The sequence below is a fragment of the Prunus dulcis genome, chromosome 1 (assembly GCF_902201215.1).
Source record: "Prunus dulcis chromosome 1, ALMONDv2, whole genome shotgun sequence".
NCBI classification, from domain to species: domain Eukaryota; kingdom Viridiplantae; phylum Streptophyta; class Magnoliopsida; order Rosales; family Rosaceae; genus Prunus; species Prunus dulcis.
In genome coordinates, this window is record NC_047650.1 from 4915816 (window position 1) to 4984042 (window position 68227).

Here is a 68227-nt window from a genome sequence, read left to right on the forward strand (position 1 = left end):
TGAGATAAAGAACACGATGACAGAATAAAACACAAAATACACAAATGTGTAGGGATCCTAATTGTCCCACTCTTCTTTTCCCCGCTGTTGTAGAACCTGCTGAACAATTAGCTGGAAAGGATGTGCCATTAAACATTAAAACCTAAGTTGTAGCGTACATCCCTAATGGGTTTTGGATGTCCAATCCAACCTTCTGATTCTGACAAGTGACAACTTTGCTTGTTTATCGATTTCACAACAATGTTTCACATAACTTTGCTTCAGATTTAGCAATTAAATTAGAAATAACTTATAAGAGATTTCTTCCTATATCTGCTTGAAATTTCTGGAGAGCTTCATGCGTCAGAATCTCTTACAGTTCTTTCTCATGTTGTTGGCACCTCTTCATGTATAGTACTGAGTTGACTTTTCTGTATCCTATACCTAAGAATTCATCGATCTGGAATTGATTCATCAGATTGACTCTTAAACAATCTTCCAATGCAGAGATTTTGATCGTCATAACCATCTCTAGTTATTCTTATTTTTGGCATTAGCATCTCACACTTTCTGCTGGTTGATCTATCTCATCAAAATCTTTTACCGGCAAGGAAATGCATTGATATTCGAAAGGGGTTTGGCTTTACTCTAAAACCTCCTTTGTTGTCAGATGTCTTTATTCTCTAGAATCGTTGAGGCCTGAAACCTAACAGGTGTTCATGGTGTACTTTATAGATGAGTCATACAGCCATTTATGCGTGCATATTGTTTTATTGTGATTTTTAGTTAAATTTAATTTCTAAATTCCTGTAACTTTCAGTATCGTGACACAGTGCGGCAGTTTATCAAGGGCACAGATGGCTTTTCTGGCGCTTTGGCTGAATGTCTTTGTGGAAGCCCTAATTTATACCAGGTAATTTAAGTTTTGCCTGTCTCTATCAGTTGACGACGACTATTAGACCTTCTTATGTGGTGTACTATTCATGTGGTCTGTTATGTCAATTCATCTATCCTCATTTCTTCCCTTGAGAAACATTTCATTTTTATCTTCCTTCATATTGTTTAAATCCTGACTCCACAAGCCAGCTTTTGAGCAGTGTTGATAGATGACATGTTGGGTAAGATTCCTACAACTGCTTTTGTGGTGGGTTGGGGCTCGGTGAACAATTTGGGTTTTGGGGTTGTGATGGTAGAGAAATAGATGTAAGCCTTCCGTATTAAATTATGGCGTGAAAGGAAAGTTCCCGAGCTACTCAATGTGAAAATATTTGAAAAGTAAGCAAGGCCCTTTGTTCCTCATTTGTCTGAATCTCAGAGTTATGCCTTCTGAATTTAATATTTAAGAATTCTATCCCTGGAATTTAGAACACTATGTATATGCTTCTTCTTCTTCATTCTCTCAGTAACACTCCTCATTATATCTTTGGACCAGGAAGGGGGAAGGAGGCCATGGAATAGTATCAATTTTGTCTGCGCACACGATGGTTTTACTTTAGCTGATTTAGTTACCTATAACAAGAAACATAACCTGGCAAATGGAGAAGACAACAATGATGGAGAGAGTCATAATAATAGCTGGAACTGTGGACAGGTAAATATCGATAAACATGTATTTTCTGATAGTTGGATTCAGCTTTTGTTTGATGTCCGTGTTAATCTTTGTGATAATGTCACCACAGCTGTGAAAGCCTTATGATCATGCATCCTGAAATCTTAAGGCCTAGAGTATATCATCTGGCTTTATTCTGACATATATTGTGCCCTTTTTGTCTTTCGCTTTTCTTTTCAGCCATATTCCATCCCTTTTTTCCCATACTTTTCGGTCGTTTCATAATCTGTTTGATGGGAAATGTATTTCATTTTTTCTTCTTCCTGCTTTTAATAGTTTGATTACCATGAAGAAGGAAAAGATGCTTATCAGGAGCTTATGGGAGACAAAAATCCCACATCTGTGGTGCTTTTGTCTTTATGTCTGGACCCATTGGCAAATGAAAAGGATTATCTTAAAAACCAGATCCTAGAACAATCTTACTGGAAAGCTATTTAAGAAGAAATTAATTTGTTCAATCTGTTGATAGAATGCACTATGGGCTTCATAGTCAAGAGCTAGACTTTGTGCTTGTATCTTAGATGTGGTACTACTTTATGACGCTAATTATCATCCAGTTTAACTCAATTAGGAGGGAGAGTTCGCGAGCATTTCAGTGAAGAAATTGAGGAAACGACAAATGCGGAATTTTTTTGTGTGCCTCATGGTTTCCCAAGTAAGATGCTATCGTTATAGTGCGTTTTATATTGGGACTCCTCATTTGGACTACAATGACCTCTATTTACTCATTATAACATGTCTATGTTGGCTTTGATTTCTTGTAATGTAAATCTGAGTTTTTTTGTTTTTTAGGATGTCTGTACCCACATTCTCAATTAACTGGGAAGGGGCATGGGCATCTACAAAGTTCATGGACACCTAAATAGTATAGCATTAGAGTTAGTGTGCTTTCATTCAGTGCAACAAAATAAGGGCAATTCGTACTACCCCTACAGTGTCGAATGGATCCTTTTGAATTGTCATTCTAAAGATAACGAGAGAGCCTAAATTGTTCATTAAACTTGATTTTGCATCATGTAGTTTCTGGAGCACAATTCTATATTTCCCTGCATATATTGTTTAAACGCAGCACTTTCTAGATAGATTATGCTGAGGATTGCATTTACTTTTTGTCTGCTTACTGACTTATGTATTTCATTTTATCTGTTATTTACAAGGGTGTTCCAATGATATATATGGGTGATGAATATGGTCATACAAAAGGAGGAAACAACAACACATATTGCCATGATAATTATGTATTTTTCTACACCTTTGTCCATACTCTTTCTGTCAAACCCTTTTCTTTATTTATTATGGTTGTTGCTGTGCTGCAGATTAATTACTTTCGGTGGGATAAGAAGGAAGAGTCCTCATTGGACTTTTTCAGATTTTGCTGCCTTATGACCAAATTCCGCCAGTAAGCATCTGTTTCATGATTGCAATCATTTATACTTTGCTTTCTGACAGACGTTTTGTATCTCCTTACTTAATTTGAGTTATGCAGGGAATGCGAGTCACTGGGCTTAAATGACTTCCCAACAGCAGAGAGGCTGCAGTGGCATGGTCATGCTCCTGGGGTACCAGACTGGTCTGAAACAAGCCGCTTTGTTGCCTTTACTCTGGTATTAACCAATCTCACTAATGCAATTTAGAATCAAATCTTAATTAATATATCTCGTGTATTGGTGAAATGGATATAAATGGCAGATTTCGCATTTCCACGGCCCCCCTATGCCTTCATAAATAGGCCCTCAACTTAAGTCTTCATTAGATCACCATTCTATATGGGTACAGTCATAAATATATGTATACTACGAATCTAGACCATTGATAAGTTGAATTCTTGTTTAAATGTATGGTTGAGACAATCTACGAATTAGGCTGGATAATGAATAGTATTTATACTCACATGCAAACCTTGTCTAAAAAATTGCCACGTTTAGCAGCATGGGCATCATAGGAGTAACAGGTTTTTGTTATTATTGAGATTAATAGTTTCCCTTTTGGATCTCATTGGTTTGTTTTGAGTTTTGGGGGTGTAATTTTGAAGTTTACTATTTTACTGGTATGTGACGACACTACGTGTTGATCCAGATGGACTCAGTGAAGAGAGAGCTGTATATTGCTTTCAATGCCAGCCATTTACCCGCAACCATTACACTGCCAGAGAGGCCTGGATACAGATGGGATCCCTTGGTAGACACCAGCAAGCCTGCTCCATTTGACTTTCTTTCTAGTGACCTCCCAGGAAGAGATATTGCAGTTAAACAGTACGCTCACTTTCTTGATGCCAATTTATATCCTATGCTAAGTTATTCTTCAATCATCCTATTTCTCTCTCCCGTCGATCCTTAGCATAAAAGCACAGGTGCGGAACCCATATGCCTTGAAGATATAACCACAAAATAAATTAGTGCATATTTATAGCCTTGTATTATGAACCGAGTCAAACAAATGACAAAAGGCAGTAAATAGTTGCAAGTAGAAAAGATTTTGTGGAAAGTAGTACACAAAATACTGTTGGAAGAGGAAAGTTTTGTGAAGTTGTAATTTGGAGGGAAATCATGCTCAGATTTCTGACACGTCAGAAAAAAATAAAGATAAACAATCATTGTTCACATCTTGTAAATTTCAGTATGATGTGGCAGCTCAAATATTAAGAAATTGTGTATAATTTTCACATTACAATCATATTTTCTTCAAATTGTTTGTTTGTTTCAATGATTTTCTCCTTGTGAGTAGAGTTATTATTTGGTGTTCACTATGAGTGAATGATTTGGCCAATGTGAATTTATACTAGGAGGGCATAGTCTGGTTCTCACCCCAAATCAGAATCGGAACTATTCATCCAGTCTGGTTTGCCCATAAGTTGGGTTAGTTTCTGGTGTTAGACCGGATATATATAAATTTGTTTGAATTAAATTGTTATTTTTTCACAAAACCCAACTTTTTTTTTTTGGGGCTTAAAAATTCATAAATGGCCAAATTTCAAATAAAAGGAGGTGATTGTGCCAAGAAAAGAGAGGTGATTTTGAGTTGGCTTGAGGAAAGATTAGTTATAAGCTTAGAAATGTAGCATTTGGTTTAAATATTTTTATTAAAAACTTTAAAAAAATACACAGCCGCTCTAAATTGGCCCCATTTAGTTTTTTCACTACGAGAATCAGAACTGAAACCAAACCAAATTGGTCCGGTTTAATTTGTGGTCAACTCAGTCTGATTTTTTATCAGCCCGGTTTTTTCTGGTTTGAATGCCATGTTACACTCAGCTGCTGTAAGGAAGTTATCTAAGTCCTAAGTGTAGGTGGATCACTGGCATAATGGCATTTCTTCATTTGTTATTTGCAAAGTAATAAATAGAATATTTTCTATTTTATTTGATTTGGTAAAGAGTAAATCAATCCCACTCATCAAAAGCATGAAAAGTAAATTGGTCACTGTGTGTAAGAACCCAAAACAAAATATCAAAAAAAAGAAAGAAATATCTAGAAAGGTAAGGAAAATATCTTTTAGCAAAATGACCAAATTGCCCTCGCATATTTTAATGGGGAAAATTTGACTTTTTGATCGAGAAAGAATTTGGGAATTTCGCTTACGCCATTGCGTAGAGCGCGCCGAAAGGAGTTCGTAGACACGGAGTAGGCCCGAATCGGAGCCGTAACGAAGAAGTTATGGTCTAAAAACCGCGAAGGGCAAAATGGTAATTTGGCCAAAAAGTCAGATTTTATACCCCTCTCTCTCTTCTCCCCGTCACTTTCTCTCTCCTCCCTCTCTCTCCTTCGCGCGATTTGGGGTCGTGCGACCCTTCGCCTTCCAAGGGACGGCCCGGCCACCACAGGCCGAGCCGATCTCCGCCGCAGGTACCTACGGGTCCGCCTTCGTGTCGCCGTCACAACCTGACCGATCTCAACCCCGGGGCCGCCCTGAGCTGGCCGGAAAATCATGTTTTCCGGCGGCGGTTCCTCCGAAGCTACCCAAACTTCCAGCTCGAAATTCTCCTTCGTTTCTCCACCAAATCGATCGAGTAAGGTATGGTTTTTGAGCTATTTTTCGTGCTCTAGCTGATGGGTATATGGGCTTCGATCGATTTTAGCGTTAAAGGGTTAGATTTACGACTTGAAGTTTGGCCGAAACTTCGGCCCTTCGAAACTACGGTTTCTGGTCACTTTTTGGGGGTGGTCCAAGAACAAAAGTGACTCCAAATGGAGTGTTTTACCTAGGGTAGGAGTTTGGAGTCTTGGTTCCGAGATTTTTCGGCCACCCGGTATCGCTTTGGACACCCAAAGCTGCCCGCGCGTGCTGTAGCGCGTAGGCGAGAGTACTGATATAATTCTGTGCAGATTTGCGACCCTCGTGTCGTCACGAGCGTGTGGGATTTCGCGGATCTCGATTCGGAGTCCGTTTGAGCCCCGAACGGATTTTCCATATCGCGCGATCCGTGAGTGCTGTGTCGTTAAATAGTCGGATCGAGCTGAATTTTGGATATGTCGGTCTACGTGATTTCAGGATCACGTAGGATTCGACGGATTGCGAATCGGAGTCCCGGATACTCCGGAATCGCGAACCCTGGGGCTAGGGTTAGGGTTTTAAGCGATAACGCGATTTTGGTCAATCCGACCGTCCGATTCGGACCAAATTCGCAGAACATGGTTCCCGTTGTGTGAGAAACCTTCAGGGAAATCCAGATTTGGCTATCGGAGATTGTGGACCCAACGGGTCCCGGGTCGGCCGATCTGACAGTTATCGCTTAGCTGAGTATCGGACCTCCCAAAACTGGTCCAACTGTCCGAAAAGGCTAATGTGGGCATAGGAGTATTTTTGTAAATTGAAAAGCACGTATTTCTAGGAGCCGGGGGCAGGGTGTTTAGTTGAAATTCGTTTTATTTCAGCAGTTTATTAATTTAATCTTTATGGATAATCAGGCATCAGAGGTCCAGCCGATCAGCATGAGGAAGCTTCAAATGGTCAAATTAGCTTGGACCATCTGTGAGTGGACCTTCTTTCATAAATCAGATTTCATGAATGAGTTAATGTGCTTTTATATGAATTGATGTGCATTTATATAAATAAATTTTATAAATGATTTTATATAAATGAGTTTATTTGAGTAAGTTTCTTCAGTCAGTCTTTGAGTAAGTTTTATTACGATTTTGAACATGATCAGTACAATATTAGTTCTATAAGTCGGTGCTGCTTATTTACCAGTTACAGAAACAGAGTTTGAGTTTTGAATCAGTTAAGACCGCAGCACAACTTGAGTTTTACAGTTATTATTCAGATATTTCTTTTTAAAAAGATATTATTTTAAAACCACCTCGTACCCGTTTTTCTTTATGGTGATTACCCAGAGTCGGACCGATGTCTACGGACATCCAGTCTGATTATAGTTCAGTCAGTGCACTTGACTTGCCTCACGAGTTTCGGGGACGCTCGGACCGTGAGTGCCAGGATTTGCGGCTCGGCAGACTTGGTGTCCCGAGACCTGCCAGGATTGCGGCTCGGCTGACTTTATGTCCCCGAGACCTGCCAGGATTGCGGATCAGGCTGACTACGGTCCCCTGCATCCTGCCAGAGCGACTCGAGTTGACTTGGTGTCATCGAGGAATCTGCCGGCGGACAGGCTGATCATAGTCCCCTGATTTCGCCAGTTTGCGGCTCGGGTAAGTCTGTGTGACGCCCGAGACCTGCCAGGGAATTGACGGAAATGACAGGGGTACATACTGGTGGTATTTTCAAAGGATTCTGAGTTTCTTTATTAAATGTTGATTTTCAGCTATTATAAATCAGTTTTTCTGATTTTTCGGACATAGATCCCTTTTTATTTGTTCAGTTATGAAAGGTCTGAATACTGAGTTTTTATACGCGTTTGATTTCAGTACTTTTATGAAAGCTTTGAATTCAGTGGTTTGTATGAAACTTTCAAGCTTGAATATGACTGATATAAAATGCCTTGAATTGACTATGCATGATGTAGAAAGTAAGTATTCAGTTTTATTTAGTTAAATTTCTTTTTTTACAATGGGGGATATTATGTTTATGAGAATTGCTTTGAAGAACATTATCTTTGGTCCACTCACATTTTTCAAACTGTTTTTCGCCCCCAGGCCTTAGAAGTACGCGGGATCCACCACCGGGCCAATCATAGTTTCCGCGCCAAGGTAAAGTTTTGCAGAATCCTTGCAACCTTGAAAACCCTAGAAAATGCTCTGATATCATGTTGAACATAAGGAACTGAGGTTGGAATCTGTTTGTTGACTTAGTCTGGCTGTTGGTAGGGTTTCTGAGATTGTTTGACAGGTGAAAAGTTTTGGGGTTGGTCAAAATACAGGGGAGACTGCCGAATTTTCGGCAGAAGTCTACGAAAATTTTAAAAAGAATTTGAAGTAAGAAGGGTAAAAAGGTCATTTGTGCCCGACATTCGCCAGGTGTCGGACACGCACAGGACTTGACTCGAATTCCAAAGTGGAAATTGGGTTGGGTCCTGTCACTGTGGAGATGTCAAATTGCCACATGGACATGAAATTTGCCACGTCGATATGAAATAACAAGAATAAAAAGTTAAAGTTACTCCAACTGAGTAGTTAAATCCTACATGAATTTGAAGGTGAGAAGAGAGATGTCAAAAGTAAATTTTTTCATAAATATCAAATTACCATAGAAACCATCAAATTCAATTTAACAGTCATGAATATTTAGTGGCTATTGCCCTCATTTTTGTGATGACGCATGAATGAAACGACGGACTGGATTTATGAACAAATTGTTGATCAATTTCGTATCCAAGAATTAAGGTGAGCTAAAACTTAAAATCCAATTAAACACAAGCAGGAATGATCCCTTTCTGTTTTAATTTTATAGGACCAATGATCGAATTTGATACTTATAACATGTCGTTGTACCGTGGTATATGAAATTCAATATATTATAGGTAGTTCAACTAAGGCAAAATTGTCAAACTTCAATAACCCTCATATATTAGATGCAGTGGCGAAGTCAGAATTTCATGTGTGTGGGGGCCTCTCACAAAATATAAACAATAAAAAATTTGAACTCACAAGACATACCAAAACATCAAAAATCATATTGTGTATTCATTACAATCATCATTGTTCTTGACGAGTTTTCATATTTTTAAATCGTTGCATAACAACCTCGTCATCTATACTATTGGAAATGTCTCTCTCAATATATGCAACGAAGCAATCATTTATACATAAATTGAAAGATCAATTAAAATCAATAAAAAGAAAAAAAAATCAAAATTTTATGAACTAAAAATAAATAAATAAAGAAAAAAATAAAAAAGAGAACTACTAAAAAAACTTTAATTGAATAAATTAACCTGATTAAAACTTGATATTGAATAAGTTAACCTAATTAAAACTTGATAGTTTAATATGGAGTTTGAGAGAAAAACTCACAGGCAGTGCATTGAGAAAGTCTGCTTTGCTGCTTGTGTATCTCCAAGAAAGGAGAAAAATGGTTAGGATTTTATCAATTTTTGTAAAAGGGTAAATATATAATAATAAGAGCCATAAACCTTTGGAAAAAGGAAAGGAAAGTGGAGCTTGGTGGAAAGGAAAACAGGATTTGGCTGCTGGCCCACGTGATAAAATAAACATATTAGTTAATATAGATTATTCAATAACAGCAATTAATACATATTACATTTTAAAAAAAAGAAAAAAAGTTGAGTGGGGGCCAGTGATTGCACTGGTCCTTACTTGCCTCCGCCCCTGATTAGATGAGGACATTTTCTCAATAATAATCAATTATAATATCAAGACATCTAATTTACTTTGTAGCCTTATAGAAGTTAAGAAATTGGATTGATAAGAATTAAAAATAACTTAAAGCATGTTACAAATGTGTCGGCAATATCAATCTCAAGTATAACAAACATGCTGGAAGAAAAACAAGGGGAAATAGTGTTTGGTTTCAGGTGAAGGAAGTTGAGATTCCACCCTAAAATTAATTGACTATGGGAGAGTGAGTAACTCAACTCCTTATAAGCCCTTGTTAAATTTGTCTAACTTTCTAATATGGGACATTTTTCAATTCACATTCTCACACCGCACGGCTGTTGGACATTGTGTGATTTGAGCCACAATATTTCTGTCATTTCCAATGCAGTCAATTAATTTGATGTAAAGTAATTATCTTATATTTGCAAAAGAAAGGCGAACTAAGTTGAGCACTCAAAACCAACCAAAGTATATATATATATATATTTTCAGAAGATTCATTGTTCTGTATTCTTAGGCAGGGTGGGACAAGGTTATTCGGCACAAGTTTGGCCCGATTAAGTAAGGTTCGAGACGGTACAGCTCATATTTTTAGGCAGGCTGAGACAAGGTTATTCAGCACAATGGGTCAGGCTAGCGCGAGGCTCGTCGTGGGTCGTGTTGGCCCGTTTAAAGCCTATTTATTAAATTATATTTATTTTAGAGATATTATTATATTTATATTTTAAATTCAAGTCTGTTTCTTTTATCTAATAATATATTTTAAAATTCAATGTTCTCTTTATAAATAAAATAATAATTTTTTTAACCCGAATAATATTCTAGCCCTTTTTTATTTTGAATGTAATTCAAATAAAGTCATTCACTTATTTTTTTCAACAAATAATAATCTTTTTTAAACAACACATAATAAATCTTTTTAGTTGTTCACCCGATTTGTTTTACTCCTGTGATGGAAGGGTAAAGTTCCCCACTGCCTTGGAAATCATTGACTGGTCAACAAGTTAGTTTTCTTTGGTGTGTAAGCGTGCCAATGTTAGTAATAAAAATCCTAACAAACTTCTTAAAAATGGATAACTTGCTCCCCAAGTTACTGATTTCTAAACAAGTGATTGTGAATTTTGGTGAGGAATATCTCCCAAGTAAGTTCATATCTCCCAAATAAGTTCTTTTCTTACCTCAGACTGGTGAGGACTTCGCAATTTATCACAATACAAGATTGGTAGTTCTGGCCAGAATAAATGATAATAAAGAGGACTGTTTTTTAGGCAGAATTACCCTTTACAAAATTTGGAAGGAAAAAATCAACTCTAGAAAGATAAAAAGAAAGCTGGAACTCTATTTCTGCCTGGATGGAAGCTTCTGATCTGGGTTGGACTGGGTGAGTCTGTGATGGACTGAACTGTCAACGGCTTTAACTGCTAAGCTTCAGCTATAAATCGATAACAAAGTGTGAGTTTGGCAGAACTTTAATCTATTTCGAGCCCTGGAGGGTTTCTTGAGTAGGCAGAATTGCGATCTCTTCTGGTTGAAATAGGTAGAAATGGCTGGATTTGACGTTTACTAAGCTAGAACTGCACTGTTGTACCTGTTCTGCTTGGTCAGGGCTCTCCATAAATTTGTTGAGGTTTTCATATTTGTGAAAAACTCAAACTCTGTTTGTTTTGGCTTTTGCTGAACCAAATTTGTGACGAGAGAAGTCTTGTTTTGAATGACTTTTCTCTAAGTCTGAGCTTGGAAATTCTAGGGGAGAGAGAGAGAGAGAGAGCTTTTGATTGCTCCAGTTTGTTTGAAGGTTCTCAGTGATCATTTTGAGTTTTTGCCTTTAGCTGATTTTTGGTTGTTTGTCTTTTTTTTGTGTCCTCCTTTTGTTTTCACCCTCTCCTATATTTATGAGAAATGTTTTGGAGTAGAGTTTTCTGATTTAAAAATGGGCGGCAGATAAAAAGATCTTTCATTTTTTAACTGCAAGAAGAAGAAAAAAAAGGTTTTATCAATTCTGGTAGATAAGCTCTCAGTAGTCAATTCTCATGGCTATCACTTCCCTGTTTTTCTTGAAAGAAAACCCAATCCCTTTTTCCAATTTTAACTGCCCCTCGTGAGAGCTCAGACTGTGATGTTTAGTTTGATCTTCTAGTTTGAACAACTCCCTGTTTTCCTGCTCATCTCTTGGATACAGTCTGCTTATTTCTTGAAAATAGTGCTTTTCTTAGGAGCAGAAAATATCTCTGAATATATATGTATAAAAATGGATTTTTTTGATCTCCTAGTGGCAGAGTTTCAGAGAAGTCTCTTGCTAGTTGCTTGCTTTATATCAACTCTTTATCAATTTAGTTGAAATTGTTGACTTTTCAAAGTTTGTTTCATATTAGTCACGTGGGCCTCTTTAGAAAAGAGCTGTCGGTTTGTTCCTGGGCCTTTCGAGGGAAATGGTAGATTTTTGTAGACTGGGCCCAATCTGTTTTATAATCGCCATTTGACTTGACCCTTTTTTACTTTTCTGCCATTTTCTGAAAAAGACGTGGGTTGGGCTTGCTCCTGTTCTGATATTTGAAGCCCATTTTTCTGTCCCTTTTGTTTCGTGGGCTTTTGAGAAGTGGGTCGGCGTGTATTTGCTTTTGGTCCAAACATTAGTGTATATATATATAATTGTAAAAATTACCAAAAAAAAAAAATTACCAAAAAAAAAAAAAAACAATACATAAGTCGAGCTTAAGGTGGGCCCATATTGGCCCATTTAATGGCCCAGAACGATTCCGGCCTAGCCCCATATGAGCTGGGACCGGACTTAATGATTTTCATAAATGGACAGATTTAGCCTAACTTGTTTATTAAATAGGCCGTATTAAAATGGGTCGGGCCCGCCCGACACGACCTTTTGACACCTCTTGTAGTCAAACTAAAAAGCTTAGGATTTATTGGGACCCACATATATTATAGAGATGGTCAGCAAAGTAATAAGTAAATATGGTACAAGTGGCAACACTCATACAGTTCCACAGACTTATGTCTCTGGCTTGGTGGTGTTGAAGAGACCATAGAGCACATTAAGGTGCGCTCATCCTATGAAATCGACCGCTCCAATCTAAGCTTTCCTAAAACCGACCACTTCATTCCAAGCTCTCCTAAAATCGACCACAGTATAACAGTCCAAGAGTCACAAGTAGTGGGAGAGTTACGGGTGCTGCCAATGGAGCAATGTGAAAGAGACGAAGGGGTTGGAGAGTAGTGAGAAAGACATAGGAAATTTTGAAGCTATTGAGTTTGTGTCCTAGTTTATCTAACCTTTAAAGATGTAAATTTTATGTTGTTTGACCTTTTTATAATGAGAAGAGCAAACGAAGTTGAGTTTGAAACTTAATTTTTTATCGCAAAAACAAAGATAAAAACTTGATTTTTTTTATTTATTGTATGTACATGTACAAGTTACTCACGATGTGACAATTCTAATTAAATCTTTTAAAATTGGGCATTTCTAACATAACCAATTTCGTGAGGATTTCTCACACATTGGTTCCATTTGTTGACATCTTTAGAACTTAAACACATTTATTACTGAGTAGAAGTGAGGTTTTTTTAACATGTCGGGCCTTTTGAATGAGGTTATATATAATAAGCCTTTAAAAGTGATGATTATTTGATTATTTGATTATTGAGTTGGACATACAACTAGGGGTGGTTGTGGTTCGGTAACCACGAATTTTTCCCCGAATCACAAACTGACCGACTATTTGCGGTAAAGTGATTTTTGAAACCACAAACTGACCGCTTTTTGCGGTTTACCGCATTGCGGTGTAATCGGTCGGTTACCGTGAATTAACGGTTTAAACCGATTTGAATATTTTGGGCATAAATGAGACAATTTTAGATCTTTAAGTGTGGTCTTTTTGTGTCATAAAAATTCAATCTTCCACACTTTTAAGCCTAGGTTTGATGCTTCTTTTGAAGCTTTTTGAGTTCAAGCATACTTTAACTAAAAAATATAAATTCACAACCTCAACTTCTCAAGCATTCACAACCTAAAGAAAAATCCAATTCAAAGTTAATTAAAGTTACAAACCAAAAGGAGAACTCAAGTGTAGGTAGTGGTGAGTGGATTTTATTATAAGAAGAAGCCCTTCTTTATGAGTTGGAGTGGAGGTTGTGTTTTGGGTGTATCGATTTATGTTTGGGGGATTAGAGGCATTAGGTGTGTTAAAGTGGCTAGACTCCATCTATAACACAACACAACACAAAAGCAACAACATAAAAGCATATTAATAATAGATTAAACTCAACCAAATTAAACACACAACATCTAACTACTAAAATGCAATTTTTAAAAAAATATATTTGCGGTTTGCCGTAACCGTGAGTTGCCAAAATCACATACCGCAACCGCAACCACAATTGCGGTTCGGTTTCTAAAACTGCAATTTTCGGTCAGTTTTTAGTTATTGCGGTTCCAATGCAGTATAATATCGGTTGGTTTTTGCGGTTTTTCAGTTTTTCAGTCTAAAATGCCACCCCTATACACAACCACATGCCCAAAAAAAAAAAAAAAAAGGGTCAAAAATGAAAAACTCATAACCTAATTTCCACAAAAATTTAATAAAAGAGAAATATATAAAGGAAGAGAAGATGAAGATAGAAGAAGCATATTGGAGAGAGAGAGAGAGAGAGAGAGAATAACCTTTGAGAATATAACAGAGAAGAACCCTAGGGAGAAGAAAATGAAAATGGCATCATCGGATTTTTCACGTGAACTTGTGTGTTTTTTTTTCCTAACTGTATAATTAAGCGTGTATCACCTAAACTGGAGTATGTGAGTTTTATTAGTTAGTCAAGTAAGAAGAGTATTAAAAGCCCAACTTGAATAAAATAGTCAGGTAATTAAATAATACAAGTTGATACCAAACACCTGACATGGACTATTTACTCATATCCAGAGTCTAATACGGTGTACCAAATGAGTAAATTAGTTGTTTTAATAAGTTCGAGTATTAATTCATAGGTTAAATTCGATTAGGGTCATAATTCATGGTGTAAAACCGTTGAAAATCTTAATTAGAATCTTAGTAAATAGAATATACTTACGGCCCATGGGCCATGCCCACAGGCCAGATGGATCATTTGGCTTCTGGAGAAATCTAGAGACCCACAGAAACCTCTCTCTCTTTCCAAGCATTTGCCTCCTTCCTGCCTTTTACAGAGACATACTCCTAACCCACCTAAAGCTCCAGACTTTCAGGTTGTCTCTTTCCACTCTTCACCAATCCAAACAAGTTAAATCCTAAAACAGTCAAAAATCAGCAGCATCCCAATTTTCATAGTTCTTTAGGATCACAAACCCAGTGCAAAAATCATCCATGGAAGAGCACTTTGTCTCAGAAGGAATGCAGATGAAGACGATGAAGAAGAAGAGGAAGGAGGTGGAGGAGCTTGACCAAGTCAACGATGACTTCTCCGACTTCTCTCTTTCTTCCCCTGCCAGAAAGATTCGCCGCCTGGTATGCAAAAGTTTCAATCTTTTCTGCTTCTCTACTTCTCTTTCAGGCTTCTCTTCCCAATTCTGTTCATTGTTATAATTCAGTATTTTCTGTGTCATAATTGATGATATAGGATGCTCATCTGCCACCCATTATGGAGGAAGAGGAGGCTGAGTTTTCATTTTCAGCTGCTCAGAATCAGCTGAAATCAGAGGCTCCAATTATTGAGGGATTGCCCTCAGAAAACCAAGAAAAGGCCATTGTGCTCTTCAGGCCTGTCAACAATACCCCAGTCTTCTCTCTCCATTCTGACTTAATTTCTGGCTTTAAGGGTATGTTTGGCAATTACCCATTTGGTTTTATTTGTTTTGAATGATTTCAGTAATTGATGATATGGTATATTGGTTTTGCAGACCAATTTCTGCGGTCCAGCCATTTTGGTCTGAGATCATCAGCTGAGGAAGATGATGAGGCAGTGCAAAGCAACAGCAATCAGTGTAAAGCTGTTGTTCCTTGGGTTCCCAGTCATCTATCTCCTGCACCATCAATGGGGGTTTCACAAGCAGACCCTCCAGAGGAGCTAATGGAGGCTGAGGGTATGGAAACAGCAACAATGGAGATTGAAGAAGAGAGCCCAGCAGCAGGGCAAGCCATGGCAGATGGGTATGGTGGTGGGATGTGGACAAGTAATGAAGGCTTTCCTCAGTGGCAGCAACAGCATTGTATGATTCCACAGCCTCCACACAACACAACCACACCCATCACATGGCTGCAATGAGACCCAAAGGCACAGGGTTTCTGGGTTGGAAATTTGGAAGGTGCCTCATTCTTTTTATTGTAGTATTTTCAACTAGGTTATATTTATATATAGAGGTGTTTTTGCTCACAGCAATCTGTTGAAACACCTACAAAATAGTGTTGTAATGTTAATAATTGCAGTGTAGGAACTTGTAAAAGAATGATTTGCTTGTATTATGGCTTTAATGATCCAGTTCTAGAGATTAATAATCTGGTTTGGAGTTGCTTCGGAATAGATAGACTTTAGGGCTTAGTTTTGGCTTTCATAAGAACTATCTTGAACTCAACTCAAATTCAGTCCAAGCCGAACCACCGATGAGGTGTGCTGTGCAAAGAATTATGTGATCTCTAGGCCTTAGTTTTGTTCGTCATGGGCACTAGGGCATGAACTGTACTGTGCTGTGCAACGGATTGTATGATCTCTAAATCGTAAGGAAGAGTCCTAAATTTCATAGAAATCAATTTAGTTTGGAATCTTAAAAACTATACACAAAATACACAGTTCAGTTAATACAATTCGGTATTTGTCCAGTCCTGTTTAACTCGGTCCAATATGGTTTACTCAATAGGTTACTCAGCTAATAACAATGTTTTCGAGTGATCTCTAATTTTTTTTTACTTCGGCAAGGGAGATTCTAAGATCAAATCTCTCTGGTGACCCCTAGTTTTTACTTCGTCGGAGGAGATTCTAAGATAAAGCCTGATTCTAGATCACGTCTTGACCCTGAGTTTTTACTTTATTGGAGGAGATTTTAAGATCAAGTCTCTACTTTGTCTGAGAAGATTTTAAGATCAAATCTCTCTAGTGACCCCGAGTTTTTACTTCATCAGAGGAGGTTTAAGATCAAATCTCTCAAGGCAAGGGGCTTGTAGCTGAACTGATAAAGAGCATTTACCCTTGCACCCAAGGTCTTACGTTCAATTTTACTCCTCCCAATGTTGCTTTTATAAATTTTAAAAATTAAAAAAAAAACAGTTACATGTTTACACAGCATAACTTTATGAATCAAAACTATGAGAACAATGGTATAAAAAATGGGATAAGAGTAAACACCCAAATAAATTGATTATAAATATGCACAGGGAGTTTGACGAGGTTAATACATTATTGAGGAGATTCTCATCTATATTCTAACAGAGATACATGGAAATGGGAAAAATAAAGGCTATGTAGGAGTCTGATGGGGTATCCTTCTATGTCGTTCCCTTCTATTCTCTTCTTGTCCTTCTAGCAAAATGGCAGTTCCTATGGCCTGAACAACACGTAGCTCTTCAATGACTGCCGATCGACTTCACTATTTTAACTCATAAGAGAACTATAGAAGAGCTAGTCTCCTGAGACATATGTCTTCTGTGCATAGTATTTCTTTTCGCTCTCTGCCTTTTTCGCATTGCGTTTCTGCATCAAAGACAACAGGAGGAAGAACTCTATCAGAACTTTAGAAAGCAGACTTTTTGCACATGCAAAAGATATGGTTAAGACGTGTTGAAACACATCACTAAAAGAGAAGCAATATGTTAATGAGCTTTATTAAGAAAGGCTATACTGGTTTAAAGATTAACACCAAATAGGATAATCTCAAGAGAACATGCCAGAACTCCTTATAATCATGATAAAGGATTTAACCCAACACAAACAGAGATGATCACTTTTCTTGTATAAAAGTTATTAAATATGGTTTCGTATCTATCTCTTGACATTTGTAGTGCCTACAAATTACAATCAAAACGACAGATAAAGATTTTTAAGTTACCATGTAAGCATCATGATTTGCAATTATCCTCTGTGATACTGATGTTGTTGTTATATTTTTGGGGCTTTCAAGTAATTTGAAAATCCCCATGCTCTTGGGAACTGAATAAGGATCACTTTCACCCTGCACCATAAAATAATCCCATTCAATAAACCAAGTCTCAGCTGTAAACAACAAAGTTCAAAAGTGATCAATTTTGAAAAAAGATCCATCAACTTACAGTAAACAAGGAGTTGTACTCGGAAACTGTCCCGTGCACAACCAATGAAATGTTGAAAGTTGTTACCTGTCAATGCAAGAATATAAACCTCAGATACTGTGATTAAAACATCTAAATCAGGCATTGCATCAGAAAGATTACACTATTAACAAAATGCAATGAGTCAACAATGTGTACGAGGTAGAGAGGGGTGGGGGGAGTGAAAGATGAGAAGGTGATAAAATTCAATGACTTGGTGCACAATAAAAAGATAATCTGATACATTTACTCACCATGTCCATGGTAACTTCCCAAGGAGCACCAATGATGACCTCATCAACATAACGGCAACCCAATACACTAAGACTACGTTCGTGTAAATGCATAATTGGATGGTGCCCTCTGTGTTCACTGAAAGTAAGAAAATTTTAATTAATTTTTCGTCTTTTTACAAGTTTACCCTTTTTGACCAAGGTAGACAGGAAGATAAAAAATTTATGCTTATCTTTTAAATATAAAGATAGAAAGAGAACAAAATTTTCAAGGTGTAAGCACACCAATGAATGAATTGATGTCAACTCAAGAAAACGGACATACCTCACAGTTTCGTCATTGTGGATGCCAACGAGAAGAAAGTCTCCAAGCTGCCTAGCATTCTTGAGGATCTGAGCAAGCACCCACAAATGAAAAATGGCCTTCATATAATAAATGATGAGAGAGATTTTACAACTCTTCATATAAAAAAGGGAGAATGCTGTAATGAAATCTCCACAGTATGGAATTACCAAACAGGAGTCATTATGAATGTCACCTGGAAATGTTCAGTTGTTCAGATACAGCATACACCTTATGTGTTGCCAGAAGGTCAAACTTAACCCACAAGGCTTCAATGGGTACCCTTACAACTAAGAATTAGCAGACTACTATAATGATCCACAACAGCATTTCATATATTAATTTAATCCAATGGTAAAATCTATTTCTCTCTTAAAGAAATGGCACTAAATCATGAAAGATGGTGAGTGCTAGAGCAATACCAGATTGAAGATAAGGACATGTCACCTTAGAGTGCATTATAACAAAAGACCATCATGAAGGCTATTTATAAACTACTTTGAGTTTATATTGGAGACAGAAAACATCTAGGATAAGGTAAAAAATATTATCACTACTAGGTACACCTACGACTTTGAAACTAGATGCAAAATAGGAAAATGTACTACAAAGATTCAACTTTAAACCATTAAAAAAAAAAAGTAAATGTTTGCAAGAGTAACTCAGATATATAGTTGTACCTCAACATGTCCTGCATGAAAGAGATCAAATGCCCCATCAATGTACACAACACAAGCATTTGGTCCAGGTCCCTGAGAATATGGAAGGTCTCGTTATGGAGAATCCAAAAACACATTATGCCCAAAAAAACAAAAAGTAAAATTTACCCTTCCTATTTTATCTCCACAAAATAAAATATACAGTAAAGAAAATGAAACCTCAATTCCAAGCTACGGTGAAAAGTGATTTACTATGTTATCCAATAAATGGGAATTACAGGGTGACTTCTTGGTCTTTACATGTACCAAATAGAGGTCTGTTTGTTCATTTTCAAAGATACTTATTCTCAAATGTCACTATATGCATTGGAGCACAAGATCCTCAAGAGGAGCTTAGTCAGTAAGATATGAAAAACTAATTACTTTTAAAAAAAAGAAGTTAAAATTAAAGGTGCCAAGATAGCATGTGAGGCACACCTTTCCATTAGAGAATTGCACAATCCGTCGAGATGTTGGTAGAAACTGAGATAAATGGGCACTCTTTGGTTGACTTTCTGGGGTTTTATGCAAGGATGTATTGTTTTGATCTTCACCACCATTTGTATCCCTTAAAGAAGAGAGTATCCTCCCTACATAATTATTGTTAGACCAACTGAAAATAAGAAAATGTTTTCGGTATGCAATTTTTTAGCTGTCTAGGCAGATCGTTGATCAAATGTCTTCACTTCTAGCAAGCTTGACCGTAATAGAAGTTACAAGTGGAATTGCATAATAACAAAAGCAGTCTGAGGGAGACAAAGAGAATCATAGTACCTACAATATCTGTGCTGGAGACACCTTCAGTTCGTTTAATCTGCTTGTAGCGGCCAGCTTTTTTTGCCAAGGCATAAGCATCAGTTCCATCTGGCAGCAGGCAAGGATCATCACCATGTATGATATAGTCAATCTTATGCTCATTGAAGAGTCTGCTCATGAATTGCTCCGTAATTTCATATGGAGCTTTCGGTATAACTTCATCTACCCACTTCAACCCACTAACAAGAGCCAGTCTAGAAATAACTTCAAATTAGATAAGAATAACTAGTTGTATGTATTGCACACAACGATCTTATTAAATTTTATCAAAGGCCAACTAAATTGTGCAACAGGAGATTATACAACAGTCGCAAGAGTTTCTATTGGAACAATACAAAGTATGGATGGACCAAATAGTTCATTCCTATTCCAAGGTTGCTGAATAACACTATTAAGGAAGCTAACTCTGCAAAAGATGTGGATAAACTGCTTCATATCCATGTATAACAACATAATCTGTAACTTAAGTTAGTAAATAAGTACCAAAAGGTCCAACTCGAACTCACATAGGAATGTTTTGGCATTCCAATATAAACATGTGTTCTTGAGAATGAGTGTGTTATCGTATCGTTGATATTTATGTGCATAAACACTAACCTCTCTTCCATGGATAAAACAGGTGGACCTTTATTGGCAATGATCTCCTCATCACTAACAACACCCACCACCAACTCATCTCCCAAAGCCTTGGCTTGCCTCAAGGCATTGGCATGGCCATAATGCATGAGATCGAAACACCCATCCATGTAAACACGAATGCGCTTCTTCTCACATTTCTTCTTATGGAAAATCCCAGAATCAGGCCATAAATAAGGCAACTGAGGAACTGTGATTCCACCGAAATAGCTGGTGGACAAGCCGAGTAAGGCAGCCGTGAGCATTAGACCACCAAATACATGAGGGTGATTGTACATTCCATCCCAAATCCAGTTGTTAGTTTCATATTCCATGTTGCCACACTTTTTCCTCTGCTTTATATTTTCTCTCAGCTCTACTTTCTCAGTAAGAGGAGACACAAAACCTGAAACCACAAGGGCACAAAGAAAATCAGAAATCAACATAGCAGAACAATTGCCATATATTTTTGTCTACTTCATACAAAATTCACATTGGTTTTCTTCCTTTAACGTGAGATTTAAACTTCACAGAAATACAAGATAAATGAAAAACACTAAACAAATCTAGAGCTTGAAAATACCAAAATACACCAAAAATATGACAAAAAGAAAAAAAAACGCAAATAATATAGAGAATTTGGGAAGTATATCATTTGGAAACAGTGAAGAGGCGGTGCAAAGGAAAATGATTGAAAAGTTATTCACTTGGTTCAGCAATAAGACAATTCTGTGAAATTAAGGGATGCAAATTCTAAGCCCATCGATAAATTAATGCTGCATGGCGAACCAAAGATTCAAGAGAATTGTTGAGAAAATTCCAAATACAAAATATAATTCTGAATCTAAACAACAAACCCACCTGAAATTCAGAAATAATTGAAAAGAAAATGGGAAGAGATGTACAATGGAATATAAAAAATCTAATGCTAAAGTAAAAAAGAGAAAATGGGAAGAAAACCTGGGCAAAATGGAATTGAGAAGTCCAAGGAAAAACAAAATCAGAAATGAAAAATATCAATGAATTGAGTATTAATTATGCTGACCCAGATCTAAAATAATGGTTCTTTTACAAGAAAGTTGGAAAATTTGCCTTTTTTGTGTTCGAGCTCTGTGTCTCCTCTTTGCTTCCTCTCTGGTTTTTGGGTGGCCTTGGAATTGAAAATGGGAAATGAAATGAAACAAGCCAAGCAAGCCTATTTCTCCAAGTTTCTGTCTTACAAGCCTCTCTGGCTTCAAATAAATCTCGCCTTTTTAATATTACTGAATTAATGTCACAGGGTGGGCCCTGGGGGCCGGCCCCACTTGCTCCTCATGACCTCTTTCGTCCTTCCATGTGGACCAGAGCTGCAAGCTATGTGCTTGGCTAGCATTTTACGTGCACTATTTGTATTTCCCTTTTCTTTGGGAGTTTGAAGTGTTATTTAAGGATCTGTCGTTGAATTGTCACTGTTAATAATTTATAGTTCACACATGCATGTCTTCAGATATTTTACTTGTAATAACTCTCGAGAAACGCAATGAGTTTGTAGTTTAAGCGGTTAAAAAATATTATCCTTATACTTGAATTTTTATGTTTGATTCTCCTTCACTCATTTTATTTTACTCCCGAACCTCCAAAATCTTAAGCTCACCCTGAATATTAGGCTGAACATGTTAGTAAATTTATGTATTAAATACTCTCGTTTTATATGAGCTTTTTATTTATATGTAAAAATATCATATTAAAACAAATTATATTATTTGTGTAATATACATGTATATACATATTTTCACCTGCTAAAAATTAATAATATTAAAATATTATGTAACGGCTGAATATTTCACATAATGTACGTGTTCAGTAGTTTACTTAATGCAGAAGATTTCATTTAGTATTCTAAATCAAACCAGGTAGGAAAGTCATACATCTCCGCCAGTAAAGGCAAGATGAAACGCGTGGATGCAATTTTGTTTATATAATTAATGAATATAGGTTCTTGACTCTTCAGCACGTTGTCACACTAATTCTGGTGAATCATACCTTTGACTTAGAGCTAGAACGAAGCATACATGCAGTAACAAGACAAGTTCCCTCATCTCCCTCATGGTCTCACAATCTCCTTTCATGTCTCCAACCTCGTCATCTATTGGTTTTTTTTGTTTCTCTTTGAGTTCGTTGAAGAATTAATGATGAGACAACCCCAATAAAAAATGGGTTCAAGCTTAAATTGAATAGAACTCAATGAGCAAAAATAAACCCAAATCATGCCAATTATTTTATTCGGTTCGGTTTTTTATTTTAAGATTAAATTAGACCGTACTGAATTATGTCCACCCATACTATGGAGTCTTTATTGTGTATTTTGTTGAAAGAATTTTGTTGATTTTTTCAACTGTGTATATTCATTAGGCCTCATCATTTGGCCTTCGGGCTCATGGGTCAATAGGGGCCTGCCCGGCCTATGGAAAAAAAGTCCGGCCAGGCCCGCTTTGGGCCGGGCTAGGCTTGAACTTGCGTGTCTGAAGCCCGGCCAGATTAAGCCCAAGGAAGTCTAGCCCAGCCCGCCTACAAAAGCCCATCCCGTTAGGCCCCCATACATATATAATTATGTATAAATAAGAGTTTAGGTTTAGGATTATATTACTTAAATCACATATATAATTTGTTTCATTTCATTTACTTTTCTTTACTCATTCTTAGTTTATAATTGGATGATTAGCACATTAATTTGTGTCAATTATTAATTCAACAATTATATATATATATATATGTATATATAAGATAAACAACATATCACATCACCAAATATAATCATATCATGAAACATAATCGTACCACCAAATATAATCATGTTTTTCTTGAACACATCACCAAATATTTGCATATTTATTCATACCATCATTTAAAAAAATATTTTTTTTATACTTATTATTTTTTAAAATTATTTCTTAAAATGTATTACGATCTAATTATGTAATAACCTAAAAAATAATACTTGGTTTTATTATTTTTGTGGAAAATCTTATAAGTTGTGTGACTTTATTGGGTGTTTTATGAATTTGATTTGACGTGAAAATATTGGAATTAAGTGAGTTTAATCTCAAATTTGGACTAAAATGCCCTTCTGATTAAGTTTATGATTTTTTTTTAATGAAGTAGGGCCTGTTTAGGTCCGGCCCGTTGGGCATAGCTCGGCCCAACCCGATGGGCTTTCTCAAGCTCGGCTCATGAGTCGGGCTTGGGCTTTGAATTTTCTAAAAAAATCCGTCCCGATATTTTCTCTCTCCTCTTTAAAGCCCGGCCTAAGCCCAATAAATTTGGGCCGGGCTAGCCCGCCCTGGCCCATTGACTAGCCCTAATATTCATACGTGAGTTAGGCCAATTGGTCAGGAAAGTGAGCCCATCCTTTTACTTCTAAGTTTGAATCTCCTTTCTATATATTAGATTAATTTAAAGTAGTTTAGATTACCTTTTATGTCAAAGAAAAAATACCAATAATTACTTAAAAATGAAAAAAAATGAAAAAAGAAAGCCTTGAGATTGATCTCATGTTTCGTCCACAAAAAAGATTGATGTCACGTGAACTTCCCGTGACATCTCACAGCCACTCGACTGCTCCGTCACTTTAACAGGCTTACAGCAAAAGACCGGGAGCCCTCCCCAACTATAGAATTCTGATTCTGAATAGTCTTAAGAAAAGCGCTTCAGTGTGCAGCGCCTGAGATCCGAACCTTCAATGGCGTCAAGCAAGACTTTGCTATCAGCAACAGCCGCAGTTATATTAGCAACGTCTCTCTTCTGGACCTTAACTTCGTCTTCATCATCGCCTTCTTCGGCCGACTCTATCGCCTTCATCAAGAAGACCATCGATTCCAACAAGATCGCCATCTTCTCCAAGTCCTATTGCCCGTATTCTCTTCCACTCTATTTCCTTTCATTATTTCTTGTAAATTTGCATGCACATAATCTGTTTGACTTAATTCAGACCCATTTCCTAATTTCATTTAAAAATAATCTGGAATAGAATAAATCTTCGATTGATTTATGTAGAATGAGGCCTTTATTGATTTTGTTGCCATTGAAGGGCTTCTGGGTTTCAAAGAAATGACTATTAAAAATCAAATTTTGGGTTTTACACAATGTTGTCTGTGATTTAGATTGAGCTTGTATACATTAAATTCGCTTTTTTTCCCTCTAATTTTTTCATTTATTTGGGTAATTTGCAGGTACTGTAAAAGGGCAAAATCTGTTTTCAAAGAGTTGAACCAAGTACCCTATGTAGTTGAGCTTGATGAGAGAGGTATAGTCACTTAAACCTTACTGATTCTGTCAAACTGTGCATGAAAAGACATAAAAAAAGTAAGGAGCTTGTTGCTGAAATATGTGATTGGTGCAAATTTGACTTTATGGTAGAAACCAATTTGATGAAATGACACCTAATTAGAGTAGTAAACTTGTTGTTGAGTTGTATGAAGGTGCATTAATTGTTCAATCTTATAACTACTAGACAGTACAAGCTTGCATGAACTTCCAGATTTTGTGCTTAGAATTTGCTTTTCAGGATTGCAGGTTGTGAATGTGAGATATTAGCTTGAATTTGTATTCAGGAGAATAGTTTGCCAACTCAAAAATGCTTCTTGTAGCAGCACCCTTTTGACAGCTTTGTGCAGTTTTCTTTGAAATTTGAAGGCGTATGTGCCTGTGTTATGTGCATATAACATGTACCATTTCCACGATTAGTTATTGATTGGAGATGGCAATGTGTTTCTTTCAGCTGACGGTCGAGATATCCAAGATGCTTTAGGTGAGCTTGTTGGGAGGCGTACTGTACCACAGGTGTGGGTGAAGGGAAAGTACATTGGGGGCTCAGATGGTAACTGGTTTTCCTTTCAAAATATTTTGTGATCATTCTCTTTGTTTCTTGGAAGTTGATTAAACCAGGGAATTGCTAACAACTGATAAATATGCTGTTTTTTAGATACTGTTGAAGCATATGAAAGTGGAGAACTGGCAAAGCTTCTGGGCATTGAGGTCCAGCATAGGGAGGATCTTTAAATTGAATCATCAATGATCAGAAACTGGTAGCTGAATTCGTAGAGAAGTTGAATGTAGTGCTTATGAAATAACTCCTTCCCTTACATGTGGGGGAGTATAGCAATCGCTTTTGCATTTAGCTTGTTTTTTTTTTTTTTTTGGATTACTGTATTTTAGTCTTTTACAGAGAATGATCGCTTGGATAAAATTGTACTTCTAGTTGATGGACTGCTGTCTGCCTCTTCACCTCTACTGCGATTTGAACGTTATATTTGTATTTCAGTATAACGTTTTCCTCTCTTTTTTCTCATGGATAAAATAGTCATATTGGCACTTATTGAGACTAGTGCTCCTGTCTACTAAACATCAAACTTTCACTTAGATGTGGCACCAAGAACTTGGGTTACCTTCTCTTAGCTTGTATTATGCCTAATTGCGGAGCAAAATCTTAAAACAATTTTTTTGGGTCAAGACCAGAATGTCATGTGAAATTGGTACTTAGGTGAAGGGGAGTAAATTTAAATGCTATTCAAGCAGACATTGCAATCTTTACACACTTTGAACCTTAACCAAATATGTTTATGATTGGTCAACTGCTAGTCATGTAAAATCATAACTAAGAACACACACACAAAGCATAACAATCTGTACCTGCAAGCTTAGAAGATTACTAGTGACAACCTAGGCACTCAGAAGGACCTGTCAATCTAGGCATTCCCTGTGATAGCAACAGTTATGGTGAACGTGTGTGTAAACATCATACTCAAGTAAACAACAAATATCATATAATGATGACTAGTCAACCGCAAGAACACAAACCCAAAAAATAACAAAGCTGCAACCCAGAAATTATTCACCCAGAAACCCACCATTGAGAAAAACTGGGTCCATCAACCGATTAGGCAATCCACTAAGCAAAGAAGATTATTACAAAGGAAAACAAGCAAGCTCAAAAAATCCTAAATCTATTTAGGAAGATAAACTATACCCCTTTGTGCAATCTTCTTCTTCAACTTAGCAAAATCAACAGCTTAGTCCTTCATGACAATGACAGCTCATTCTTCAGCTCTTTCATCCCATGGCACCAGCTAGCCAGCTCAAACTCAAACAGAAACCAAATTTTGGATTCAAGGAAAAATGGCCAATTTCTTCAAGAAACCATACTCTTGAAGAAATCAATCTTGAATATGACCTAGATGTATATGAAAGAATGTTTGTTCTATCTAGATGCAAATTTCATATTTCAAAAGCAATTTTCGAAAAATCAATTTAGGAAACTCATAGATGAAAATAGTGGTGTTCTCTTTAGGAAGAAAATAGAGCAAAAGGATGGAAGAAACCTGTTTAAAACCTCACCTCAAAATTGCCGGCTGCCAAATAAGGAATCATTTGGCTTTTACCCAAAATTCTTAGGTCAGAATAGTACACATGGCAACTGAGAAAATTGGCAGAATAGGACAAAAAAGTTTGTTAGGATCCAGCTGGAAATCCTATAGATGCAAAGGATGACTAGTCAAACAAGATGACTAGTCATAATCTTAAGAAATCTAATGAATGCAATATGATGCAATGCACAAATTACCTTTGCCAATATGATTGATCTTTCATAAGATAGTAGCCAGATAAGAACACTTAGAGAAACTATTCTTAATATAAACTTGAGTTTGGGTAATTATAATGTATGTCTTATTACAATATTGTCAAGGGAAGCTAAAGGAAAAAACTCAAAATGCATACACTTAACATGATGTCTTAGAAAGATATGGTTTGACAAGACGAAACCATTCTATTTTTGTTTTCATCTCACGATCCGAACAGTCATTTTTTGGGTTATCATTCAAATGTTCCCCCTACAAAAAGATTAGCCAAATCAATAAATAAACACAATGTTTTTTATAAATAAAAAAATGCATATATTGTCGGGCTAATTTTGTTGAGAATGATAGAAAAATAAAATGAAACATCACCAAATAAGTAACGCATGCCCAAAACAAAACAGGAAAAGAGAAAACTAACTAAACGAGCAAAATAAGCAAAGCAACGAAAGGTCTTTTGTTGCTGTTTGTCAAATCCCTCGTCTTTTGAACAAAAATGAAGAAGCATTGCAGCAAAAGAAAAAGGAAACCGGAATCCGATGACATTAGCGACGACGCCGCTTTCGCTGTCGTACTGGCAGCCCTGTCGTCTCCAAACCCCAACTCCCTCCGACCCTTAATCAAGAAATGCCTGAACAAACTCCGAAACTCCCTCACCAATCCCATCCTCTCTCTTCTCCCAGCTCTCCTCACTTTCAAGTCCCCCACCATAGCTTCCCGTGCCGCCGAGATGGTGGGGTCCGCCGCCCTCGAGTCCTTGGACATGAACCAGAGGATTTCTTCCGATGCTGGCATCATCAATGGCTTGCTAGCCGCATTGGGTAGCTCCAAAACCAGACTTCCAGCGGCTGCCTGCCATGCCCTTTTGGATTTGTGCACTACTTCGGTCGGACGACGTCGTTTTGCTCATTCATCTGCACTTCCCAGGCTTCTGTGAGTATGCTGACACTAATCTCGCTTTCGTTTGTTTTTCTTCTTTTTCAATTACTTGACTTGACATGTGATAGGTTCTTAGTTTTGGGTTTCTTCAGGTTCATAAGTCTTCAATGATTTCAGTGTCTTTGTTCTCTGTCTCTGTGGATAGTGAAGGTATTACCTCTCTGAATATTGGGTTTGAGGAAGATGAACTTCCAGTTCTACTTCTTAACGCTGCAATCATTCTCATCAACACCTGTAATATTGAACAATTGGAGAACATCCCAACAAACCTCTCCCAAGCGTTCTTTGCCTTTATGAGAAATCTGTGGGCAAAAGTGCGTAATGAGATGTTACAAAAAAACCCATTGGAGTCCACACAAGGGGAAAACTTGTACATTAGCAACATTAGAATAAGTCATATGGCTGAAAGCCTGTTTAGGCTTTCCATTTGTGCTTCTCACCGTACCAAGCCTTTGCCCTTTCATGCGGTTGAAAGGGGTATATTTGGTTTCTCTGAGTCTGGTTTTAAAGATTTCATGTCGAACCACTGGGAGGTGTCACCCTTTCTTGTGCGACGGGGGCTGTCAGAAGGGGATTTAGTTGAGGAGGATGATATTTTTGGTCCATTTGTAGGATTGCTAAACTCAACAGGAAAATTTCCTTCCTTTCTTTCTTCTATGCTTCCGAAGATGGTTTCTTGTCTTCCTATTTCTTCAGATGAATTGAACATCCTTACTTTCCTGGAAGAGGTGAAAATTAAATTGGGTTGTCCTCTAATCTGCCAGCAGGACGTTCGGGTTCTAAGAACAGACAGCCACCTGAAGAGGGAGGTGCATTTCTTTCAGGAGAATTTGAACTCTTGCTGCATAAAAGATCCCCATTACTTTACTATTGAGGAAGTTTTAAAATGCCAAGAAGCATACAAAGAGGGTTATACAATTGCACTCCGTGGAATGGAGTTTCGCTTTGAGAATCTTGCTGCCATTGCAAATGAATTAGCATCTCTCTTTGGTCAGCCATCAGTTGGTGTCAATATGTACTTGACACCACCTAATTCCCAAGGTTTGGCTCGTCATTACGATGACCATTGTGTGTTTGTATGCCAACTTGTTGGGACTAAGCAATGGAGACTTTTTCCTCAATCAAATGTGCAGTTACCTCGATTGTATGATACTCTTGATCGGCTACATGATTCAGAAGTTCAGAATTCAATGGCTGAATGCAAACAATTTTTGCTGAGGGAAGGTGATATTTTGTATATTCCAAGAGGTATTCTTCATGAGGCATGCACTGAAAATCTTAGTTTTGATGGATCTGATGGCTATTCCTTACACCTTACACTCGGCATCGAGGTTGAACCTCCTTTTGAGTAAGTTATGAATTGATGTTGAGAATAAAATAATATCTAATGATGATCAATTTTCTTAAATGCAACAGCCTTGGCTTATTTTATCAAATATATGCATGAAATGACTTGCAAATCCTATGCATAGTCCATGAGAGTCAAATATAGGACCATTGATTACCTGGTTACTGATCTCAAAGTTGCAACCAACTGCTCTAGTTTAGAGTCCATTCGTCCTTGTAATATGAAACATTGTGCATTTGCAGATATTATTTGTTTAATTAGTTGTTCATTTAAATATTAATGGGTATGTTGTTTTGTGGCCAGTATATGATTGATAGAACATTAACAAGTAGGATGTTTATTCGGTAGATACATGATTCATTATGTTGCAGAGTATGGGGGAGGGTATGGGTAAACAATATTTTTTAAAATCATAAATCAGCTATATAGTCTTTAGAATTATTTGTTTTTTCTCCTCTTAGTTGGAATTTTTTTCAGGATTATAAGGGCATGTTGCAATGACGCTTGATTCAATGCCTGACCTACAACTTATACAATAAGATCTAAATAGAGGGGATGGGTGACCTATTCTAAATGTCTTGTGTGCATGAACATTACCTGTTTATTACAAAATATCTTGTACTTTTGTTTTTTGTATATGTCTATAATAATAATATTCTGTTTCAATACCGAGCTTGCCTATACTTCTAATACCAGTAAAAATCGGATTATTAGCATCTCAAGGATGCTCAATGAATGAGCTAGTAATTGTCTGGGGTCCTGCTAACTGTATCCCTATCCACTTTACCTCAAGACCCCAAGAGCTGTCACTGAGTCCTAAGCATTTGTGGGTACAACTTTTCTGCAGCAAGGGAATTTGATCTGTTAATCATTAAGAATGAGACTTGGGTCATCACAAGAGTTGGTCAATTATACAAACCATTGGAATTGTCAAGAACTCAATGATTTTATGTTCTAGTGAACTTTAATTCTTTGATTGACAATAAAGCTTTTTTATCTGCTTCTTTGTCTCTATGCTGTTGGTGAAGTAGATAGTCATGAAATTCTGAAATACAGCCTGTTGTGGCCTAATGGTGTCATATGGTTCAAGTTGGTATCATTGATATATCAGTGATACGTTGTGAAATTATACTTGATGTTTTGATTTTAAAATTTTCTGTCTCCCCCTCTGTCCCAACTCCACCTTCTCTCTCAGCTCATACAATTTTTTCAAATTTCTCCAAAAAGGCCAATTTGATATTATGGTCCTTGCACACGTCAAAATAATTCTGTTACATTTTGATATGACTGTCTTCTGTATAGACTGGAAAATATTTTGATTGCCTAAAATAATTTTTCTTTGAAATATGTTTTTGAGGCTCAACAATGCATGTGGGCTGATCCACATTCGTGAACAAATCATATGGTATCGATTAGTAGACATCTTTTTCTACAAGACAGAGAGACAAGTTCTTGGACCCCATGTGCATGGAAAAGCTGATGCCTTGACGTGCCTTATTTAATGTAATATTGGAGTATATTTCAATTTTTACCTTAACACTAAAGATGTGTCATAATCTACGTTACATAGAATAATACAATGAAACTACACATACACGTGCACGCATGTGAATATCAAATTGATACTTCGTGATTATTGTTTACCACCAGGCTGTGATGTGTGTGATTACTATAAGTCAAGCACACACGTATTGAAAATGTATTTTAATTTTGCTGTGATTACATCTAAGCTATTGCTCTGTGAGTTCATCTCTATTTCACATAGGTTGAAGAAAGTGAAGTTGATTGTCATTCTGTTTTGAATTTGAATGTGCGTACAATGTTTGGTCAAAATGTAGTTTTAATCCACTTAAATATTGCCCATTAGACTCTTTTTTTTTTTTTTCACTCTTGGATTTTTTTTTATAAAAAACCTCTTTGTTTCAAATAAATTGATAAATCTGAAATCACAAGAAAAAATAAATATATGGTGATGAAGATTAGTATTAAACCTGCTACACTCTCTCACATACTCCGCTTCTCATTTTTAAATGCAGGTGGGAGGGATTTATTCATGTTGCATTCTTCAGTTGGAACGAGAACCAAAAACAAGCTCATAATTCTTTTGAGTCTTCGTCTGGAATTATTCATGATATATGTGTGAATTTGTTGCATGCTGCCATTGGGATGATCGGTGATTCTGATTCTACCTTTCGGAAGGCTTGCTTGGTTGCTTCAGTTTTTTCGCAATCACATACCCTTAATTGGCTTGATTTGAATCAGAGAGTCATTTTTTGTCAGCTGATTGACAAAATTAATACAGAGTCACACTTCTTGGAAGTGTTCACGAGCATAGAATTAGCAGTTCATAAAAACAAAGATCCATTCCAACGAATTAGATGGCTTGGATCTCTGAATCTGGAGGAGGAAAGCAGCCCAAATCATGACCAGTATATGCCTTTGATGGGAATGAAAAACTTGTTGTCATTATGTATTCAACACAAAGACAAGGTAGAAGCTGCATTCCAGCAGCTAAGATCTAGGTTTAGTAGTGAGGTGATATTTGAGGATGCAATAGAGAGCTATAAGATACTGCTAGAGAAATATAGGAAGGCCAGAAAGCAATATATGAATGGAATGGTTTCACTCCATTATGAATTATGAGTTACCTCACATGTTAGCTACCAGCTATCTGTTCTCAATTATAGCTAGTTCCAACTCCGTGAGGACCTGATGGACAGGAATGGATCAGCTACTTCTTGCACATTGAAATCTGATTCAACATGTTAATGAACCAGCTTCATACCAAATGTAACCAGCTTATGGTTAAAGTGTCATCGCCTTCTATAACTACAGCTGAAAGGTATGTAATGCATCACTCTTGACTAGGATTTTATTCTTCGGAACAACAGCTATGTAGGTAAAGGGAAATGATAAAAAGAAACATGAATACTGCACTGATAGTAAGGACAAATTTCATCAGTTCTTCTTTCTGATTATCCCATATTTAATGTATTGATGAGATATATAAATACATATCTGCATACATCTCAATCAAGAAGGCTAAGCAAGAGTCTATGGCTTGGGATGTCTGGGTGTTGGATGAGTAGTCACTCCATGGTAATCAATGTGATAAATAAGCTCGTCTAAATCGCTGTTGCTGTTTGCATATTTAGTTGCTACAGGAATTTCTTCAACCGTCGATGTTTCTGACTTTCCATCAATGACCTGCATGTAGCACAACCTCAATGATGATTTTGGATAAGAGTAGAATATAAAGACAATTATTTATTTAAGAAAAAGTTCAGATAAATTATCTTAACCGAATTACATAGTTGTAGGCTACAAACTCGAAAATGAAAATAATATGTCTGAAACTAGCAGATTGTTCAGGAACTGCACATCATGATTATTAACCCATTGTGTCGTCTAAAGTGAATAACATGCTTGAGCAGGATTCATTTTCAAATAGAATTTGGCATGCTGTCTGAGAACTGAGAACAGATCCAATTCGGACCTTATATAATAGGTCAAGTTTCTCTCAGGAAAAACTTTCTGAAATGCCTGAAAATTTGGAAGGAGAATATTATTCATTTATTTGAAAGAAAAACCTACCTTGAGTTTTTGATAGACATGTTTGTTGTTGGTCAATGACATGCTTAATTTTCTCATGGGTTTCCTTCCAGGGAGAAAAGCTAGAGAAGAGGAACTGATATTGTGGGAAGAAAAATAGAGAACTGCGATGAGGAAACATAAGATGATGATGTACAAAGATTTCATCATTTATACAGCTGAAATGAAAACTTGCTATACTTGGAGAGGGAAAAGTTGGAGCACCAATATATATAGTGCTTTGCAGTGCAAGAGAGAGAGAGAGAGAGAGAGAGAGAGAGAGAATTATTGATGAAGGGACTGGGGAAACATGTCTGAGCCCATGCTTGTGATTCTGCTGCTTATGAAAAGGAGAGAGGCCAAAAACCAACCCAGAAGAGTGTAGACAGGTTTGTCCCCGTGCTGTTTCCAAATTTACTCACTTTGAAGACTCACTTGTGGCATTCTAACCGTGAAAAGTAAGTCCTTTTTCCCTCTGGTGTCGCAGGGCAGGCAGGCAGGTAAAGAGAAAGAAAACTGAATTCACGTTTGTGTTTCATAACAAACAAAGCCACTCACGATTGAATCATCATCCATGTTTTGTCCTCATCAATAACGGCTATTTTTGGTCATGTCACTCTTTGCCTCTTGCCCCCACTCTCTCAATATTTTGATTGTTGGAGGCATCTTTTTTTGCTTTTGTTTTTGTTTTTCAATATGCAATTTCGGATGGTTTTATTATCAAATCAATCCCTGGCCCTTGATGTGGTTTCATCATTCATATTTCCAGTTTATATTTCATTTATATAAAAAAAAAATTAGCTTTTACCAAACAATCGGTGTTCCATTTTTACTGCCCGCAGAGTGTAGATTTCAATATGAGCTTTCATATTTATTTCTTTAGGCAAAGAGTTGCCTAAACCCATCAGAGATTCTCCACAAATCGCAAGACTTGGTACAGATTCTTTACTATGATTTTGTAGTGGCTATGAGTCAAGGGTCTTAAAGCTTGGTGCATTAATTTTAGGCTTTGATCGAGAAGTGTCTGTCAATTTAAGATCAAATCTGTGGCCCTTTTGGTAGGGTCTGATGGAAAAACTCTCACATAAAGTCCAAGGGAGTCTACCTGAGTCATTAGTTTGATAAAAACGAACAATGCTATTTGTACAACATTTACTTATTAATTTTACATTTTATATATATAAAAAAGTAAGTAATAGTTTATGCTACAATAAAGAGGGGGGTTTCTAACACACACATTAATAAAGTGTCGTGTGAGTTCGAACTTGATACCACTGATTTGTAAATCAAAGTCTATTTTCACTTTGACTAGATTCCGTTTGCCATCAATTTTACACCTTCTAAACAAAGAATAGCTGATCAAATTTGTCTAACAGTAGTGAGACTGCTCTGTGATGCAAGTCCTTCTCGGCGCGACCTCATATTAACCGCTGTGGTTCACCAGCAATCAAATGGACTTTTTAGTTTTATCATTTGACAGCCCAAATTTATAGAACATCCCTCATATCTATCCATCCATCATGGGCCTGTGGCTTTAGCATTGGGCTAACAACAACTTACCACAATGGCTATAAATGACTTGAATCAAGACGAATATCATTGGTCAATGAGATCTAGTTTAATTGAAAATAATATTGACTTGAAAACCAGTGATCTTAGGTTTGAATTTCATGTCACTTTGGCAGTGTGTTTGAGAAAATCCCCTCTCCTTTCTTAACTTTGGTAAAAAAAAGGAAAAAAAAAAAAAAAAAAAGTCAAATGTCATTGCATTCAAACTTATTTATCTAAGTTCATTTGACTCGTTTCATCTACGAGTTGTGTTTGAAAAAAAGCTAAAAATAAGTCTAGCTTATTGTAAAGAAAGTGGTGAAGCCCACATAAAGAAAAGAAGGAAATAATAGTCAAAAGATTAATGATGATATTGGGTAATGAAGCCATCCAATTTGCCTATAAATAGGCTTGCTCATTCAATTGTAGAACACACCAACAAAGAAGAGAGGAACGAAAGGAAGAGTGAGAGGAAAGAAAAGAGAATGAGTTCTATCTGAGAGGAAATTCTGTCAGTGTAAACATCACAAGTGCAAATACAATTCTACTCATAATATTTAGTGGTACTTTTCATACTCTGATTATTTTATTTTTATAACACAGCTCAAGTTATAATAATAAGAAGATGGCCTGATTATATAACATGATCTTCAAGCTGTGCAAAGTGGTCAATCATGAATAATTTTTTAAATATAAAATGTAATATTTAAGAATGAAATACATTTTCCTAATGAAGGTTCGTCGCCACAGGTATATGGCGGCGAAATTTGCCAGGTTTTAAATTTTTGTTATAAAAATAGTATAGCCGGACGGCTATACTTTTAAAAAAAAATTGACGGCTATACTATTTATTAAAAAACAAAAGAGACCCGCCTAGCAATTAGGCGCCATTAGGGGTGGGCATAAAAACCGATAAACCGATCAAACTGACTGAACTAAACCAAACCAAACCGAAAAAGGGATTTTTTTGACTAAACCGAAAAAGTCATCTATAGACCTGAACCGAACCGAAGGACCACGGTTCGGCCTTCAGTTCCAAATTTTTCAGAATCGGTGGACCTGAACCGAACCGGACAATATTTAAATATATATATATATATATATACGTTACACGTGGCGTCGTTTGATTGGCCAAAAAATAGTTTCATGTGAGACATGTTTGCTTCCAACATCACACTCAACCTTCCATGACTTGCTTGCCATAGATGGGGAGATTCGGGAGTTGTATAGATATGATGTTACAATTCCTATTGAAGAACGGACAGCCATGGATACTCTTTTAAATGATATGGCAGCATCAATGAAGAAGAAATATGATAAATATTGGGGTGAACTTCATAAAGTGAACCCATTCTTGATGATAGGAGTTGTGATTGATCCCCGATTCAAGCTTCGCAATTTGAAGCACATCTTTGAAGAAATATTTGAAAATGATCCTACTTGTGATAGATTGGTGGCTCAAAAGACAAATGAGGTGAAACAACTTCTTATGAATATGTATGAAGTGTATAAGCCTAGTAGTAACAATATGGGTGCTACTAGTACTACCAATGAGAGTGGCGGTAGTACTAACAATGAAACCGACTCTTCTTTGGTTTTTGGAGGTCGTAAACAAAAAACCATGATGGAAAAGTGGAAAAAAATTCAACAAGAGAGTGAGAATGTGGTTATAACACATGAAGTGGATAGGTACTTGTTGGATCCACTTGAATCCATTGATGAGGAGTTTGATATACTAGGGTGGTGGAGAATAAATGGGCTCAAGTATCCTACTTTGGCATCAATTGCAAAGGATGTGCTTGCAATCCCTACTTCCACAATAGCTTCGGAGTCTTGTTTTAGCACAAGTGGGAGAGTGATTGACTCGTTTCGAAGCTCATTGTCTCCTAGGATGGTTGAGGCTTTGATTTGCTCTCAAAATTAGATAAGGTCCGAAGATATATCTTCATTGCAATATGTGCCAAGCATTGAGGAGATGGAGTTCTATGAATCAATTGAAATGGGTAATATTTTCATTTCTATAAGTATATTTGAATCCGATTATTTTCTTATTTTTATGTGTTCTAACTCAAATTGGTTTGATTTATTTTATTATATTTTGTAGAAATGGGGAGTAAAACATCCACTACAAATTTGAATAAGACTCTCCCTTCTTAGTGTGATGAAGATATGTTGGAAGATATTTTTCTTGCATCCTATTTTAATTATGATTTGTTGATGGTGAAACTTTGTGTTAATTCTTTTAAGTGTTGTGTAGGTTGCTTTTTAAGGTTTTGGAAGAATGGATGAAGCAGATTTTTTGCAAGGATGTTATCTTTATGTGTATTTTTGTGATGGGTTGTAATCTTTAATTTCATAAGTTTAATTTGGATTGCTTGCTTTATTTGTGTATTATTTTTTTTGTCATGGTTTGTAAGAGATTATATTTCCTTTCCTTGCTTGGTTGGTTGAATGTGTGAATGTAAGATTCATTTAGTTGTTTAGAAACTTAGATTGGAATGATGGATTTTTATAGGTTGAATTTGCATAATTTCAGGTTTTGAAAGAAAAGTAAAAAGTGATTTGGGCTTGTTCATAAGAACTTATTAGGTTTTGGCCATTTGACAACAAAAAATGGATTTTGGCTGAAAGTAAATCTGATTTGGGCTATTTTTTACTGAAATTAAATCTGATTTAGGCTTTTTTTGGCTGAAAGTAAGTATACATTAGAAACATTTGGAAGGCTAATAAGAGCATGAAAATGATAAGTATGAAACAATATTGTGTTTGGCTTGTTTGAAATTTTATTCTTTTTTTTTTCCCCATCAAATTTTTGGACTATGAAGCACTGCAATTTTCTTATAACCCCCGTGTTCGTATATGCATACAATACATTTTTAACGCTGTGATAAATATGCGTTTAGTATTTTTTTTCTCATTACACTACGATACAAATCGTGATAGCAGGTTGACAAGCTCTACCATGTGTGGTCATGGTAATATATAATTTTTATTTTTATTTATAAGTTTCAGAGTCTTTTATGAAAGAAAAATAAAATCACAAGCTCTTATAATAGATTGATAATCTTGAAAAGTTGAGTTTACCCAAATTTGGAATTTCATCAATGTCATTATTATTAGGCAACAAGAAGTCATCGTGATTGACAAACGCAGTGCATAGTTGATCATGCTTCAAATCCAAAGAAAGTTTGTAATCGAAAAGTCTTGAACACTCCAAAATTTTAGCCATGAGGGCTTCAAATGAGTGCCCTAGCTAGCTTCCCTTCTTGTGTATGATTTGTCAATAAGTCATGGAAGCTACTTTTTACAAAATTGAAGCCCTCATGGCTAAAATGAACTTTATTTCTAAGAAGAACAGATCAATACAATCAACATCACTTCCTCACTAAGTTGCCTAACTAAAGAACCCTAACAACAATGTGTTAGTTAAGTAACCAACTGATTAATGAAATCGCACCTCAACAAATAAGTAAGCAGCCCAATTAACCCATGATTAGCTCACTAAGCACCTTCTTTTGATGACCACAATGTTGAATAGGACATGTATATGGATCAAGTATACTTATCACAATCACTTAATGAGCAACCCTTATTTTAGTATATAGCCTCCCTTCCTATTAAGTCATAATGTTAACTTCAAAGTTAGGCTGACGGCGCATCCCTAATATGAAAACATGTTGCTGCGTAGAGCCGTTCCAGTTATTTATGACATTAATGCCGCACTTTTCTGATAGAAATAGAATGACCAATCATGTCAAAGATTTATGTATATATAAATTACAATATTCCTTCTATTAAAGTATCTTTCAAATAATTTCATTTGAGAAATACCCTTTAAAGTACTGTACGAATTTTTTTTTTTCAACGATTCAAACAATCTAATTTTTAGGTCTTCATTCATATATCATCTTTGCAAAAAATTAGATAAATAAGAAACCGTTTCGAAATCCAATTGTGTCCTACAAAATCAATGAACATGGTGCTTCAAGAAAGTACTAAAATTTCAATAATTCAATTGAGTGGTTAAATGATATTGCATTCAAGTGATTTTTTGTAGAGATGATCTTTGAATGAGTATCTACAAAATAGAAAGTTGGGATTAGTGAAATACAATACGGAGTGGGCCCTACAAAAGTGTCTCTCAGTTATTCTCTTATTCGGATGTCCGCATATTATTATTGTGTGGATGTCATTATAAATAGATAAGAAATTAGGGAGGGATAATAGAAAATACATGGCGTCCGCACAATAATAACGTTCGGACGTTAATTATATATATATATATTTATTTATTTATTTATCCTTTTTCTTTTGTCCAAATTATTGTCTATTTTGGTCCCATCCCTCTTTAATTAGAACCATATCCGCTAAAAACCAACTAATTGAAAATCGATTAGCAAATATTTTATTTTCATCATCATCATCATCATTATTTTAGCTTAATCAAGCACATTGAGTTTATTTATTTGATATCTATACTATACGGTTTTCTGTTTGACTAACTTTTAGTCAAGATGATACGTAGGTCATCATGACGATATTCGCACTTCAAGAAATGTGCGATGTCCTCCTCCCACCCAGCCACATGCAATGTAGTTTAACGATCTTGATTTAGATTTGTCATCAAATCCTATAGGTTACAGTTCAAAGATCATTCTTACAATATACCAACCTATATATATATATGAAGCTTCTGGTAATCTAAACTGTAGACAAACACAACTTAGTTGACAAAATTAGAAGATTTTTAATTACAATGCAACATGCTGAGTATCTAATTAAGTGACAAATATAATGGCTAAATGCGATCATGCTTCTTCAGCTACACGTTTAGGTTACATTGTGATTTATAAGATCGAGAATCTTCTTTGTGATGTTGTTTATTGATTAAAAAAAATAGAAAATAATAATGGTGGCTTGAAGGGGGTTTCTAAAAGATTGACCCAAGTTGGAGGAATGGCACTTGCACTTTTTAGTGTTTCTAAACGTCTGAATCTCTCATTGTGTTTGGTGGGGGAACCGAAATTCTGCAAATTATTGAATATGCGTTATTTTTATTTTTTATTTGTGAGTGGACATGAGTATTTAGAACAAGAAGTTGGACCAAGGAAAGACTCAATTGTTGTTATGAGAAGTCAACTTTGTGGAAGGGAAAGAAAAGTCCTGGTGATCATTACGCCATGGAAGTCCTGAAGTCAAAACAAAATGTGGCATTGAAATTTGAAGGAGGTTCTGGTTTCCTAAAAGGAGTCAAAATTTTAACGCATTCCTTTATTCTATCATAATAATATTAATATACTCTACTTTTCATTGGTACATTAAAACGGGTCATTTGGTGTAATTCCTCAATCAAAAATATTATGACTAATAACTGATTGAAATTCAACTCCCACAATAAAATCTCTTTCAAATCCCCTCTTTCCCATTTCACAATTATATTCATCTCTCTCTCTCTCTCTCTCTCTCTCTCTCTCTCTCTCAATTCTGAAACATGGGTGGTGATGAGGAAGCATGCAACACAAAGCTAGCTCTTGGACTTGGTGTGGGTGAATATGCTTCAAGGCAAGAGATGAGGAAAAAGGAAAATCCTTCGGTTTCCTTAGACCTCTCTTTTGCGCTTTGCCCAAAACAGGAGGTTGCTAGCTTGGGTTATCACATGGAAAATCGATCGAGTTTGAGGGCAATGGATGAAGATGAAGAAAGTGAGAGAAGTATTGGTACAAATAACAAGAGTATTATCATGAACAACAAAAATGGTGTGAGAAAGAAACTGAGGCTCACAAAAGAGCAATCCACCTTGCTGGAAGAAAGCTTCAGCCGCCATAGCACCCTTAATCCGGTACACATCTTTCATTTCAGCTGAGATTTAGGCATGCTCTTGATTTAGCTTAACCTCTAATTAACTAGAGATTGTCAAGAACTGCTACATAAATATTTTAGTTCCTTATTTATTTTGTTTAACTTTTGAGTTCTTAATTAATATTGGGACTAAATTATGTAGGCCCGGAAACAGTCACTTGCTGAGCAATTGAATCTGAAGCCAAGACAAGTCGAAGTTTGGTTTCAGAACAGAAGAGCAAGGTGACTCGTCTGAGCAAAATGCTCTCTTGTCAAACAGTCTGACATATTATATATATTGTCTATAGACACGACAAATTAAACGAACGAATATCCATATATTGCAGGACAAAGTTGAAGCAAACAGAAGTAGACTGCGAGTTCTGGAAGAAACGCTGCGAAAGTCTTGGCGATGAGAATCGTAGGTTGAAGAAAGAATTGCAGGGGCTAAAATCGTTAAACAAGAATGAGGCATCGCCATTGTACATTCAAATCCCAAAGGCTACAATGCTTTCAATGTGTCCATCTTGTGAGAGGATGGTAAAAGCTCATCACCATGACCAAGCAGCTGCAAAGAACACAGAAGATGTCACTGTGGTCCGGAAGAGTAATAAATTGCAGGGCGGCTTTGACGGTACAAATTAACTAGAGAGATTTGGAGGCTATAGCTTCATAGCCATAACCATAACTTTATATACAAGTGCAAGAAATTAAGCAACAAAAGCATTGATCATGTTGATCAATCAACAACTACCCACATGACTAAATTGAATACATGTGTTTCCAGGGAGGGAAGGGGGGGGGTGGTGGTGGTGGGGGTTGCTAATTAGAAAATAGGGTAGCTAGAAAAAGAATTCATGTTATATTATAATTTCCTTTACAAGGATGTATTTGATTTGCAAGCACCTTTTTTTTTTTTTTTTTTAATATGTATAATTTTTTTTTTTTTAACCATATCAACTCCCTCACAAGCACAATTGTAAGGTATAGGACCTTGGTATTGATATTCTTTTGGCATGTTTTTTCTGTTCTCTAATCATTCTAGGAAATGAGGATATGTCTCTTTCAATCAATCTTCTTTTTTGTTATATAAGGTATTTAATTTTTCAATTCACATTGTTATGATTTGTATCTGATCTCCATTTATGACCAAACTATGCATTCACATATTATATATTCCTCAAGAACTCAGTGATACATAAAATCGATCTGCACATATTAAACTACGATTTTCTAGTAAAATAAGGAGGAATGCCTTTTTTTTGAGTGATGAATTTCTCACTTCTATTTTGTCCACTTACACTCTCTTTTGTTCACTTACACCCTCTTTTGTTTTTCAATACTTTTTACTATAACAAAAAAGCGCATGTAAGTAGACAAAAGAAGAGTGAGAAAATCGGCTTCTTTTTTTTAATAATACAAGCGATATTGGGAAAGGGAGGGTTTTCTCACACACACTATTAAGGTGTCATGGGGGTTTGAATTTGAGACCACTGGTCTGTAAATCAAAGTCATTTTCCCCAGAATTACACCCCGTTGGTGGAGGAATGACTTCTTCCATGTAAGGGTAAGGAATCAAATATTTTCCGTTGAATATTAACCAAGATGATGAGTCAAGAGTTGTCTGGAGTTACTGGTGCAGTCGTTAATTTTTTATGGAACTTTACCAAATTTGATTACTTGGTGCTCATGAGGAAAATAATTCACAAACTATCAAGGACCCGTAACGCACATTGCATTCTATTTATCCTGTACTTTATTATAATAAAGTGGAAAATAAAAAATAAAAAATTGGAAAAGTAACGGTGGGTTAATTTAATACTCAAGACTTCCTAAACAAACAGTAGAAACTTTAATTAGATTCTTTTTTATATTATCTGAAAACATTAATTCGATTCTAAAGAGTATTGTGATGGAGAATAAACTATAAAATGCAATGATGGATTGTCCTATACTATACTAACCTACTACACATGTATCACTGAGTTCGATTTCCTCTCTTTCAATATCGTTTATATTTGTTAAAAAAAATTATCAATAAATTGAATAACTCAATCTCATCTTGTTACAATTGTGTGTATAATTATCATAGACACCACGTATTTGACATTGAAAGTGCACCTCAAACATCAAACAAATGGCACATCATGATAGATATATATATATATATATATATATATATATATATAAATTCACAAGATAATAATTACTTTTGCATCTCACTTATGACGTATTGTATGTGTCAAACCCAACTTGAAGTCTTCAATGTAACCCCACCTCTGTTGGATGTGCAAATTAAGTAGCGAAAGCATTTATATATTTCCCAACCATAATTTGAGAAAATGAGACTAAAAACAGCAACAAAGAAAGAAGTCAAGAATTTTATTTTCTACTTTTTACAACAAAGATCATCCTACTCTCAAAAGTTACTTTAACCTAGGGCTGGAATTTTAACCTAGGGTGGGAAAACATTATTAGAAGTTGAAGTCAAGAGGGTTTCAAACCCTTGACCTCCAACTCATATGGTCAACATTTTATCACTGCACCAACATACTTCCTTGTTTAAATAAGATATTATTAATGTATTTAAGAGATCAATCGGATAGAATTTTAAATAAAAAATTTTAATTGTTAGACTTACCACTCTAATTTTTTAAGAAAAAACACGAAGAATTTACATGTCCAAGTTAACTAAAAATTTATCATTCGAGATAAATAAATGATATCAATATAAACTTCAATATTAAAAACAATATAAAATTTAAGGCTAGGGCTATTTCATTCAATTCTAAAGAAAAAAAATCAAAGAGGTCTTACAAAATTGAGTTTATAGTGAGGGACAACGTGACGATATAGTGAGCGACAACGTGAGATGCAAAAAGCAAGTTTATGAAAAAAAAATGGGTTAAATTGAATTTTGAAGAGCAAGATGGAATTCGGAACTATCTTTTTAAGGGGTGAAACAGTAATTAAAAGTTATGTGAATTGTACTCGGGCATTAAATTCAAGGTTGGATCATTGTCCTTGAAAGAAAACTGCAACTTAAATAGAAGTCTGTGAATTGTTGGCTTTATATTGAATTAGTAGGTACAAAAACATGTACCACATGTCTAATGAACAGAAAAATCATTAATTTGTGCAGTAAGAAGTGAAATAATTGACAAAAAAGAAAAGTTATAGAGCTCATCATTTTCTTCAAAATTATTTGACTGTAGACATAGCCAAAATAGTTGGCAAGCCTCCTAATTAGCAGATTAAATGAATAAGGAGCCTCCTAATCACCATGATCTGGGTTTTATGTATGCTAATTAAACTACATATGTAGGGGTGGTTACCAAACCCAACAACTCTATATATCCACAATCTTCAAGGCTCTCTTTTTTTTTTTTTTGTTAAGTATTTGCAATTCATCCAATTAATTTCAAAAATAAAATTCAATACCCTTTTATTCATCAACTAGACAATTTAATTACATTGACAATTAAAGCACCAAAAAATCTTAACATGCAACATCAGTTTTTGGATGCTCTCAGCTTCTTTGCTTTTCTGAACCTAGCTTGCTTCTCTTCTTGCTGAATCAATAGCCGCTCTTTTTCATCCTCCTTCCTGCCAATCCTTTCACTTTTCCTCTCTTCTCTTAGAATGTCATCAAAGGTGGACACCATCACACTATCCTCATCCTCCTCTACCCTAAAGCGCTTACGATGTCTCTCCTTCTCCTTCATCACACAAGAAGGCTTCTTTGGCCTCTCTTTCTCTTCCGGATTTTGCTTTCTTACAATCTTCAAATCTCTCCCAGAACCTCTTCGTATCCCGCCGAAACCCGGATTTCTTTCTTCACTTGGCTTTGGGGTAGACTCTTTACCAAGTGCAGGTTCTCCTTTTGAAGATTTCGGAATTTCGGCATCGTCTGAGAACAAAAAGGAGTAATCCCGGGACTCTTTTATGCTTTTACACTTGAGTTTCAAATCGACAGGAATCTTGAGGCTCCTTTTACCCTGGTCTTGGGAATTTCGAAAAACCCTAGATGCCAAAACCTTTAACTCCGGCATTAAAGCTTTGCTTTCTTGAATCACTCTCTGCGCAATGGCATGGTGCGAGGGGCCAAAGAACGATCCGAAGTTGTCACAAGGCATCTTGTTCTTCTCATGAATCGAGCCGTCACGAACAGACACCACCACCTCCTCGGCATGATTGTTTCTGATGCGTTGTTTGAGTTGCTGCCTTAGTTGAAGAAAGTCCAATTCCTTCTTCGTAGAAGAACGGAAGATCAATCGTGCCCCCATCTCTACAATATTCAAACCCTAACTTGGTTACAAAATCACAGGGATGATGATGATGATGATGAAAGGAAGAGAGTGTGTTTATTGTGATTTGCAAAGGGGCCAATTCTCTATTTATACATGAGCTTTGTCGGTTAGTGTTTCCAAATCCGACTAGGACTAGGAGATTTTATATATATATATATATTTTTGCAAGCCAGCTAAAAGAGCGCCTGTTTTTTTTTTGGGTTTCCATTTTTTCAAGTTTTGTAATCAAACTTTATAGGGGCAAAATGGAGAATTTCGGGAGAAAAAGGTAGGTCCCAATTAAATTCTCCATTTTGTCCTTAGTAGGAAAAGGAAAAAGAATGGTTGAATGGGTGATTGGTAATTTGGTATAGGAGGAACCGAAGTCTTCAATGTAACAGTTGTACTACAGTAAAGTAACCCACCTCTTTTCCATGCAATGTGCAAATTAAGTGGCAGAAACATTTATATTAACTAGACAAAATAAGCAGCTAAAGAGAGTGATGAATTGTGCTGACATGGCATGTGGGACTCGTTGGTTTTCTATGTATAAAGCTTGAAGCCATGTATGAAATATATATATATATATATATGTTTTTTTTTTAAAGAAATTTTAATTTATATACCAAAATAATTTTTTCAAATTTAAAAATTTTTAAAAATTTAAAACTGCAAGTTTACACTCTCTAAGAATTGTAGGATTTAAGTCCTCCATTTTTATTTTGATGATAAATAAAATTTCTCTCATATCATCGTCGAGATTCTTTAAAAGAGAATTGTAGACATTATATTGAATAGATAAGTATATACCCACATGGGCTCTCTTACTTAACATATGTATAGCTCATGTCTAACTACATATGACAGCCACATTAATTCAAATTCCTTTTTAATTTTTTTAAAGTATTTGAAATTCATAAAATACATCCTATTTATTTCAAAAACACAATGTGAATAAAAAAAAAGTACTTTTATTTATCAACTAGACAATTTAATTACATAACAAACAATTAAACCAGAAAAATCTTAATCCAAATTCAACATCAGATTTTGGATGCTCTCAGCTTCTTTGCTTTTCTCAACCTAGCTTGCTTCTCTTCTTGCTGAATCAATAGCCGCTCTTTTTCATCCTCCTTTCTGGCAATTTTTTCACTTCTCCTCTCTTCTCTTAGAATGTCATCAAAGGTGGACACCATCACAAAATCATCATCCTCCTCCTCCTCCTCCCTAAAGCGCTTACGACCTCTCTCTTTCTCCTTCATCACACAAGAATGCTTCTTTGGCATCGGATGTCTCTTACCATGAACTAGTCTCTCTTTCTCTTCCAGATTTTGCTTTCTTACAGTCTTCAAATCTCTCCCAGTCCCAGAACTTCTTTGTATCCCGAAACCCGAACCCGGGTTTCTTTCTTCACTCGGCTTTGAGGCAGAATCTTTACCAAGTGCAGGCTCTTCTTTTGAAGCTTTTGGAACTTCGGCATTGTCTGAGAACAAAAACGAGTAATCCCGGGACTCTTTGATGCTTTTACACTTGAGTTTCAAATCTGTCGAACGAGATTTTGTTGTGGCCGAGGCAGGAATCTTGAGGCTCTTTTTACCTTTGTCTTGGGAATTTTTAAGAACCCTAGATGCCAAAACCTTTAATTCCGGCATTAAAGATTTGCTTTCCTCGATCAATCTTTGTACAATGGAATGCTGCGAGGGGCCAAAGAAGGATCCGAAGTTGTCACACGGCAACTTGTTCTTCTTATCAATCGAGCCGTCACAAACAGACACCACCTCCTTGGCATGATTATTTCTGATGCGTTGTTTGAGTTGCTGCCTCAGTTGAAGAAAGTCCAATTCCTTCTTAGTAGAATGGACACAGAGTGCACCCATTTTTGCCCAACTGTTCATATTTAACCTAACTTGATTCGAAAGCAATATTTTCTCACAGTGATGAATGAAAAGGTAGAGAATGTGTTTATTGTGATTTTTGCAAATGGCCAATTCTTTATTTATACACAAGCCTTGGCGGTGCTAAGAGTATAGGTTTAGTATTTCCTAATCCGAGTAGGACTACCAGGAGATTTTTACTTTTCTTGCTTAACAAGTAAGGGTTGGTATTTCCTAATCCGGGAATCATTTTTCCCAAGCCAGCTAAAAGAACGCCTGTTTTTTGGGTGGGTTTTGTTGAGTTGTCCTTTTTTTTTTTTTTTTTTTTTTTTGGTAATCAAAATTTTTGAGTTTCTGGAAAAACAGTTAGGTCCCAATGAAAATCACCATTTTGCCCTTATTAGGAAAGGAAAAATAAATTCCCAATGTTGCAAAGGATCTCAAGTTTTTTCTAATAGAACAAAAGATCTCAAGGTTTTTTTTTTAATTTAATTTTATTTTTATCAAAGAGACAAAAGATCTCAAGTTTAAATCATGCTTTCTTGTTGAGTGGAGATATCATTTTATTTTCGTTGCTTCAATTTGGGGTGATTGGGTGACTACTGGTAATTTGGTATATAGTAGAGGAACTGAAGTCTAGCAAATAATCATTTCAATAACGTGATTGACTTTTCCAATTGGAAAATTATGAGCTGATAAAAGAAATAAAAAAGAAAGAGGGCAACATGACCAAAGCGTTGAAGAATCTCATTATGATGGTCCAAGCAAATGCAGAGTTGCATTGGAAATCTTGTTAAGAGATGACGGGGGGCCTACCAAAGAAAGAAGAAAAACAGAAGTCACCACAAGAGGGAAGAAGTGAAGAATGAAGACCTAGAAATACCTTAACTCATTGGCAATCATTACAAAATTACTCATTATGGGGCATCTATTCTTTGACCCGAAATAAACGGAAAAATAAAAGTGAACCAAAAAATAATAAATAGAAAATAAAAAGGTGCACGACTTAAGATGATCACAAGCTTTTGTTAGCACAATCTCACCATGAGCACTCTTTCCTTGCATGCGGATTTTCGATAATGATACTTCTTACAAGTTTAACACGGTGCCAGAGCAGAGCAGGCGTATCTTAAACATGGGTTGGCCTAAAACCGAGCACCCAACAGAGTGTTAACATAATCTCTCATCCATAAACACCCGGACACCCTTTTCTTATAAGCCGGTTTTGTACGGGTGAGTTCCGCCAAGAGGTTTGACAGCTTCTTGGTCATGTAAAGAGAATTCGGATATCTTATGTCCATATTGTCATTAGTAAATGCTCAGTGGTAAACTGGGAAAGGGCTATGAATTTTTACTCTTTGATTTGGTCTGCTGAATAACCAAGGTGGCATAGATAAGCTCATTCCAGGCATCAGGGACCCCAGGAAGGCACCAATGGCTACAGTCTTGCTTCCTTGTGGAAACTTTTTTGCCAGCAGTTGCATTCTTTCCGTAGATTGATGGATGGCCATCCTTGCGGAAATTGGTCAACCTTGTCACATTCAAAAGTTTCACAGGAACCCGCATTTCTTTGATTACTTCATCCACTATCTTCATTTTCAAAGGATAGTTATCAAGTATGGCCCCATTTAAGACTGGTTCTTTTTCCCCATTGCATGATCCACCTGAATCCCAATCTCCTCCTCTGCTTTCCAGAGTTTGGAATGAACAGAAATTATAGATAAGTCAAACACTTTCCATAATAAACAAATAAATCAATTATATGCTACTTCTCTCAAGTACTTAAAAATTTGTTACTAAGTGTTTAATTATCTTAAAATTTTGTTCTGTTTCTCATTATAGTAATTTCAAGTTGAATGTTGAGAAAGAAAGTTTCCCAACACTCAAAAAGCAAATTATATACAGAACTCTCTCTTCTAGTTTGTCTGATACGAACTGAACAAAAATGTGCGAGATGAAAGGATTAAACAGTTGAATATACCTGAAATGGGCAGAAGAGTACCCACGATAGAAGATCAACTGCTTTGATGGATTAACATTACGATCAATCCAGCTAGCCCAGGTCCTCAGAGCCCTTCTATAGGCCTCCGATGCATCAAACTTTGGATAAAGATAATCTCCCTCTTTATAGTAGTTTTTCCTGAAAGAAATAACTGTCATATTTCTACAGGGTTCTGGTATATTTTGCGAAAGTAAAAATGGCCAAATGAAGTCATAAACCAGTCAACCAGTCTAGGTGCCAGTTAGTTGCAATCTATAAGCTAATTGAGTATTTTTCTTGGTAAGAGATCGAAGTATACTATATCAGTTTTCAAAATTTGAATATTGACAGCACTCGCATTCTATGGATGATCTTTTATTGTCTACCAGTCAAAAGAAAAGAAATGAAGAAATAAACACCCAAAACAAATCAAAGTGATTAACACAACCGAATGAACCAGAAAAGAATATTTCAATCTGCAGAACAAATGTAAGAAAATATCATTATAGTAAGTAAATATTAGATAAGCTTGTAAGCATACCCACGAGCAGTCTTTCCATGAGTCCACCAATGGCCAGTATTAAAGACAAGAATGTCAGCTCTTTTCCAACGTTTAGCTGTCTTATCAATTTGATCTATCGAAAGAGTTGGATTTGAACTCCCTTGACCATTAATGCGGACTCCTTCCTTTACGAGGAAATGTGACCTCACAAATTCCACTGTACAGTCATAGTCCTGTCCAAGAATTTCAGAAAACTTCACAATCAGTAAAAGTACCAACTGATCCATTATACTCCCTACAACTAAGTTGAACTTAAAATGAGTATGATGTAATTCTGTGTACTGAATAACTAGTAAGGTAAAATTGGATTTAACTTAGATAGTTTCAGCCCAAATCAAAATATTGTAATGTCAATCCTAAAACTAAATATGGAGTGTGTTCCAGAAGGTAAGCTTTCACCCAAATATGGCAGAAGTAAATTTAGGATGACCAAACACACATAGACTTAGTATGTATAATGAAAAGTAAGTTCTAACTAACATGAAACAAAACCAATTGGGCTATGGGGAAGCTGCCAACTACACTTTACAATCAATGCTTAAGAACGTGACACGTAATCAAGAAAAAAACTTACTCAAGTGCAAACTATATGGGTGAATGAACTAGAAATTAGGATCACAATGATCTAACCTCGAATTTAAAAACATAGTAGCCTCTTCCCTTAGTTATTTTGTGGCCGTGAATTTCATGCATTCTGCTCTTATTATGCAAGCCTTCGCGGAGGAGGCAAAGGATTGACTCGAACTGGTTCCGGTTCATGGAATCTCCTACCAGCATCAATCTTTTACCACGTAGTCTCACCAAGAAGTCTGTTGCATTAAACCTACGAGTGACGGTGAGTGCAGAAACAAAATGTATTCCAAGAAAATTGATAAACTAGCATGAATAAGGAGGCAAATAGAATCAAAGTAAAATGGGAGACCAAGATAATTATTCAAATACTGAAATAAATATATATTAGGAAATCATCTTCAATATTGTTTCAAAGAAAGCATGCTACATACAAATGCCGTTAAATTGCAAAAAGGCTCGAAGTGGAACTAGTTGCATAAAATTTGAGGACTATGCATACCCTCAAACTCACTAAAACTGTACCTCTCAGATCAGAACTAGGAAGAGCATAACTGTAATTTATTTCCCAAAACTCAACTAAAAGTTCAATTTGTAAATAGACATCTGTAGACAACCCATTGTGTAATATCTAATTTTCTGCCCTTGATATATGTACTTTTCCAATATTTTCCGTGGCACATCATAAGAATCACTCTTTTTGGCTATAAAGCCTACACCTTGCCACTAGAAATTCTGCAGCAAGTAAATTCTTCCCGAGAAGCACAATCAATTTTTTTCCACATCTTATAAGATGCTTTCCTATATATACTTTCTTTTTCCCCCATTTTGTTCTACTAATTTGCATCCAACTCAAGCTATTTCTTTGACTTTTGATTGATCTAATTAACATTTGGGGCTTTTATCACTAATGGAAGATACTTCAATAATTTTTTATCATAAAACAAAACGATTTTGTTCTGTTTTATCAATTAAATTGATTTGCATTAATCAATTGGAGAAGCACTTTGGTAAAAACAAAATGTTGTATACAGAATTGATTACTGCATTCTACGCTAAACAAGGAAACTCATCTTTCTTTTTCAATTTGTTCAAACCATATCCACAGCCTTTTATATAGGCACTAACAATTTCCTAATGACAAACAACTAGATTTGTTTGACATAGTCTCAATACCCCTGTGGCATAATGGCATAGGTCTCCTTGAATTTTGCAAAGATGATTTTCAAGTCGTGATTCAAATCCATGTAAGGGTAGATGTGCACCATCCCTGGTGTGGAGCGTGATTCAAAAAATGGTAATTCAGCAAGTTGGTGATTTCCTAAACATAGTTAACTAGTCCAACCTAGATGTTAGTAGTCTCCTGATCACCTCCCATTGCATCCCTCGCTCATTCGGTCAAAACACCAGTCACATCCAAGGGCATCACCTCTGTAATCAGATCTGGATCCAGTTCCAATTTCAGTTCATTGCACCATTGCACCAAACTCAACATGCTGCCCTTGATCACCTCCCATCACATCCCTTGATTTATATAACTCTATGTACCTTACTGAGCTATAGAACTCTAGCATACGTGCATGAATTTGCACTCTGTGACATTTACTGAATGAGATTCCAAAGTTCATATTTTATCACTAGCATCAAGCCCTTCCCTATGATGGAGAATTATCAGGCTGAGCTGTTAATGAGCTCAGGAATAAGGTGAACTTAGGATACCTTCTAGGCATGAAGTTGAGTTAAGGCTGAGCTCATCTGTCTTTAGATTAAATAAATGGCCAAAGCTCCAACCTCTGTTGGAAATGAGCTTGGGCAGGGCTTTCTTTATTACTAAATCCTTTTCTATGGGGACTCAAACTTGGGACTTCTTACGATGTGCATTCTGACAATTTGATTCTTCAAGATTGCAGATCACTGATTGAGAAATTTCATTTGCCCACTATGTGATTGATTCATCCAATTTCCCATGGAATTCAAGCTTGTTAGACAAGTATGCACATTTTTTTGAAAAGTGATCAAACAGATAGAGCACAATATCAATGGATGCAAGGCAATGGTAGTGATAGCCAATAACATGGCCAATGGAGGTTGCCATTTCACAATCCAAAAACAGAGGATTTAGAAATGCACAAACCAGAACAGAGTTTCTGTTTGTGATGAACGTCTAGCATTCCTTTGCTCATTAAGGTTTCTTCACGGGACAAAACATATTTTCTGTATTATCTTTGTCCACTACCCATAGACGTTTTCTGGACCTCATTCTAGGAACAATATTTCTTTAGAAAGCAAGACATTTGGCATCATAATGGGTCCTACATTGTGATTGAGCTTGGTGGGCATTCAAATTAGATACCTTGATGTTTAAATTGCAGCTAGTAGACATGTCCTTCCTAAAACAGATCGGTGGAAGCTTTCTTAAATTGAAAATATTATCCATTTTCAACAATTGACAACAGACCAAAATAAAAAAAGCATAATATCCACAGAGCAAAATCACAAGGATAACGACTAAAGCAGGACAGAGATACCTTGGAAGATCACAGCCCTCAGGCTTCCACCGCCATTTGAGATACTCAGAGTCACTCCTCCCATTGCTTTGGCAATCAAAAGCTTCATCAACATAAGGGCAAGAACTGGGTTTATAAAGCGGGTAATGCTCATCCTTCACCCAAGTCCCCAGATACAAATCACACCCAGTTTCACCCATTTCACCAAATGGGTTTTCATTTTCACGACCTGGGTCTTGCTCAGTTTCATCATTGAACTCCGTTGGCTCTTCAGTTTGTGAATTGGATGAAACGGGTTGTTGGGTTGGTGGGTCCAATGGCTGTGCAGAGATAGAATGGAGCAAGGGCAGTTGGTAATTACTGCCTGAAGAAGAAGGTGGGTCCACTTCTACTCTTTCTGTAGATGTGGAGTTGGGCAGGGAGAGGTTGGAATTTGGAAGCGAGGAAGAAGAAGAAGAAGAAGAGGGGATTTGGGGAAAGGGATTTTTGTAGAGAGAGAGAGAAGGCTCAAGAGCTCGTTTGCTGAAGAGGAAGATGGTGAAGAGAAAGAGGGTGATGAAGACGAGAGCGGTGACAGTGTAACGCTTCTTCTGGGTTGAGGAATTGGAAGCCACTGCCATTTCACACCATTTGGTTTTGACAGTGAGTGAAGTGTGGAGGCTGCATCGGTTTTTCTGTTATTAAATTTTCCAGGCAAGTTAACAGGGAAAGAGAGAGAGAGAGAGAGAGAGAGAGAGGCAGTGAACTTCCCAATGGAGAAAGGAATTTTCGTTTTTTTTTTCTTTTTTTATTGTTCTATTAAACATTATTTTGTGCTCTTCTCACGTGCGTACCTGATCATGAATGATAATTCCAACAATGATTTTCTTTTTTCTTTTTATGGTTGTGGAATGTAAATCTTTCTTTGCTTTTCAACTAGTCTTTTCTTTTGCATTCATATTTTGTACAACATAATTCTGTCATGAGCATTCTTGCCATATATGAACACTTTCAAAGTTGGAAAGGTTTTAAGAGGTGCCTATATTTTCATTTGAGACTGCAGAAGTTTGTATGGAAGTGTAAATTAGATTCCTTTTTAAAGGTTGAATTAGGTTTTTTCTTTAGCAAACTTCCTCGCTACGAGAGAATTTCATATCAAGATTCAAGCAAGTTAAATTTAAACAAATGGTGGAGGACGAAGCCAACTTTGAAAAAGAAACATATCATGATTTGTTAAAGTGTGACATCAATTCATTCATGTTATATAAGTGTATTTATTTATTAATATTGTAATCTAAGTTCATGACATGTAAGGAAATCATTTAACGACTTTGAATATATATATATATATATATATATCCTTTACAAAACTTGGCAATAAATGTTGTGTTGTATATTGATCTTTTATCTGTGTTTGAAGATTAAATCATATGTAAATCAAGTTTTTTTTTTCCTTCTTCTTTCTTTTTTCCTGCACATTGAAATCAATTCACAAGTTTTATTTTTTGGTAAAAAAAGGAAATTTCATTAAACATGAAAAATATAGAGTGACGCTAAATGAATTCTAAAATTAACTGAGTACACCATATTATTTAAATCAAAATGTAAAATTAACTAAGTACACCCTATTTAACTACACAAAATACCCTTGATACACCCTAATATACTATATCACATCTCATTTGCCACGTCATATTTTAATTTCTTCTAAAGCTTTTGTTCTTCACATTAATAGGAGTCAATTTGAACAAATATGGGTTTTTTTTTTGTTCTGAAAATTCCCTTCTTTTTTTTCTTTTTTTTTTTTTTCTCTCATCTCAATGGGATTTTGATTTAGTCTTCAAATAACGAATTTGTTCAAACTGGTTCGACAACAAGCCATATGGGTCAAATAGCTACTGCAAACTTGATTCAATTGAAAACTAATTCCCAAATGCCTTCTTATATTTGAACTTTAGATCCAACTAATATCTTCAATGATTGTTATGAATAGTTAGATGGTCTTCCACTTTCATATTTGGTCTCTTAATAATTTCCTTAACCTTCATCTCTAATGGAGGAGTTGTTGGGCAGCAATGGAGGGCTGTTGGTCGGCAAAGGAACGAACATTCAACGATACCTCTTTGCGCCACCGCCAATACTCGTTGCGTTGTCAAATAATATGTTTGATTAGGGTTGGATATGGTGAGTAGTGTGTACTTACTAAAATTATATTTGTTTCACAATTCAACATATCCTTTTGGTCATTTTATATTAGGGTAAATTAGTCATTCAATAAATAGTTTGATAGTATGGTGTACTCAATTAATTTTAAGGTTTATTTAGCAGCACTCAAAATATATACATTAGACCATAGTCTGAAATATCGATAATATCGAGGAAATATCGAGGATATTTCGGTTTTTTTGAATCACGGATATTTCGGAACATATTCATGTACATATCGTATAAATATCGACAATATCGACGATAATATCGAAAAATATCGATGTCGATAATTTCGCTCACATTTCAGCAATATTTTGTCAAAATATCGGTGTAATATCGCTAAAATATCGAAAATATCGATGTGAATGAAAAAAAAAAAGTTTTTTTTTAAAAAAAAAGGGAAAAAAGGGGAGAAAAAAGCACAAAGGGGATATGAACCCCTCCCATTTTACTCCTCCAACACCTTAAACACCATATCACTTATGTTTTTGTGATAATATGCTAAAATATTTATATTTATATGGGTGGTATGTTAACAATTACATGCAAAACTATTTTGGGGATTTATCATTTGATGACTACTCTTCACAATACACTTACTCTACACATAGAGATGATGAAGATAGTGAAAAATTTGAACCTCGTAGGAACTCTATGTGGTACTAAGTTACTCATGTATCTTACCATGCAATGTATAAAGTGTAAAATATAATAGTAGATCATTATATATAAATGATTACGGTGTATTTAATCTTTTTTCATTAATTATTACATATTTTTTACACTCATAGTGTTTGCCCGCTTACTGTATAATCAACTTAAATTAGTTAAATCCATCATGCAATGCATTTCCTTCTAATTTTTTGTGATAAACTCATAGATAATTGACTAAATAAACATTCTCCAAAGTTTCAATAAAAATTTCCAAGTTTTTCTTACAATTTCCATGGTTTTTATTCAATTTTTATCGATATCAATAATATCCCGATATTTTCATCGAAATTTCCATATTTTTAGACTACCGATATTTCCGATATTATCGATATTTTAGACCTTGCATTAGACCAAACAAAGTAACAAATCTAGGTATGGGCTCAATCGCCTTGCTCTGCCACTCCATGACTTGAGATATGCTCAAATATCCCATATCCACCACTCCACACACTCAAGTTCTGGTCAAATATTGTCGATCCGCCACTCCACGACTCAAGATATGCTTAGATTTCGCCGTAACACCATTCGCTCCGAGGACACATCAATTATTAATTTTTAAAAATTGAGATAAATAGTGGTGTACTATGGGATTAAATCATCCTTGCACCACCGCACACAGTAAGTTTCATACATTTGACAAATGAACAGTAAGTTTCATACATATGCGATAATTAGTGATGACTGTCCCCCCTATCATTCTATTATTATGTCAACAAGAAGTATAATAAATGAATGATAAGACACGACGAAACCATAACGTAAATTAAAGATTAATTGAAGTGACAAGTGTCTAAGTCTTGTTGGCACTCCGGCAAGGGCACCGGTAGAATACATTGCAGTTTACAAGGTTGTTTGTCTGAGTATCTCTTTCTCACCCCATTCACCCAAAAGACAACCAAATAGCAACTAAAAAACCTGACAAATTTCATCATGTATCAATTCAAGCGAAACCCTAATTAGCAAATGACGTGCTTCACAAGTTAATGTGATCAGAACAGGTCACAATCTCATCACCCTATATCTTTTTTTTTTTTTTTTTGGGTTGATAAGACCCTATATCAATTAATATCTGCATCTGCATGTCCCCAACAAAACATTAATTTGCAGTTTTTCCTTTTGCTCTGGGTGTCAGCTTTTGACACAAGGGCTTTAATAGCTCTCATGGAGGAAAGAGTCCAATGGAGACTGATGAGGGTTTCTCCTAAAACACAAAAGAGCTTTGGACTGCATGCCTTGGGGGAAGGAATCAAAAGGGTATGTAATATGTATGATATATAGCTTAGCTCTAGGCAGGCAAAAGAATGTTGTGCTTTTAATTTGGGATGTGAGAGCCCCTTTGACTTAAAACTTCAAACTTGTTTTAAAAGAATTCTGTTTTGTTTAATTCTGTCATAATTTATTAATTAATGAATGGCCAATGACTTGAATGCTGCAGAAAGGAATTTAATGAAGTTTGGTGAGAGGCTTTCTTCTGTTCTTCAAAGCTACAGAGATGTTGATATATCACACTAGTCTTTTACTGTATATCCTGAGATACCCTTAGTAAATGCATGTCCTGTTAAAATCCCCCTCTCATTAGCCCTCTTTGTATTTCTCTTCAAAAGATATATATATATATATCACCATAATCCCCCATTCCTTTTGCCTCTTTATCTCCCTCTCCCAAAGGTTGCCTTTGTATGTGCTTTTGTGGGTTTTCTTGTATATTTGTCTTTGTTCTCTTCTGGGTTTCTCTGGTTTATATATGGTTCCCAAGTTTTCCTCTCATCAGTGAATTCAACAGCTATATATAGCTAGTAGCAGTGACTGTGTTGCAATGAGATTGGCTGAGATTACACTTTTGTGCCTCTTGGTTTTGGCTTGTATTAGATCAAATGCAGTTGCAAGGTCCAGCTTTTTCACTACTTTTGATCATCATCATCATCATCATCATGATGTTGGAAAGAGGATGAAGAGCTCATCATCAAATGGAAGAGTGCCAGAAGCAGCAAATTTCAGCCAGTACTGCAAGTCAAAGGGGCACCAGTTTTATGATTATTTTTTTCACTCTAACTCTAAGAACACCACCTCAGAAAACAAAAGGGTTGTTCCCACTGGTCCCAATCCCTTACATAACAGGTAAAAAAATGTGATGAAGAAATAGCCAGCCTTGATGTAATAGTAGTTAATACCTTCATATATGGAGTATCGGCATCCTCTATATTGAAGCTTCTCTCTCCCATTTGTATTTGTATTTCCTTTTTGTTTATCTAAAATGTTAGTGATATAAGTAACTGAGAGTTTTGTTTCTTATGATCTGTATGTCTTTATGTGGGAAAGAGGAGGATATTAGTGAGCTTCTGCATATTGTTCTAAGGAAAAAGAAGTGCTTCTGTTTAGATCCATTGCCAGCATTATATAAAAATTTATAATAATAAAAATGCTGAAATGGAAAACTTCATTAATTAAAAACTTTGTGTGATAAAAGGATTAATTTCTCTGTATCAGCTGCTCAACGTGCCAGCCTTCATTAAATTCAAAGCTAATTTTTTCCTCTCACATAGATCTTTCTTCACCTTCTCTTGGTTTGTCTTATTCTTTTGTCGTTTTCGTTTTGCAATTTTTTCGTGTGAAATTTCTCTCTTTCGTCCTCCTCCCTCATTGTCTCTGTGAGGCTATATTAGGTCGTATCCCTCTAAACAAGGCACACAAGTGGCGGGGACATTAGGTCGTATCCCTCGTATCCCTCTAAACAAGGCACAGCAGTGGCGGGGACATTAGGTCGTATCCCTCTAAACAAGGCGCAGCAGTGGCGGGGACAGCAGTGGGGTATGGGGGTGCGCATGGTGCAGAGGGAAAAGTCAAGGTTTGGGTTTGACAGAGAGGAGGATGTTGGGGTTCGTGTAACGGAGTTGAACACCTATTTAAAATCAAGGGGAGAGAGAGAACATGATTTGGTTATGATTGTGTTATTGGGTTCCAATGTTCTTTTGCTTTGTTTTTTTTCATAATCACCTACATAAATGGATGAACTTAACTACAGTAAAACTAATTTTAATCCAAGTGAGTCAAAATGGATTTATATGTCAGAGATGTCATCTATAATGCTATTTAAAGAGACAGAATTTGTAAGATGTTTATAACTCAAGTGATTAAAAGTAATTACAACTCCTGCATTCGGAAGTCATGTGCTCAAATCTCCCTCCACCAATATTGCTTAAACTAAAAAAAGAGATGGAATTCATGGACTACGGAACAATATTTGTCACATCAATTATTTAATTTTTATTTTATTAAAAGATGCCTTGAGTTCGAAATTTATGAATTGACGGTAATTTTTGAATAAATAAAATATATATAAATCTTTGCATGATGTGAATTTTGCGTTGTGTTTCGTTTTTTTTTGTGTTTCGTTTGGCTACAATTTAGTGTAGAGTAGTGTGTAGGGAAAGGGACGCCTGGTCAGACAGTTGGTCTTTTTGCTGAATGTCAGACTGTAGGTGACAATAAGCTTTGATAATGCTTTCTTTTTTACAAAAAGGAAGCCCCCCAATTACTAATTTGGTGCGAGGAACAAGAAAAAGCTGCAATTGGGCTAAACTTTATTTCTCAGACCAGGATCTCTACATTTTCAAACACTAACTTTGGCAAAATACTGTAGATTTTTTAGCCATGATGTTTACAACACCAACAAAAATCAACCCTAGTCAGACATAAGATTATCTACATACAAATTATTGACTTAGTCATTGAGCTTAAATAGAAAGCTGCTAAATGATTTTCAAAATAGATATTCCAAACTAAGATTGCAAGCCATCCTGCTTAGGAAGAATTTTGAATCTAAGAATGTCTCAAATGATTGTTAAAAACTCTAATTTTTACATAGGAAGCTAAAACATATGTTCTGAGCTTCTCAAAAGTGGTTCTTCAATCTTCACTCCTTAACATGTAACATCTTTCAAATCTCCCATATGCAAGTAACAAAATATGTACCACCAAGTAACCCCATTTTTCTAAAAAATTAAAGATTAAATAGACATGTGTGAAAACTTAGGGATGAGAGAACCAAAAAAAAAAAAAAATCAATAATTTGTAGCTACATTTGAAGTTTTACAGTGTGCATGAAGCCCTCATACCATTTTGACTTTCCTTGCAAGACAGGAAACGGCCCTCAAGTTGGTGGTTTAGGTAATGAGGTAGATTCACTCTGAAAGGGAGAAGGGAAGACCTCAGATATTGTATCCCAAGAAAGGTTCTGATCTTTCGTGCGTCTTCGTTCTAAGAAGGCAGGTTTCATAGGTGTTCCAATCATTTCAACTTTGCAAGTTAGCATTGCTACAACCTCTGACATTGGGGGTCTCAGATTTGCATGAGGCTGAAGACATAAGAAGGCAACTTGGATTGCTTGCAAAACATCCCTTTCCACAAATCCATTTTCATGCAATTTTGGATCTACTAGCTCGATCACATTTGACGTCTCGAATAACTTCCATGCCTAAATTAATAAGTGAAATGGTCAGTGGCAAGAATTCCAACTATGCTAAAAGAATCATTGAATTGCTGTATAAGTAATAATTGATGAAGGATAGAAGGCCTACATATTCAGGGAGGTATTGCATTTCTGATGGTAAAGTGAGATCTGTGTTTTTTCTTCCGCTAATTATTTCAAGCACAAGAACTCCAAAACTATATATGTCTGCCTTTTCGGACAATTCTCCTCTAATAGCATATTCCGGTGCTGTATAACCCCTGCACAAGCAGAAAAGAGACAGTTAAAAAAAGAAGGAAAAACAGAGAAGAATATTCTTAAGGCCTTTTTTTCAGTTTGTCCACCAGTTTCTGGACTGCAAGCAAATTGTGTCATCCCAACATGCATCTAAAGCATAATTTCCGCATCTACTTAAAATCATCACCAGATGGACTTACTCTGATGACGTAAAATCTTCTAAAACATCTTAAACATGTGGTGAATACTAGAAATTTACTTTTGAACACATAAATGACTGAAGTGCAAGCAATTTTTCTTTAATCTGTTTATCCTTGGCTCTATAGTTGTGAAAATAACAAAACCGGTGGCAGCATGTTTGTGAAAATAACTATAACCAGCAGCAGTGAAGGAACTAAACCAGTTCCGGTAATGGTGCGCAGTAGAGGCATACAAGACCTCGCGATTGTGATTCTTGTGGTACATAACAGTATTTTTCTTCCAAAAGGAATAATTATGCTTTCTCTTTTTTCTTTCTTTCTTCCTTTGCCCATGGGAGAAAAGGTCTAATGTGCATTACCAAATCTTGAACAAATGTATACAACGTGCCGTCTAATCAATGACTCATGAAGGGGCCTTATGGAATAATATATTAGGTGAAGGACTTACAAAGTTCCAGCAAATGTTGTACTGAGATAAGCTTGGTCTTCAGGGAAGAACCTAGCCAGCCCAAAATCTCCAATCTTTGGTTGGTATTTCTCATCAAGAAGAATGTTGCTTGCCTTGATATCTCTGTGGATAATTCTTAGGGGAGAATCCTCATGCAGATACTGTAAACCTCGAGCAATACCCACAATTATCTGGAACCTGGTGCTCCAGTTCAGGAACCGATCACTTTTTCCTGTTTTCCATTAAGAAGAGTTATAAGTAATCATCAAAGTTCAATGATTTATTGCACTATGTCTAAGTGTCAAGTTTCAGTTAATCTGCTGATCGAAGGAAGTAGATCTTGGACATGAGATCAGAAAATCAGCCTTTGAAACATGTTTGCAGAACAAAATGATTGACAATTCATTAGTAAAAATAAGTAACCTTCACATTTAGATGGATTGTTCAGAAATAGAGATTGCTTTCGAAGAAGAAAATAGCGTACACTTGACTCAGCAATCTGATAGGGCATTATGAATTCCCAGAAAATATATCCTCAGAAAAATTTCAGGAGTAAACAACTCTTCCAACATCATATCAGATAACAAAACAGAAAACTGAGTCTCGAAACTGTTGGAGTGGTACATCCTGAACAAAAGCTAACATTTTCACATCAAAGTTGGAAATTCAGGTTTGGCGGCAGATTGTACATTTACATGCAGTTTTTGAGGACCCTGAATCCCTGATGATGGCTAATCATTACCTACAAATTTCCTTCTCCATTTATGAAGATCAAAGGAATTACATTTACGTACATATGAATCATCCTATGCTAAGAGCAAAAGAATTATTTTAGTTTCTTACATCTGTCTGCTTACTTTTTAAATTTTTGTGTGATGGGAAAAAACTTTGTTAAGTGGCAAGTGGATACCACTAATATATAAATGCATAGAATGCAAAGTATTCAAGAAGTTATACCATATACTATGAGGTCCAAGCTCCTGTTTTTCATGTATTCATACACAAGCAGCCGTTGAGGCCCATCTGAGCAACATCCGATAAGACGAACCAAGTTCCTGTGCTGAACGCTAGTGATCAACTTTACCTCTGTAAGAAATTCTGATTCTCCTTGTTGAGATTTGTCAAGGCACAATTTCTTAGCAGCAATTAGCCTCCCATCTCCTAGTTTTCCCTGACAAAAAGATAGATAGAGATTTAGAAATGAAGGACTCCCATCTGTTCCTCAAAATCCCAAGAATGTGTTCTTCCAACTCCGAACAGAATGGTGATGAACATATAAAGGCGCAGAAAGCACCAGAAGTTTCATTTTTATTTTTTCCAAGTATATTGTCATTTCAACTTATCATATCATATGTATTAAATGAATCTTAATATTTGATTTTGAAAAGTTAAGCAGCCTTGCTTCTACACTATTGAGACATTTTAAAAATCTTATGAGTTAATGAAGTTATATGTAGAAACTTGTGGGTTGGATGACTCTCTCAAACTTGCAGGTTCAGGGAAAAAAAACAAAAAACAAAAAACAAAACACCATTGGTTGCCATAGATTCAGTAATAGTACCCGATAGACAGGGCCAAATCCACCTACTCCAAGGAGATTACCAGGATGAAAGTTCTTGGTTGCCATCTTCAATGTCCGGAAGTCGAAATAGCTTATTGTTCGAAGGTTCCCACTGAACAAATCTTTGGATTCTGCATTAAGACAGAAAGAAAAATATTACAATTGAGGTCTTACCAAAATCTTGGTTGTTATTTTTTGAAATTAATCTGTAGCACAACCTGGCTGCCTTCTGGCTCGTGCCACCAATTTCTTAAGCTCTTCTGGTTTGATCAGTTTCCGAAACACGAATATCAGAACTAGCAAAATTATGAGCATGACTATCCCTCCGAGGAAAAAGAACAGCGCTGGAGACGGCGGCTTAGAAGTGGAGTTCATCTCCATAGAGGTTCCTGGAGACGCCACTGCAACTACAAAAAATTGGAAAACTGTTTTAGTAGTTCGTGTGTGGATATAGTCCCGCATAGGAAAGTTAAGAAACCTTGCAAGGGCTTATAGGGAGTTGCATCTCCCTCATCATTACCAATAGATTTTCGGGTTGGAACCTCAGCATGGTTTTTACAATTTTACATAACGATCAAGCCACAATCAGATATGAGGATGAAGAACATTGTTTTTGCAGTGAAGCAATCCTTACCTAGTAGTCCTCGGCCAGTCATTGTTTAGTTTATAGCTTGAAGTGAACAATTAATGGGTGTAGGCTGCAGCAGAGAGTCAGAGACAACAATGGAAATGTGGTCTTGGTTTTGCTGCTATTGCTAGCAGCTTAAACAACAACAAGAACAGCAACAGCAGCTAGAACCATCCATTGTTCTCTCTCTCTTTCTTCTCTTTCTTCTCTTTCTTGTTGTTTGGTTTTTTTGTTTATTGATTTTCTTGCGTTGGAAAACGCTTGGGGGAAAAAAGAAAGACAAGGAGAGACATAGTGTAATAGAATACAATGGTGTAACATAGGAGTAATCGAAGGAATGGAATTTCGGACATTACAACATGTAGTTTTTGGTCACTTATGGGCGCACGAGTGTTCTTCTTGCCATTGCCAAACGACAAGCTCAATCATTTGCATCGCATAATTAACTACTGACCAATAATTTGATCAAAGAAAAAAAGAATTTACCAACAATAATATTTAATATTAGCATTTCTGTGTGCTACTAATAAGGAGGCCCGGGATTAAACAACCATGGTTCATGACTGCCTCTTTTCGGCCAAATGAACTTTGGTGAAAGTGAGCGGACACACTGTCTTACCAACTGGCCTAACCACATATACTCACCAAACATAAATTTGAATAAAGCCATCAAACCAGAGTTTTGAATTTTTTTTTCTTTCCATTTTGTAGAGAGTATTATACATTTTTTTGTATGGTTTCTAGCTCCAATTTCAAATTACCAACAACCATTGCAGCTGTCCATGAACATCAATTATTATAGTAAAGTAATTATTACGCAATGAACTGGGTTACTATGATATTTTTTGTTCCGACCGAACGCCTCTCCCAAAAGGGGCTACTTTAGCTCTCATTTAAATCTTAATATTTTTTTCAATCAATCAAAATGAATTCGAACTTTACCTCTTTCACTATTATAAAAAGAGAAATATTACTAAATTAATAACTAGTAGATGCCAATAGGCTACAGCTCAGTTAGTTGAGCTCTTTCACCTCCAACCATGTAGGCAGAGATTCAAAACCCTCAGACACCCAATAAATATTTGTGTAAACCCCCCTCCCCAAATCGCTTGTACTAAAAACAAACAAAAAAACTAGTTGATAAGTCTTAAATCCTTTTTAGTATATAGCCAAATGTAAAACTCAAAAATATTGCATGATTTTTTGTTATGCTTACAAGAGGAATTGCATTTGTACTTACATGGCATGGCATAACATTTGTGCCACCAGATTAATGAACAATTGATTGTGTACAACTAGCAAATCATAACATTCACAAGGATTGAAGTGATCCCGAAATTCTTGATCCCTATTTTGGATGACTAGAGTGTATAAGCAACATAATGACAGGCAGCAACGGAGGGTCCATGTAAAAATTTCTTATGGTTTCACATATTCTGCAAATACATGATATCAAGTGTACAACTAAAATCATAACTTAAAGGGTTATGTTTAATTATATTGTCCAGGCTCAATTCACCAATTCACAATCCTGTTTTTTTTCTATGGACAAGCAAGCATTCATGTGGTTCAGGCAATCCATCTACCTGCAAAAGAGAAAATGTAATGACCACGCTAAAACAACAGTAACAATAATAACAAGGGATTTCACCTAAAACTTATGAAATGATAGTTTGACACGCACGTCGCAGCACCACAGGCCATGGAAAAAACCTTTCTGGCTACCATCCCCTAAAGCAAGGCTTATGAACTAAAATTGTTTCGTGCCTGTCATAGCAATTCCACCATGTCTTTCCTTGAAGGCTTGAACCCCGTCAACTGAGGATCGGCTGCTCATGTTTCCTGGAGCACCCAAACAACAACTTTAGACATCATCCCCTTGTATCTGTAAGAGTTATTTATAATAATTTTTATTCATTTATCAGATTAAAAAAGTAAATGCATTTGAAGAATTGATACCTTGTCTTGAACTGTCTTTTGTTGTGAATTTCATGACTCCTTGGAAGACGAAGAGAACTGCGTTCTTCCCATATGAGACTTGCATATTCTGGATGATCAACAAAAGGATTTCTATTGTGCTGATAAAACTTGCAGACTCTTTCATTTCTCAACTTCTCTTCTCTTGAAGGTGGGTCAATCTCATTCCACTTTAACAATGTAGAAAGTAGTCCCATCTCACTAGTTGCTGCTACCACATGCACCCAAAAAGTTCAAGCAATCAAGATCTATGCTCAAAGCAGCTAGGCAGTCATAATTCTCGACTAATAAGAGAATATTGGATGCAAGAATGAACTCAAAAAAGCCAACTATAAACCACATTCCTGCCCCAACATTGATATGTAATCTTAGCCACTTTAGTATCATATAAAATGGCTCAACCTTTCGAGTCATATATGGTCTATGAAGATGCAACAGTGAAACCGCAATAATGTTGGAGGCATGGTAACAATAGTTGCATGATAAAGACAAGACCTTAGTAGGAACTTAGAGAGCTGTAGCTGGAGTGGAAATGGGCATCAAGAACTTGTTCATCGTGGGCACAGTACAGCAGCAAACCAGGTGACCTGTGACAGTGGCAGCAAATTTCCTAATAAAGTATTTGACTGCAGTGGTGGCAGCCGTAAGTGAGGTACCAAGTGGAGGAGCCTATTGATGGCTTAAAAGGTAGAAATGAAAGCAGGGGCAAAGAGGATTTTGAAGTGGGCTTGCTAGGTGGCAAGGAGTTTGTGAAATAGCAGTGGTTTATTTCTTTGGGCATGGGATGCGATATGACAGATAGGTTTAAATCTCAATTTTCACAGACTTCAAAATTTTCATGAATTAGAAAGAAGACCAAACAAAACACTAAATTGAACTCTAATGAAGTTCATGGATTTTAAATCTATGCCTCCCAACTTTTTGCCAAAAGCGCTTCTGGTAAGACCACAAGAGGCTACGAATCACCGTATTGATATAAAATGAGATTGTAATAAGTGATTCAAATCAATCGGAGTTGACTAGGCGCATAATACAGCACATCTTGGGGGACGGGTGAAAGCTACGATTGGGGTAGCCACAACAAGTACACGGCAAGTATAACATAGACTTAGAGCCTGGTTTTTTGGTGATAAGTACATAGAGGCTTCTTTACACAACTAGGAAATGGTCAGCACTTCTTCTAATGGATGTTGAAAAAGTCTGAAAATCAGGATGATTTTAAAGAAGGAATTTTTTGTTCAACAATCGGTTACAGCATGTCTACCTTCCCCGGTCGTCTCTAATGCAGACTTAAGATCAACAGTTACAGCAGGAAGAGAATCACACTCAAACTACTCAAAGGTTTAACTTTTTTCCCTTAAACTTACAACTTTTTGGAGAATCTGAAAGGTGAAGAGCTGGGCCTCCATCTGGTTGACGAAACCCGTAACATACTGCCATGTACATCAGCGCCCTTGCAATATCTCCTCTATGCTGAAGTGGCATGAAACACAAATTCAGTTTAGTGATAATGCATATGAAACTGACTGCAAAGAGATTTAAACTAAACAGTAACTTTCTTGCCCAAACAGAGTGACAACAATCAGAAATCCAAAAAGAACGTGACAAAGGGTAGCAGATGGACATTAAAAGAATTGATGTGCCAAAATATAGTTAAAAAAAACCTGTTTAGGTGGTGCCCATCTGTCCTTGTCAGTTTCCGTGTCCAAAGCAGCTTCTTTGTTTGCTGGCTTCAAACACTTAGTTGAGTAAACATCGCATTCTCCGTAGTATTTGTTTCCCCTGGATGAATTGACTGCAAGAAACTTCAACTATTTTACATCAAAATATAAGAGATCTACTTTTCACATACGTAGAGGCAGTAACCCATCTACCATTCACATCTGCTGGGCGAATGTTGTGTAAATCAGTCAAGGATGGACCATCTTTTAACCCATAAGAACGAGGCCATAGATGCTCCCCTAGAAAACAGCAGCATTACATTAATTTCTCTCAAAAAGAAAAAAGGTAAACTAGAGCTTGGAGATTTTTATATCTTGCAGAGTAAAAATAAGCAGCCACAACTATAATAAAGTACAAACCACAGAAAACAAAAGCAAATTCAAAGAAGGCTGACAACAACAACAAAACTGCAAAACGAACAACATTTCAGTTGAACATGTTAGAAACCAAAAAATGAAACCAGTATCTAAACCGAGATTTTAAGCCAAAATTGTGTCAATTAACACTTAAATTAGTTGGATTAAGCAATCTAGGATATTTCCTCCTTACATATTGAAATTTATATAGCCTTCATTAATGTTCTCTATTTGAAGTTTCGACATTTCAAAAACAATAAATATCTTTTTTAAATTATATTTGTCATGGAAACATGAAGATTATGGGGTAGTAAACTATACAAGGTGGAGATGTAGCAAATTCATTAGCTGAAGCACTAATCATTAGAAGTATAGGCACGAGTGTTGAAAAATCAAAATACATAAGTGTAAGAAACCAACAACAAAATCGCACAAGCTGCAGTGAATCTGAGCAGTTGACTCACTATTCCATCCTTCAGGCTTTCCAGCTAACGACTTGGGTACAACCCTCAAGGAGTAAATTTCAACTCTGCATAAAAACATTTGTCGGCAAATTGGTAAAGAGTTACAGGGTAAATGCAATAATACAAATAGAACTACCAAAAGCAGTATTCAGCTTTGATAAAAACATACATTCCTGACGAAGCTTTGGGGTTGTCAACATCCGAAGCATCAAGAAGCTTGAGGGCATTCCACACCTATTTCCATAAACCATTAAGTCAGGCTTCTTGAAAGAAGCACCAAACCAGACTGAAAATTTAAGACACATATTAGTTGTACTATTAGTAGCAACAGAACAGTTACAGTAGTGAATGCTAAATACCTCTCTGTAGGATAAAGATTGGTGCCTGGCTATGATGGAATTCAGTTTTTTCTTGAGTGATTTACCCTCTAAATGATCCGCATTGGCATAGTAATTGTTAACATCTTCACAAGCATACACAAAAGAAGGAGATGGATAGTCAATTGCCACAGCATCAGCGACAAGATTTAGACAGAACAAGTAAAAAGAGATGACCTGAGAAACCCATCTCCATGAAACATTGATACATTCTGTGCAATTCCTTATGCCCCTAGAAAGAATGCATTAATCAGCCATTGCCCACTACCATTTTCACTTCGAGGGTCAACAAGTACTGGTAATTGAACTGGAATATTAGCAGCCCAGTATTGAAATATGGAAAAAGGTGAGGTCTTGAAGGTTACTGACCTTGGAAAAATGGCGGAAGACCATGGAGAGACCAAATGGTTCTCTGGGTTTCGGTTATGGCAAGCTAAGTTGAATCTTTGTATTCGAAAAGTAGAGGAACGTGTGAATTTGAAGTGGAAGGTGGTGGTTCTCTTCTTGCAGTGGCCAGTGCTGCAAATTGCAGATTTTGTGCAATGGAATTTGGTGGCCACGACGGGAGACTGCATTCTCCGAGTGCAGAGATACCCCAACTTCTGGTTTGAAGTTAAGCCAACTGGCGGATTTTCCTTTTTAAGACCTTTTCAATTTCTTGTTTCTTTTGAGATAAAATCTTTTCTTTTTCTTTTTTCTTTTTAGAGTGAAGGCCCTTGCAAACACTATACAATTTCTAAACCATGTATAAGATTTCTCAATTTTTATTGAACATTTTTTACTCTCAGGGCGTTTGGTTTGTGGGAAATAGAGTTTTGAAATGGAAATTAATTTATCATGTTTGGTAAGTTTGGTCGGTGAGAGATGGAGTTTTGGAATGAGAATTGATTTCCCATATTTGATAAGTGCAGCAGTTCTTGTTGACACTTGTTTGAATGACCTCTTATGTCAC

The 68227-nt window shown here is 36.2% G+C and overlaps 11 protein-coding genes and 1 long non-coding RNA gene across 22 annotated transcripts in view; 5 read left to right on the forward strand and 7 right to left on the reverse strand.

Moving 5' to 3' along the window:
- The window catches only part of LOC117614152 (isoamylase 1, chloroplastic), a 9636-nt gene extending 5378 nt beyond the window's left edge, over positions 1-4258 (forward strand). Inside the window, exons 12-18 of one of the 5 annotated variants that reach the window (XM_034342859.1) lie at positions 800-892; positions 1412-1570; positions 2160-2243; positions 2746-2826; positions 2905-2987; positions 3075-3192; positions 3665-4258. In XM_034342859.1, the coding sequence (XP_034198750.1) occupies positions 800-892; positions 1412-1570; positions 2160-2243; positions 2746-2826; positions 2905-2987; positions 3075-3192; positions 3665-3925 (879 nt within the window). In that variant the 3' untranslated portion in view covers positions 3926-4258. Of the gene's footprint in view, positions 1-799; positions 893-1411; positions 1571-2159; positions 2244-2745; positions 2988-3074; positions 3193-3664 lie in introns of all 5 variants that reach the window. The other 4 variants (XM_034342858.1, XM_034342860.1, XM_034342861.1 and 1 more) reach the window with 4 other exon arrangements.
- A 10145-nt stretch (positions 4259-14403) lies between these two features.
- On the forward strand, positions 14404-15793 carry LOC117613988. Its single transcript, XM_034342652.1, has 3 exons — positions 14404-14804; positions 14917-15115; positions 15197-15793. The coding sequence occupies exons 1-3, from the start codon at positions 14664-14666 to the stop codon at positions 15559-15561; spliced, it is 705 nt and encodes a 234-aa protein (XP_034198543.1). The 5' UTR covers positions 14404-14663; the 3' UTR covers positions 15562-15793.
- An 817-nt stretch (positions 15794-16610) lies between these two features.
- LOC117637516 (ethanolamine-phosphate cytidylyltransferase-like) lies at positions 16611-21507 on the reverse strand. The gene is made up of 10 exons (XM_034372425.1): positions 21371-21507; positions 20261-20684; positions 19622-19857; positions 19286-19437; positions 18830-18901; positions 18132-18199; positions 17828-17945; positions 17556-17621; positions 17336-17458; positions 16611-16980 (listed from the first exon to the last, which is right to left on the reverse strand). Exons 2-10 carry the CDS (start codon positions 20611-20613, stop codon positions 16909-16911), a joined length of 1260 nt encoding a protein of 419 aa, XP_034228316.1. The 5' UTR covers positions 20614-20684; positions 21371-21507; the 3' UTR covers positions 16611-16908.
- Positions 21508-23822: 2315 nt separating this feature from the next.
- On the forward strand, positions 23823-25640 carry LOC117637298 (glutaredoxin-C4). The gene is made up of 4 exons (XM_034372158.1): positions 23823-24169; positions 24487-24560; positions 25035-25133; positions 25239-25640. The coding sequence occupies exons 1-4, from the start codon at positions 23997-23999 to the stop codon at positions 25313-25315; spliced, it is 423 nt and encodes a 140-aa protein (XP_034228049.1). The 5' UTR covers positions 23823-23996; the 3' UTR covers positions 25316-25640.
- A 1683-nt stretch (positions 25641-27323) lies between these two features.
- LOC117616367 lies at positions 27324-33520 on the forward strand. Of its 2 annotated transcripts, XM_034345672.1 has the most exons (5): positions 27324-27822; positions 27905-29176; positions 31213-32018; positions 32842-33156; positions 33255-33520. In XM_034345672.1, exons 1-3 carry the CDS (start codon positions 27386-27388, stop codon positions 31817-31819), a joined length of 2316 nt encoding a protein of 771 aa, XP_034201563.1. In that variant the 5' UTR covers positions 27324-27385; the 3' UTR covers positions 31820-32018; positions 32842-33156; positions 33255-33520. The 2 variants fall into 2 exon arrangements, with proteins under 2 accessions (XP_034201563.1, XP_034201571.1); XM_034345680.1 differs by lacking the exons at positions 32842-33156; positions 33255-33520 and having other exon boundaries at positions 27905-29159; positions 31213-31312.
- Positions 32090-33071, reverse strand: LOC117616382. Its single transcript, XR_004584131.1, has 2 exons — positions 32771-33071; positions 32090-32383 (listed from the first exon to the last, which is right to left on the reverse strand). It is a non-coding gene; the product is annotated as an uncharacterized LOC117616382 (long non-coding RNA).
- A 6286-nt stretch (positions 33521-39806) lies between the features above and the next one.
- Positions 39807-40798, forward strand: LOC117626729 (homeobox-leucine zipper protein HAT22-like). The gene is made up of 3 exons (XM_034358584.1): positions 39807-40154; positions 40317-40396; positions 40501-40798. Exons 1-3 carry the CDS (start codon positions 39807-39809, stop codon positions 40796-40798), a joined length of 726 nt encoding a protein of 241 aa, XP_034214475.1.
- A 2867-nt stretch (positions 40799-43665) lies between these two features.
- Positions 43666-44439, reverse strand: LOC117626819. Its single transcript, XM_034358660.1, has one exon. It carries the CDS (start codon positions 44437-44439, stop codon positions 43666-43668), a length of 774 nt encoding a protein of 257 aa, XP_034214551.1.
- Positions 44440-45485: 1046 nt separating this feature from the next.
- On the reverse strand, positions 45486-46319 carry LOC117626927. The gene has a single exon (XM_034358780.1). The coding sequence runs from the start codon at positions 46317-46319 to the stop codon at positions 45486-45488; it is 834 nt and encodes a 277-aa protein (XP_034214671.1).
- An 856-nt stretch (positions 46320-47175) lies between these two features.
- On the reverse strand, positions 47176-52734 carry LOC117625497 (protein trichome birefringence-like 5). Of its 2 annotated transcripts, none has more exons than XM_034357065.1 (5): positions 51958-52734; positions 49490-49682; positions 48839-49032; positions 48298-48456; positions 47176-48000 (listed from the first exon to the last, which is right to left on the reverse strand). In XM_034357065.1, the coding sequence occupies exons 1-5, from the start codon at positions 52554-52556 to the stop codon at positions 47658-47660; spliced, it is 1488 nt and encodes a 495-aa protein (XP_034212956.1). In that variant the 5' UTR covers positions 52557-52734; the 3' UTR covers positions 47176-47657. The 2 variants fall into 2 exon arrangements, with proteins under 2 accessions (XP_034212956.1, XP_034213004.1); XM_034357113.1 differs by having other exon boundaries at positions 49490-49668; positions 51958-52394.
- A 6253-nt stretch (positions 52735-58987) lies between these two features.
- Positions 58988-62132, reverse strand: LOC117626992 (putative serine/threonine-protein kinase). The gene is made up of 6 exons (XM_034358890.1): positions 61970-62132; positions 61752-61882; positions 61148-61361; positions 60191-60422; positions 59415-59565; positions 58988-59311 (listed from the first exon to the last, which is right to left on the reverse strand). Exons 1-6 carry the CDS (start codon positions 62130-62132, stop codon positions 58988-58990), a joined length of 1215 nt encoding a protein of 404 aa, XP_034214781.1.
- Positions 62133-63608: 1476 nt separating this feature from the next.
- LOC117613957 (extracellular ribonuclease-like) lies at positions 63609-67895 on the reverse strand. Of its 5 annotated transcripts, none has more exons than XR_004583815.1 (10): positions 67645-67895; positions 67258-67507; positions 67068-67132; positions 66899-66963; positions 66231-66317; positions 66021-66151; positions 65724-65829; positions 64339-64567; positions 64064-64221; positions 63609-63965 (listed from the first exon to the last, which is right to left on the reverse strand). XR_004583815.1 is itself a non-coding variant. In XM_034342591.1 (10 exons), the coding sequence occupies exons 1-9, from the start codon at positions 67848-67850 to the stop codon at positions 64194-64196; spliced, it is 1167 nt and encodes a 388-aa protein (XP_034198482.1). In that variant the 5' UTR covers positions 67851-67895; the 3' UTR covers positions 63609-63965; positions 64147-64193. The 5 variants fall into 5 exon arrangements, 4 of the variants coding, with proteins under 4 accessions (XP_034198482.1, XP_034198484.1, XP_034198483.1 ...); XM_034342591.1 differs by having other exon boundaries at positions 64147-64221; XM_034342593.1 differs by having other exon boundaries at positions 63609-64221; positions 67258-67361; positions 67453-67507; positions 67645-67782.
- Between the last annotated feature and the right edge of the window lie 332 nt (positions 67896-68227).

Coding starts and splice junctions, on each gene's coding strand:
- LOC117613988 (XM_034342652.1), top strand. CDS start 14,664: ATGGAAGAGCACTTTGTCTCAGAAGGAATGCAGATGAAGACGATGAAG. Junction 14,805..14,916: donor CCAGAAAGATTCGCCGCCTG/GTATGCAAAAGT, acceptor TTGATGATATAG/GATGCTCATCTGCCACCCAT. Junction 15,116..15,196: donor CTTAATTTCTGGCTTTAAGG/GTATGTTTGGCA, acceptor TTGGTTTTGCAG/ACCAATTTCTGCGGTCCAGC.
- LOC117637516 (XM_034372425.1), bottom strand. CDS start 20,613: ATGGAATATGAAACTAACAACTGGATTTGGGATGGAATGTACAATCAC. Junction 18,902..19,285: donor TGCAATTCTCTAATGGAAAG/GTGTGCCTCACA, acceptor CCATATTCTCAG/GGACCTGGACCAAATGCTTG. Junction 17,622..17,827: donor GGGAAGTTACCATGGACATG/GTGAGTAAATGT, acceptor TTGCATTGACAG/GTAACAACTTTCAACATTTC.
- LOC117637298 (XM_034372158.1), top strand. CDS start 23,997: ATGGCGTCAAGCAAGACTTTGCTATCAGCAACAGCCGCAGTTATATTA. Junction 24,170..24,486: donor TTCTCCAAGTCCTATTGCCC/GTATTCTCTTCC, acceptor GGTAATTTGCAG/GTACTGTAAAAGGGCAAAAT. Junction 24,561..25,034: donor AGTTGAGCTTGATGAGAGAG/GTATAGTCACTT, acceptor TGTTTCTTTCAG/CTGACGGTCGAGATATCCAA.
- LOC117616367 (XM_034345672.1), top strand. CDS start 27,386: ATGAAGAAGCATTGCAGCAAAAGAAAAAGGAAACCGGAATCCGATGAC. Junction 27,823..27,904: donor TCTGCACTTCCCAGGCTTCT/GTGAGTATGCTG, acceptor ATAGGTTCTTAG/TTTTGGGTTTCTTCAGGTTC. Junction 29,177..31,212: donor GAGGTTGAACCTCCTTTTGA/GTAAGTTATGAA, acceptor TTTTAAATGCAG/GTGGGAGGGATTTATTCATG.
- LOC117626729 (XM_034358584.1), top strand. CDS start 39,807: ATGGGTGGTGATGAGGAAGCATGCAACACAAAGCTAGCTCTTGGACTT. Junction 40,155..40,316: donor GCCATAGCACCCTTAATCCG/GTACACATCTTT, acceptor TAAATTATGTAG/GCCCGGAAACAGTCACTTGC. Junction 40,397..40,500: donor TTTCAGAACAGAAGAGCAAG/GTGACTCGTCTG, acceptor CATATATTGCAG/GACAAAGTTGAAGCAAACAG.
- LOC117626819 (XM_034358660.1), bottom strand. CDS start 44,439: ATGGGGGCACGATTGATCTTCCGTTCTTCTACGAAGAAGGAATTGGAC.
- LOC117626927 (XM_034358780.1), bottom strand. CDS start 46,319: ATGGGTGCACTCTGTGTCCATTCTACTAAGAAGGAATTGGACTTTCTT.
- LOC117625497 (XM_034357065.1), bottom strand. CDS start 52,556: ATGGCAGTGGCTTCCAATTCCTCAACCCAGAAGAAGCGTTACACTGTC. Junction 48,457..48,838: donor CATGGAAAGACTGCTCGTGG/GTATGCTTACAA, acceptor TATTTCTTTCAG/GAAAAACTACTATAAAGAGG. Junction 48,001..48,297: donor TACTCTTCTGCCCATTTCAG/GTATATTCAACT, acceptor TCTGGAAAGCAG/AGGAGGAGATTGGGATTCAG.
- LOC117626992 (XM_034358890.1), bottom strand. CDS start 62,132: ATGGAGATGAACTCCACTTCTAAGCCGCCGTCTCCAGCGCTGTTCTTT. Junction 60,423..61,147: donor CTTGGACCTCATAGTATATG/GTATAACTTCTT, acceptor AATGGAAAACAG/GAAAAAGTGATCGGTTCCTG. Junction 59,566..60,190: donor ACAACATTTGCTGGAACTTT/GTAAGTCCTTCA, acceptor CTGCTTGTGCAG/GGGTTATACAGCACCGGAAT.
- LOC117613957 (XM_034342591.1), bottom strand. CDS start 67,850: ATGCAGTCTCCCGTCGTGGCCACCAAATTCCATTGCACAAAATCTGCA. Junction 66,152..66,230: donor TCGCCCAGCAGATGTGAATG/GTAGATGGGTTA, acceptor AGTTTCTTGCAG/TCAATTCATCCAGGGGAAAC. Junction 64,568..65,723: donor TTCAGATTCTCCAAAAAGTT/GTAAGTTTAAGG, acceptor TGCATGTGGTAG/CAGCAACTAGTGAGATGGGA.